At 38.5% G+C, this 72,089-nt stretch overlaps 1 non-coding gene across 1 annotated transcript; it reads left to right on the top strand.

The window, feature by feature from the left end:
- Positions 1 to 31,308: 31,308 nt before the first annotated feature.
- Positions 31,309 to 31,412, top strand: LOC148565511 (small nucleolar RNA R71). Its single transcript, XR_015885301.1, has one exon. It is a non-coding gene; the product is annotated as a small nucleolar RNA R71 (small nucleolar RNA).
- The last annotated feature ends 40,677 nt before the right edge of the window (positions 31,413 to 72,089 follow it).

The raw sequence follows: 72,089 nt of genomic DNA, 5'->3' as shown, positions 1-72,089 counted from the left end.
TGCATCAAAGCATCCTTCTTTGGACTGACAATGGAAAATATGAAATGATAAAGAAAGATGAAAGTCTTTATGTTGAGCAAATATATGTCAATTTTAAAGTGTATAATGTCAAACCGAAACCTCTTAATATCAACAAAATGCTTAATTATTACAACTGTGAAGGCTATTTTCTGACTTCAGAGGGCCTGAATGTGAAGCTTCGACATCCAAAAATCGATTACACTTTTACTTTAAAAAATTATTTAAGTAATTTTAATTCCACATCGTGTTCTTTTATTTCTAGTGATGATTCTTCTAATATAGTGGAGTCAAATATGGATTTAAATTCAGCAATTTTTAATTCAATTCCCAAAGTCAAACTTGGTAGTAATTTATGTTCTACGACATGTATTTCCATTCCTAGGTATAGTATTGTTGGCTAGTCTTGTGTCGATGTGTCCCAAGATCTTTGCTTTGTAACTCATTTGACTATCGATTTGACTGATGATTTTAATAAAGTTTGTTTTTCCTCACATAATTCAGTTGATCTTTCTTTCAATTGTATATATGATCTCAAACTTTTAGGTTTTAAAAAAATTTTAGTTAGTGATGATCATATTGAAAATGGATTTGAGTCCCAAGATCCACTCGAAGAAATTAATCTATGATTTAATGGTGATTTAAGACCTACTTACATTTGCAAAAATATTAATGAGGAATTTTGAACACGTTTGATCAGTCTTTTGACTGAGTAAAAAGATTATTTTTTACTTGGGATTATGATAAAATGCCTAATCTTGATCGATCTCTAGTCGAACATCGTTTATTGTTGAAGCCTTTTTCTCTACCAGTGAAACAGGCACCTCGATACTTTGCTCCTAAAATTAATTTCAAAATTAAAGAATAAATTGAACGATTAATTAAAGCTAAATTTATTTGAACAGCCCGATATGTGGATTGGGTATCGAATATTGTGCCTGTAATGAAAAAGAATAGAAAATTGAGTGTTTGCATTGATTTTCGAGATTTGAATAATGTTACTCCTAAGGATGAGTATTTCATGCATGTAGCAGACATGTTGATCGATTCGGCAGCTAGTAATGAAATCCTAAATTTCATGGATGGTTATTTTGGTTATAACCAAATTTTTATTGTTGAAGAAGATGTATCGAAAATAGCTTTTCAATATCCTGGTGCTTTAGATACCTATGAATGGGCTATGATGCCTTTTGTTTAAAGAATGTCAGAGCGACATATCAACGTGCCATGAATACTATTTTAATTCCATGAATATATTAGGAAATTTATGGAGTCGATAATGTGATGGTGAAGTCGAGTTTGATTGATCAAAGTCTTGATTATCTAAGTCAAGCTTTTAAGACAATGCATCGAAAAGGTTTAAAGATTAATCCTTTAAAATGCGCATTTGGAGTCTTTGTAGAAAACATCTTAGGATTTTGGTTCAAAGGAAAGGAATTCCTATTGATCAAAATAAAACTAAAGGAATTCTCAAATTGCCACCTCCGACGTCGAAGAAAAAAGTTCAATCTTTCTTAGGAAAAGTCAATTTCTTACGACGATTTATTTCGAATTTGTCTTGTCGAACTCAAATTTTCTCTTTTTTAGTCAAACTTAAAGATGAGTTACAATATGTATGGATGAAGGAACATCAAGTAGCATTCGATTCCATCAAGGAATATTTGTCCAAGGCACCAATAACGGCTACAGTTCATCCTTTGGAACCTTTAAAATTGTGTGTTGCAGCTTGGAATGACATTATTGGGTGTATGTTGGCGCAAGACGATGAAGAGGGACAAGAGAGAGCTATTTATTACCTAAGTAGGGTGTTGTCTGATATCGAGACAAGATATTCTCCTATCGAAAAATTGTGCCTTTCCTTTATTATGCTTGTACAAAGTTAAAATGTTATATGATTGCAAAAACTATTAAGGTGATTGCACAAACTGATCTCGTGAAATATATGTTATCTTACCCAATATTACGAAGTCAATTAAGTAAATAGATGCTTGCTTTGACTGAGTTTAATTTGTGTAACACCCTACCACAGAGAGTCTTATGCTATAGTCATAAGACTGAGGTAGTGAGGTATTACGACCTTTAAAAATAAAATCATATATGTATATAATATAGGTGAAATACTTATATATTCGAGGAGCCTTGAAAGAAAGCTTAAATAATAAGTCGCAAAAATAAAAGCGCATCGCTCACGTGAACGTAAACCAAGTAAAATAGGAAAGGATAATACATAAGTATAAAGAGTAGAATGTCAATAGTTACAAAATACCAAATCTCTGACTCAACTTGCGAAGCTAAGGCTGGCCGAAGTATAAATACATAGATATACATACCCCAAAATAGATATAAAAACAACCTGTTTCTCCACATCGACCTCTAAGAGGAATAAAATAAAGGTATACATACAGAGGAGAATCTACTACAGAATATAAAGCATAACCCTAAAATATAAAGTCCCAAATATAACACTTCGCTTGCAGACAGAACTTCAGACGCTTACCAAGGTGTCTCTCGACCTGTATCTGAAACAATAACATATATATGGTATGAGAACCGGAGGTTCTCAGCATGGTAACGGTGCCCACATAAATAAGATATAAGGTCCCGGGAATGCCAGAGGCAATCCTAGAACTCCGACACTCAAATTATAAAACTTAAAGACTTAAGACGGAAACCATAAACAAGGATAGATATCTAAGGTCCCCAAGGTTCTAAGCCAATCCTAACTTAATCCCTCAATTTACAATCCACTTGCTATCTCATAAAACCCTAACTCTACAACTCACTTTCTACCTCTTCCAACCCTCCAAAATTCACCAGTGCACAAACAAACAATACAAGCAATGGCAAACACAATTAGAGTACAAGTAATGCAAGTATAACAATTAGGCATACTAATTCACATACGCAGTCCCAATTAATGCACAAACAAGCAAATCAAACATATGCACATGATGCATGTCTGTCCTACGACTGATAAGTCTCATCTATCGGTTATAAAGCCAAACTCGACATGTCCGGTAGCTAACCCTGGACAAAACACCAAACACGGAGCAAGTAGGACAACACCGCAACCCTTGCATCTTACCCGCATACCCGGAGCAAGGAACAACCTCACCACTGCCTCTTACCCAGGCGGTGTTACAGTTCTCAACCCAGAGCAAACAGCGACAGAACATAGCCCTTGCATCTTACCTGAAGCCTTGAACTTTCCCAGAGCAAGTGGATAACACCACTGTATCTTACCTGGTTTACTGACTCTTACCCGGAGCAAGTGGATAACACCACTGCATCTTACCTAGAGTCACATATATTTCAAACATAATCATTCATCATCCTCTCAATTAGACTCCTTCATTATCATCTCATAATATCACCCTAATTCTCATCATATCTTATTCATTACTTCCGTCACCTCATCAAATTAGGTATCCCCCTTCTTCAACTCCTCTGATGCTCATTTCTATCTTCTTCCACTCGCTAACACTTACTTCGTGACTCAAAACCTTACTAATAAATTTTAATAAGAGTTTTCAGAGGTTTGCAAAATCAAAGGATTCCTCAATAGTTCAAAAATAGTTAATTTTCATCAAAACAATAGTTTCGGAGGTTTACAGGCTTGCCGGGAAGGTCAAACAGTGAAAAACAGAGTTTGGTTCAAAACAAGGGAGTTTGTGTACGCATACATATATGTTCGTACGCACGCTTGCAAACTTCTCAGTGTGTGCGTACGCACACATCCTCGTGCATACGCACGCAGATCAAATCGGACCATGCCACATACGCAACTATGCGCCGTGTACGCGGGAGTGCTGGACAGAGGGCAACACCCGCGTTGCTTGCATTCGTTGCATACGCATACAAGCCAGTTTCCAAAAAAAATGTTAAGTTTGCAGAAAATATATTTTTGCACCTAACTTCCGACGTTCATAACTTCCTCTATAAAATTTAGATTTTCACAAATTTTATACCGTTTTAAAGCTTTTGAAATTATCTTTAATTTGAAATAGGTTTCATTTAAATTCAAAATCCAAGGCTTTAGTTATGGATCGCCAAAGTTCATTAAAAATCAAGTTTTCATAAAAGTGCCAAACCTCAAAGCTTTTAAAACTTTCCATTCCAAAGCTTCCAAACTCTTACCAAAACCACATCAATTCTCCACCATACACATGTTCACTTTCATATCATACCTACTCTACCAATTCAATCAATTCAACATATGATCCATCCATTTTTCTAATTAATTCTACCTCAATTCTCAACCAACCTTCAACAATTCATCATTATAACTACACTCTCACCACAACACACATCAGCAATATATATTCATCATAATACATTATTATCATCAAACACCAACACAATCATCATTCAACATAATCATAATTCATCAAACATGTCACACATTCCCATCAACCTCATTACTCAACACAATCACCCTCCATAATTCATCAAACATTTCAACAATTCACATTCATAATCAAACTCATCAGTCATCAATCTTTTTATTAGGATTACTAACTTTTTAACATACATGCATGCTTCAACCTATCTTATGGTCACCTAGCCTATGTTTTCACAAGACACTACATATTATTTACGAGAAACCGAAACCAACCTTGGCTGATTCCTTCCTAAGCTCAAAACCACCACAATTCAAGCTTCAAAGAATCTAATCCACACCCAATGATTCTAGCCACCAAAGATCCAACAATTAAGCTCCCAACATCATCAATGTACTCCAAATCAACAATATTCAATCTAATCCCACAACATATCACTAAAATCAACACTCAAGCTTACTAATTCACTAATCAACATAAGGTTTAAGGTTCTAACCTTCACCCACTGATTCTTGAGCAATACCCACAAGGAATTAAGGCTAGTGAATCCCTAAAATATTATAATCATTAAGGAATTGAGTTCCTTAAACCCTAAACCCAAATTTATCATACCAGCAGAAATGGAGCTAGGAAAATGCAAGTTACTTATAGTTTTATTTAGATAGAATTAAAGAGCTTGACGATCCCGATGCGTGGCCACAAACGGCACGCAATTCCGATCACCGGAGCAAAAGTTATCCCTCTTTGAAGGTTGAATTTTTCATGAAACCCTCTTCCCCTTTCCTCTTGTGCTAAACCAGCGTGGGTGCTTGAAATGGTGAGAAAGGTGGCTGTGTTCTTTATTTAAGTGGGAATTGAGTTGGGCCTTGGGCCCAATACGGGCCCGGTTCAGCTTGGGCCAAATTCTTTAAAATTAGTGTCAAAATTCGTATTTTAATTTTTTCTACCTCATTAAACTATAAAATTCTATTTTCCAATTTTTTTAATTAATTATTAATGTATTGGCTAATTACTTATTAATTTTGCAGGTTTACAATTTGTAGTATGTCCCAGCCAAGGTAGTAAAAGGACAGGTCATTGCAGATTTTTTGGTTGATCGACCGAATAATCTTAATGCCAGGGGGAAAATATTGTCGCACGATGTCAAACTTTGGAAGTTATATTTTAATGGGTCAAAACATAAAGATGGTGCTGGTATTGGTATTTTGATTATATCTCCGAAAGGGGTTCCATTGAAATTTTTGTTTGAGTTAAAATATCTATATTTGAATAATATAACCGAATATAAGGCTTTGATGTTAGGGATAGAAATATTAATCAGTAAGGGGGCAGTAGATGTCCAAATCTAAGGAGATTCTCAATTAGTTTTAAAGCAGTTGTTGAAGGAATTTAAATGTACAAATAAAAGACTACAAAAGTATTTGTCAATAGCATGGGAGCTATTAGGTTCATTTCAAAAAATATCATTAGTCCATATTCCATTAGTTCGAAATGAGGTGGCTAATGAGTTAGGTCAAGTTGCTTCGAAATATAAGGTTTTTCCTAAAACTTTAGAAAAGTTGGCAAAGGTTCAACAGATCCTTGTGCCCATTGAAAAAAAGAGAAATTTTGGCAATTGATGAATGAGATGATATTGATTGGAGAAAACTAATTATTGAGTATTTAAAGGATCTCAATGTTCAGGTCAATCAAAAATTGGATTAAGTGCAATAAATTTTGTGGTAATAGGTGATGAGTTGTACAAAAAAGGTGTTGAAGGAAGTCTTATGAGATGTTTGAGCAAACCTGAACAAGTAATTGCTCTTGGTGAAGTTCATGAAGGTATTTATGGTGCCCATCAAGGAGGAGAAAGAATGAAATAGGTGCTTCGATGTGATTGAGTGTTTTGGCCGAGGATGATTAAGGATTGTATAGAGTATAGAAAAGCGTGTCAAGAATATCCGAAACATGGTATAATACAACAAATACCTGCTTCTGAATTACATTTGATTATAAAACCTTGGCCATTTAGAGGTTGGGCTTTGGATTTCATTAGAATGATTCATCCTCCATCATAAAAAAATCATAAGTTCATTTTGGTAGCGATTGATTATTTTACAAAATGGTTAAAGCTGTTCCTTTGATAGACGTTAGTCAAAATAAAATCATTGACTTCATCGAGGAACATATAATTCATCATTTTAAAATTCCTAAAACTTTGAGTACTGATCAAGGTACAATGTTTACTGGTCAACATATTAAGAATTTTGTAGCATCAAGAAATATAACTATGGTGACATCGACCCGTATTATTCGCCGACAAACAGCTAAATTGAGACTGCGAATAAAATTTTATTTAATTTAATTACGAAGTAGATTAGTCAGAAACCTCATACTTGGCATGAGACGTTAAGCCAAGTTTTATGGGCTTATCGAAATTCACTAAGTGATTCGACAAATACATCTCCTTATAAATTGGTTTATGGCCATGATGCGATGCTACCAATTGAAGATTATTGGAATCCAATATTTAATGAATTAAATGATTTAGATAGTGAGCATGTTTTGGCACTCAACAATCTTATTCGTCAAAAAGAGAGTATAGCTCATATTTATAATCGATAAGTGAAAGGAAAAATGTTTTTTATTTGGTGAGTTAGTTTTAAAGGCTATTTTACCATTAGATAAGAAATCGAGAGTTTATGGAAAATGGTTACCTAATTGGGAGGGACCTTTTCAAGTGATCAGTCTATATTTGGGGAATGCCTATAAAATTAAACATATTGATACTAGTATCGAGGTCAAATCGATTAATGGAAAGTATTTGAAATGATATCGATACTTAGATAACAGTACTTGACATCAAAGGTAAAGTAATAAAACTAAAGTTCCAAAGTTATAAGAAGTGAGTAAAAGGAAACACAAAAGAACTTGGCATCCCAAGCCTTCAAAGATAAGGTTTTAATAACTCTTCCAAGTCAAATTGAAGACGCACTCTTTCTTCGTCATGGGAATTGTAGACTTGATCTCTTCATGCTCTTCAAGATGTATCTTCTTATACTTTCTTCTGATGTTGGCTCCAATGTTTTCCATCTCACATAGCTCTCGAAATAGGTCTTTCTTCATCTTTTTAGCCTTTAAGTAAGGGCTTTCTAGTAAAGCTTCTTCCTCATGATTTTTAGCAAGCACTCTTTCAAGTTCCTTGGTTTGCGTGTACGCAAACCCCACACTGTTCGTACAGTAGCAGTACCATCAAGTGCACTAGGTCATCCAAGTAATACCTGAGCGAGTCAGGGTCGATCCCACGAGGATTGTGGCTTGAACAAGCAATGGTTGTCTTCCAGGTCTTAGTCAGGCGGAATCAGAGAGTTTATGTAAACCTTGAATGATCATATATCATAAATGTTCGGATGTTAAGTGGAAATAAGGATAGGAATAGAGTTGAGAGTCGGAGTTTCTTTGTCTTTCTGAATGAACTCTGGTATTACTATCTTCCTTGCTTGTGAATGATCTTCTTCTATGGCAGGCTGTAAGTGATCAAAGCCATTGTCTGTGGTCATTGATCTCCTCTGCTACAAGTCAAATGCCATTTCCCGTGGTCATTCAATCTACCAGAGGGTGAAGCTCTAGCAAGTCATTCTCTTGGCGATCCTACTCAAAAGGCCACAGACAAGGTCGAATCTTTTGGATCGGAGAACGCTGCTTCTTTGGATTCTAGCCTATACCACGGAGACCCTAATCTCCCCAAAAATTGGCTAAACTGGTGTCTCGAGAAGTCCCCAACGAAGTCGTGGATTAACCGCCTGAGAGATGTATAATCATAGCTGTTAGCTCGTGCTTTCCTTCCAAGTATTCACACGAACCCAAGTAGACGCGGGTGTTTGTTAGGCATGTTCATCTTAATGTGATGAACAGAGCTAATTGGTTAGATCATCTTATTCACCACAATGAAGATCAGATTATACATCCTAGAGATAGATCAGACACAGATCAAAGAAGAAACAGAAATACTTTTATTAATTCATAGGACTCAGCAGGGCTCCTCCCCTCAACCTAGGAGGTTTAGAAACTCATACTGAATTAAAATACAAAGTAAACATGTATGATGACTGAAAGTGTCTCCAAAAACCCCAAATTACATAAGTAAAATCCCTTAAATACTAAACAAATGACTAGTAAGGGTAAACAGTCTATTTAATGCTAAAATCCACTTATGGGGCCCCCTTTGTGAGTGTTTGGGCTGAGCTTTGATGAGATCCACGTGCTTAGGCTTCCTTGGGCGTTGAACTCCAGTCCTAGCACCTTTTTGGGCATTGGACTCCAGCTTGGAATCCCTTTCTGGCGTTGGACGCCAGAACTGGTCAAATGGCTGGCGTTGAACGCCAGTTTTGGGCTTCTAATCCGAAGCAAAGTATAGACTATTATATATTACTGGAAAGCTCTGAAAGTCAGCTTCCCGTAGCTATTGAAAATGCTCCATTTGATCTTTTGTAGCTCCCGAAAACGTGCAGGTAGGTCAGATTTGGACAGCATTTGTAGTGCTTTCTCTGCCTCTAAATCAGACTTCTACTCCAGCTCCTCAATTTTAGCCAGAAAATACCTGAAATTGTACAAAAACACAAAAAATCATAGTAGAATCCAAAAATGTGAATTTAACACTAAAACCTATAAAAACTTAATAAAAACTAAACAGAAACTACTAAAACTATATGAAAATGATGCCAAAAAGCGTATAAAATATTCGCTCATCACAACACCAAACTTAAACCGTTGGTTGTCCCCAAGCAACTAAAAACATAGTAGGATAAAAAGAAAATTAAGATAAATATAAATTTCTAAGTTTCAAATGAAGCTTAGTTAAAATCAGATGAGCGGAACTTAGTAGCTTTTTGCTTTTGAATAGTTTTGGCATCTCACTATCCATTGAAACTCAGAGATGTTGGCATCTGATAAATCCTAATTTTGTGGTTTATCTTGTGCTTAACTTAGGAGATTTTATCCTCTTTTCTCATATTTATTCAATGAAATAGCATGGTTTTGTAATTCTCCCTTAAATTGTGCTTAAGTGTAAAAACATGCTTTTTAGGCCCTTAAATTGGTGATTTTAATTCACTTTAATTCTATTCAATGCCTTGATGTGTTTGTTGAGTGATTTCAGGTTCATAAGGCAAGTATTGGATGGAAAAAGTGAAGAGAAAGGCATGCAAAGTGAAGAATTCATGAAGAAATGAGCTTTTGGAGAATTGAGGGTCACGCGCACGCGTTATGCACGCGTACGCATGCGTTGAAGATTTGCAAGCCACACGCACACGTCACCCATGCATACGCGTGAGTAGGAGTTTTGGCCAGCGACACACACGTGTCACCCACACGTACGCGTGACGCTCGGCACTTGACTCACTTAAAGTGAAATCGCTGGGGGCGATTTCTGAGCTTCCCAGGCCCAAATCCAACTCTTTTCTGACGGTACTTCATGTAGAATTCAAGCTTGAGCAAGGGGGAGCAATTGGTTGTAGCTTAGCATCATGTAGTTTAGTTTCTAGAGAGAGAAGCTCCCTCTTCTCTCTAGAATTAGGGTTCTTAGGATATTTGCATCTTAGATCTATAATTTAATTCTTGTTCTCATCTTGTTTCCTTTATAATTTCTTGTTTCTACATCTCAACTCTCTTAGTTTGTAGTGTTAATTTCCCTTTGATGTCACTTTTATGTTTGTGAATGCTCTTGTTGAATTTGGATTTGGATTTCCTTTAATGCAATTGATGTTTCTTTTATGATCTTATGGTTAATTGTTCTGTTTATTGGTGATTCATTGCTTTTGTTAATTATAGCTTTTGTTAATTCTTGCATTTTGTGATGTTTACTTTTATTGCACTCTAGGTGTTTGATGAAATATTTTCTCTAGTTTTTGAGTAGTTCCCTTTACTCTTGGCCTAGGCTAAGGGGATTAGTGACCTTGAGTCATTGGGTCTCATTGAATTGGTGATTTGAGAAATCTTAGTGGTCAATTTGATAACCATTCACTCTAGCCTACTACTAAGTTAATTAGTAGCTAGGTTAGGACTTTTGGATTGATGTTGATCAAGCCATTTGACGTACTTCAAGCCTAGGAGTAGATATTACGTACTTAAGGCTTTTGGAAGTAGACTTAATGAGCTTGGTTCTTCATAATTGTCAATATATGGTTTATAGGCAAGGATGATGATCCCAATTACCTATGTCTAGCCAAGAGTTCTTTTCCTTCTTTTATTAATTCTTATTATTTACTTTCTTGCTATTTACTTTTCTTGACAATTACTAAATCGAACCCCATTGCGTCTTCATAGTCAATAATTGAGCACTTCATTGCAATTCCTTGTGAGACGACCCGATGTTTAAATACTTCGGTTAATTTTCATTGGGGTTTGTACTTGTGACAACCAAATTTTTGATTGGGAGGATTGTTTGTTGGTGTAGAACTATACTTGCAACGAGAATTAATTTTGAGAAATTCTATACCATCAAATTTCTTCTTTATCAAAATGGCGCCGTTGCCAGGGAATTGCAATGGTGCTATGTTATTGGCTATTGTATATATTGTGAATATGTTTGCCCTTTTAATTCTTTGTTAGTTGTTGCGAGTTGTAGGACTTTGTTTTCTTTATTTCTTGTTAGCTTTTGTTTTTTTTTTTATTTTCTCTTTCACCATGAATTCTCACCCCTTTGGCTATGAGTTTGGTTCAAACTATATTGTAGGAGATGGAATTTACAATGATAACATGCATCAAGGATTTGGAGATCAAAGGTGGGCGGAGCCCCAAGCTTATGAACAACCTTCTTGGCAACAACCTCCTTCCGAATCAAGTTTGACAAGAGTGCTTGGGGATATGACTACTCTCCCCACGAAGATGTGCAAGGACCAAAAGGCATTTTATTCCATCCAAGCCGTTCAAGCGTCACCCCAACATGACTACTCTCCGGATTCTTATGGGTATAATCCTAATCCTAATGCATACCAATCTAATGTATGTAATGACCCTTATTGTGATTGTCAACCACAACCACCACATGCATATGACCCCTTCCCTCCATATAGTCCTCAACAACCATACTCAGAAGCCGCTTACCACCAAACACCCCCATATGACCCCAACCCATATCCACCATACCAACCACCTTGTGAACCATATGAACTATATGAAGAACAACCCCAATTCAACCCCCAATACCCTCAAGAACCACCACCTCCATGTTATTACCAAGATGAGCCACCTCCAATGTACGAGAACTCTCAACCACAAGATGAATCACCTCCCATATATGAAAAATTCATGGATCAATTTGCTAAAATTACTGCTACCTTGGAATCATGGGACTCATGCAACAAGCAAAGCATCTCCACGGATGAATGTGAGAAATCAACCGATGAAAGGAGCATGAAGGAGATTTTAGAATCTCAACATGAGGACAAGGAGATGGGATATGTCTTGCAACAAGTGGAGAGTGAAGAGATTATTAATGAAGAAGAAGTGGTTGAAGACCTAGGTGAAATTGAACAAGAGGTGGATTTCAAGTTGGATGACACTTCCACACCAAGTAATGTGGTTGATGATTTTGTGGAACTTGTTAAACCTTCTTCCATTGAGCTTGAAAGCAATGTTAAGGAGGGTGTGTAACCTCCTAAGCATATAGTGAATGATGAAGAATGGAAAGAAGGTGAGCAAGCATAAATCTTCCTCTTGAAGATGATCCCATACCAACACATGATTCTTTGGTACTTGAGGAATCTTCTCCTCTTGAAATTGAGGTTGATGTTGAGATAAGTTCCACATTACCTTCAAGTTATGATATGAAAAATGGAGAGAAGTTAGAAGAGGTTGGTGAGGAAGTAATTGAATATGAAGAGCCTTGTCAAGAGGTGAACATTGAAGAAGCTTGCCAAGAGGTGAGGATATTCAAGGAATAGCACAAGGAAATGGAACTTACAAGACCATTGGAGACGTCCCTTCCTAAGTCATCATCCAACATAACATTCAAATGGGTAAAATCCTTATCTCTAATCTTTACTTTCCCACTTGAGTATGGTTTGATTGAGACAGATGGACAATGACGTGTGGGCAGAAGTCAGCTAATTAAGAAATCAATATAGAGAATGCGTTGAGAGTACAGTCCTTAACCAGCTAAGATCTGCCTTGTCAATTTAGAAAAGTTGTCACGAAATTTAGAAATAAAAATACTGGGAGCATGAGTCCCAGGTCGTCTCCCAATGAGTTGCAGGAAAGGATGCTAACTTATTAATCAGGAATTTTCAAGAGAGTTTGAGTTTGGATAATGAGAAATTAAATAATTATAAATTAAAGCAATAAAACTAAGAATGATTATTAATATTCTAATAAAAAGCCTTGACTGGGGGAATGATTAATTGAAAGCTCTATCCTTGTTGGGATCTCTTAAGTGTAGTATCAATAAGGTTGTTGTTTTCACTTAGTTAACCCTTACTAAATAAAGGAAAGTCAAGTGATTAAGCTAATCCTTATTTGCAAATCCTAGTCCTCTCCCTTGGGAAGGTCTAGCGTTAGCAAATACAGAACTAGCCAACAACTTACAGTTTAATCAACACTTAAGCCTTCCAACTCAAGTGTCTCATTTTAATCAATCCCCATGTCAAGCATGGAATCTACTCCATTGACATGAATATAATACTCAGAAAAATATAAAAAGACATAGTAAATTAATTAAAATAAAATAGAGACTGAAAATTAATTAAAAGTAAAAGTAATCCTCTTTATTAACAATCCATGAAAATAATCCAATTAAAACTCTAAATAAAGTAAATAAGGATATGAAAGAATAAGGGACACGGTAAACAAACTAGAATAATATCTTCAACGGAGGTGATGACTCTTCAATATCCAAAAGCAAAAGTAATAACTAGGAATGTAAAGAGAAACTAGAGGAGGAGTAATTCTCTCTCTAGATTCAGATCTAAAACAAAAAGTAATCCTAATATGAATGAATGTGTATCTCCGTCTATGTGTGTGTGTTGATTCTCTGCATGTTCCCTGGCCTTATTCTGTGTTTCTGGGCCAAAAACTGGGTTAAAAAGCGGCCCGAAATCATCCCCAGCGTTTTCTGTTAATTCTGCAGATCGGCAGGTCACGCGTACGTATCGTCTACGCATTCGCGTCATTTAGCGATTTTTCTTGTCACGCGTACGCGTCGTCCACGCGTTCACGTCATTCGTGCAGACTCCAATCCACGCGTACACGTCAGACACGCGTTCGCGTTGCTGCGATTTTCTCCATTCCGCGCACTCGTGTGAGCCATGCGTGCGCGTCAGTGTTCGCTGGTCATCTCCTTAGTCTCTTGTGTTTCTTCCATTTTCGCAAGCTTCCTCTCCATTCTCTAAGCCATTCCTGCCATATGAAGCCTGAAATACTTAACACACGGATCACGGCATCGAATGGTATAAAGGAGAATTAAAATATACTAATTAAAGATCTTTAGGATGCAAGTTTTCAATCATAAAACAATATTAGGAAGGGGTTATAAAATCATGCAATTAGTATGAATAAGTGGGTGAAGACTTGATGAAACCATTCAATTAAATACAAGATAAACCATAAAATAGTGTTTATCAACCTCCCCACACTTAAACATTAGCATGTCCTCATGCTTATCTTAAGGAGATAAAATAGATGAGTAGGGAAAAAGTAAGACTCATGCAATGTAATGCAACCTATGTATATGAATGCAACTATATGATTCTGTCTACTTGGTTAAAATAAATAAGTTCTTCAAGACAAAAATAACTCAAACTTCACTAATTCAAACTATACAGTAAAGACAAGTAAACTTGTAAGAAGACAGCTCATGAAAGCAGGGAATATAGAATTAAGCATTGACCCCTCACTGGTGGTATATATGTACTCTAGTCTCTTTAGTGTATAGGGTAATCACTTTACTCTTCTCTAATCATGCTTTCTAAACCTTGTTCTTCACCTAACCAATCAACAAATATTTAATGTGCCAATGCAAACATCATGAGGTCTTTTCAAGGTTGTAATGGGGCCAAGGTAAAGGTGAGGGTATATATATGGCTAAGTGAGCTATAAATTGAATTCTTGATTAACCTAAGCTCTTACCTATATACACATTGTATATACTTTAAGTTTATGCCTAGCTACCCAAAATTCTCACTTTTGCATTACATACTCATGCATCAACTTTTCTTTTAATTTTTATCACATATGTATTGATCTTTTCATTAACTTAACTTAGCATTGGGGTAATTTTGTCCCCTTATTTAATTACTTAATTACTTGAGTATTTTTTTAGCATAAAAATAAACATAACATTATCAATGCACATGGATTTTCAATTTTTCTAGTTTTACATGAGTAGGTACCCAAATTCCCATTGTTTTATCATGACACATTCCCTTATTAACCCATGTTCCCACAATCTTCCCATACTAAATTGACACACAATTTCTATCTTAAGCTAACCAAAGATTCAATTGGGATATTTAATTGTTTTCTCGCTTAAGGCTAGTAATGTGGTAAAATATAGAACAAATGGGATTTAAAAGGCTCAAAGTGGCTAACAAAGGTAAATGGAAGGGTAGGCTATTTTGGGATAAGTGAGCTAAAACAATTAATGGCCTCAATCATACGCATGCATATAACACATTAAACATTGGACATCTAGGATGGAACAAAATAAAGATTACAATCATAGAGAAGTAAACACACAAGAATAAAATATTATGGTTAAATAATGTAACCATGTAATTAGGCTCAAATCTCACAGGTTGTGTATTCTTAGCTTTTTAAACTATGTTCCAAATACAACTTTTAACAATTTTAACACAAAAATTTTGATTTAAATTAGTAAAATTTTTTCAAAAATAGGGTCTTAAAAAGAAACTTATTATTTTCTAACCAAATAGAACATGCATGCAATTAGTTATTACTATGCTATCTATCCTATTCTAATAAAATAAATAAATATCCTATTTTATTGGTGTTTAAGGAAGAAAAATTACTTCCGGAAGTCAGGTACTGACCGACCTCCCCACACTTAAAGCTTTGCACCGTCCGCGGTGCCATCAGTCAGGAACAGAGGGGGGCTGGTAGCAGCATCTCCACCATCGGGACCGTCATGGCTCCCTGTGCTAGTAAATGAAGTGGAGTCTGGGGTGTCTGGGTCTTCTTTAGGTGGGTAGTTACCAACAAGTAGCTCCTTGAGGTATGTAAATCTGCGCTTGTTACGGCGCTCTCTTTGCTTTCTTTTCTGGTCAAGCCGGTTTAGCCTCTCAAGTATCTGATGGAGCAGTTGGTTTATTAAAGGTGCTTGTGATGTGGAAGAAGAAGGGATATCTTCTGCTGGTTTTGTGCTTTGGTTGATAGTGGCTGCTGGAGGTCTGATATACTTCCCGTTAGGGACGTATTGATCATCTCGTGGAATCATGGTCTTGGTGTCCCCAGCTCTGTAGGAGACTCCGGCTGCTGAGACTAGATCTGAAACCAAGGCGGGAAAAGGTAAGTTGCCTGCAATTTGTACGTGTCCCATAGCATGCCGAATGTGTCTTGGTAAATTGAGGTGCTAGTCTGTAAGGATACACCAGAGTAGAACAGCCATGTCTGCAGTGAAGGAGGACTCATGAGTGCTCGAAAAGACGTAATGGGACATGATCTTTGCCCATACTCGAGCCTCCAAGGTGAGTACTGAAGCCAATATGCCCTTAGGTCGGGACCAATGGTATCCGTAGATCCATATGCTGCCAGGTTGTGCGATAACTCTTAGAACGGCATCTCAGTCAAATTAGTATGTCTGGCGCTTGAGTGAGGCTTCTTAGAATGCGTCCAATCCTTTTGGAGCAGGGAGAAGATTTAAAGCTCTCTGAATGGCCTCTTCTATTATGGGAACTTGCTTTTGACGGACATAGACAGATTGTAGGGTTGGCATGTGAATATTGGAGTAGAATTCAACTACCCATGAAAGGTTAACCTACCGTGGCTGTCTCTGTAGGAATCCCCATTGTCTTCGCTCAATGCGGGGCTCAACAAATTCAGCAATGTTGGTCGGGAGGATAAGAAGGTACTCATTGTTATAATTCCTTTCAACCATGATGGGGAACATCTGCTCACAGTAGCGGTTAGTGAACCGCGTAGTGTCCTTTGCTGCGAAGGCTTTCTCTTTTTCATGGACCTTGATGATCCTCTTGATTCGTTTTTTTGAGGGCTTTACCGCTGTTGAAGATGGATCTGTCATTAGTGCCCTTTTTGTTCCTTTCCTTGCTGGTGGTTTGGGAGTAGCTTTTTCTTTACCCTTTTTGGTGGCCATCCTGAAAGTGAAAAGATAAATACTTTTAAAATTTCAGGGGTTAGAGCAAGGAAGAGGACAGGATGCGTGATAATCAATGCACGATAAAGAAGGATGTCGTTAACACATGGTCATGACTACATATGAAAAGTTCATCACTGGAAATATAGCAAGTGCAGGTGATGACAATTAAATGCAAGATGTTTATCGGCATGCTGGCAAAGGCATGAGTAGTATAGATCAAGCATTAAATTTTCAAGTTAGATTACCAACTCTTTCAAACTAACAACCTGTTTATGTTGACAATTATATTTAATCAATAAAATATAAAAGGAGTTTTGTGAAAAACAAGCATTAGAGTAGTAGTAACATAAAAATAATGCACCATGCCATACGGGCTTTTTCACAAACACATAGCATGCATGGTAAATATGTTATGGAAAATATTAAATTGAACATGCAAGCAACCCTTTTAGAAGTAATATTTAATTGTCAAACAATTCCGCAATATATTCACAAGCAAAAATATAGAAGAAAACAATCACCCAAATAAATTTCTAACACCAATTAAAGGAATAAAAAGAAAAGAGAAGAAAGAAAAGGAAAATATAGATAATGAAAGTGAAAAGAAAAAGAAAACATAAATAAAATAAATAAAAATAATAAAGGAAAAGTAAAAAGTAAAGAGAGAAAGAAAAGAACCTTGATAATGGATGTGAAAAATAAGGAAGGGGAAAGTAAAAAGTGAGAAAGAATAAAGAAGGAAGAAGAAAGAAGAAAGAAATAAGAAGGAAAAGAAAAAGATTTAGATTTCGAAAAGAAAAGATTTGATATTTGGCGTGTATCTGGATAAGCTGGGCGCCGCTTGTGACGCGGACGCGTGGGTCACGCGATCGCGTGGTGCGTGATAAGTTCAGGTGACGCGGACGCGTGGGTCACACGATCGCGTGGCCTGATTTGTGCTATTGGCGCGAGTGCAGCCTCGCGTATGCACAACTTTCTGTTTTATATGCATTTTGCCAAAAATTTGGGTGACGCGTTCACGTGGGTGATGCGATCGCGTGAATGGCTATATTTTGAAAAACGACGCGGATGCATGCGGCACGCGTTCGCGTGATAGGGCTGTTGCTTCTAGCACCATTCAAGCCCAACTCCATCATAACTCTCTGCCATACACCTCTTTACGTCGATTTTGCAGGGCCACGTGTTCGCGTGGGTGACGCAGTCGCGTGGGAGGCTCTTTTTCAGAATGACGCAGTCGCGTGGGTGACGCGGTCGCGTGGACATGTTTGTGCCTAAGGCATGCCTCTAGCCACGCTCTCGCGTGACTCTCTGCTTCCTTTCTTCTCGTATCCAAGGCACATATGACGCGGACGCGTCAGCGACGCTTGCACGTCGCGTTCCTCTCTTTTTTCTTTATATATAATATATATATATATATATATATATATATGCAAAATGCAAATGCAAATGCAGGTTATATGCAGCTATATCCAGAGATTATGAGAAGAGTCATCATCATAAATAAAAATAGAATAAAGTAAAATAAAACTAAGACTGAAACGGAACGATCATACCATGGTGGGTTGTCTCCCACCTTGCACCTTGCTTTTACGTCCTTAAGTTGGACGTTCTTTAGGCTCATTCTACTTCTGTTGGTGGGTCTTCCAAGAGGAAAACCTCTAGTTCTTTGTGATCCTTAATCTTTTCTCCATGGTAAAGCTTTAGGCGATGTCCATTGACCTTTAGGAATTTGGAGCTAGAAGGATGATGCAGGTGAAAAACTCCATATGGCTCTGCCTTTTCTACTCTGTAGGGACTTTCCCATCTTGATCTCAGTTTACCTGGCATAAGTCTCAGCCTGGAGTTATATAGAAGAACTAACTCTCCTGGTCTGAATTCTCTCCTTTTTATGTGCTTGTCATGGACAGCCTTCATCTTCTCCTTGTAACGCCTGGAGTTGTCATATGCTTCTAGGCGAAGGTTCTCCAATTCTGCTAGTTGTAGCTTCCTTCCAACACCAGTTTCTTCAAAATTCATGTTGCACTCCCTTACAGCCCAGAAAGCCTTGTGTTCCACCTCTACTGGAAGGTGGCAAGCCTTTCCGTATACCAAGCGAAAGGGGCTTATCCTAATGGGTGTCTTGTACGCTGTTCTATATGCCCAGAGTGCATCTTGTAGCCTGGCACTCCAGTCTTTCCTATGAGGTTTTACTATCTTCTCCAGAATGCGTTTAATCTCCCTGTTAGACACTTCTGCTTGTCCATTGGTTTGGGGATGATAAGCTGTTGCTACTTTATGAACAATCCCATGCTTTTTCAGTAATACTGTCAGTCTCCTGTTACAAAAGTGAGTGCCTTGATCACTCACGATTGCTCGTGGTGACCCAAAGCGACAAATAATATGGTTTCTAACATAGGAAACAACAGTGTTAGCATCATCAGTACGAGTAGGAATTGCTTCCACCCATTTAGAAACGTAATCTACAGCAAATAATATATAAAGGTAACCGTTAGAGTTTGGAAAGGGTCCCATGAAGTCAATGCCCCAAACATAAAAAATTTCACAGAAAAACATAATCTGTTGAGGCATCTCATCCCACTTGGATATATTACCAAACCTTTGGCATGGGGAACAAGATTTACAAAATTCAGCAGCATCTTTAAAAAGAGTAGGCCACCAGAATCCACAGTCTAAGATTTTTCTAGCTGTTCTTTGAGGGCCAAAATGTCCTCCACTCTTAGAGGAGTGGCAGGCCTCTAAAATGGACTGGAATTCTGATTGTGGTACACATCTTCTAATTACCTGGTCAGCACCACACCTCCACAAATATGGATCATCCCATATAAAATATTTAGACTCGCTTTTTAGCTTGTCCCTTTGATGCTTAGTAAAATTGGGAGGAAAAGTATGGCTAACTAGATAATTAGCTACAGGTGCATACCAAGGAACTACTTTAGATACTGCTTGCAAACTATCAAATGGGAAAGTATCGTTGATAGGGGTGGAGTCATGCTTAATGTGCTCAAGGTGACTCAAGTGGTCTGCCACTAAATTCGGGTTACCACTCCTATCCTTAATTTCTAAATCAAATTCTTGTAGCAGTAGTATCCAATGTATTAGCCTTGGTTTGGACTCTTTTTTAGCTTATAAATATTTTAGAGCTGCATGGTCTGAGTATACTACTACCTTAGTACCAAGTAAATAGGCTCGGAATTTATCCAGAGCAAAAACAATAGCAAGAAGCTCTTTTTCAGTAGTAGTGTAATTAGACTAAGCAGCGTCTAAAGTCTTAGACGCATAAGCAATTACAAAAGGGTCTTTACCTTCGCGCTGAGTCAGCGCCACTCCTACTGCATGGTTGGAGGCATTACACATAATTTCAAATGGCTGGCTCCAGTTTGGTCCTCTCACAATTGGAGCTTGGGTCAGGGCAATTTTCAGCTTATCAAACACTTTCATGAAATCTTCACTGAATTTGAACTCAATATCTTTCTGCAGCAATCTGGATAAAGGCAACGCTACCTTACTAAAGTCCTTAATGAATCTCCGGTAAAAACCTGCGTGGCCAAGGAACGAACGGACTTCCCTCACAGAGGAGGGGTAAGGTAAACTAGAAATGACATCTACCTTTGCTGGATCTACAAAAATACCAGTATTAGACACAACATGTCTCAATACAATTCCTTATTTTACCATAAAATGACATTTTTCAAAATTCAATACAAGGTTTGTATTAACACACCTGTCTAATACTCTAGACAAACTATCCAAGCAAAGGGTAAATGAATCACCATATACGCTAAAATCATCCATAAAAACTTCCATACAGTTCTCTATAAGATCTGAAAAGATGCTCATCATGCATCTTTGGAAAGTAGCCGGTGCATTACATAAGCCAAAAGGCATCCTTTTATAAGCATACGTTCCAAAGGGACAAGTAAAAGTAGTCTTCTCTTGATCTTCAGGAGCTATATGAATTTGAAAGTACCCTGTATAACCATCTAAAAAGTAATAATGGGATTTACCTGACAGGCGATCAAGCATCTGATCAATGAATGGAAAGGGGTAATGATCCTTGCGAGTGGCTTGGTTGAGATGCCTATAGTCAATGTAAACTCTCCATGAATTCTGAACTCTAGTTGTCAGGAGTTCTCCATGCTCATTCTTTACTGTTGTGACTCCAGACTTCTTGGGCACCACTTATACTGAACTGACCCATTAACTGTCTGAGATGGGATAAATAATATCTGCTTCAAGTAGCCTGGTCACTTCTTTCTTGACAACTTCTAAGATGGTTGGATTCAATCTTCTTTGAGGCTGACGGACAGGCTTTGCTTCCTCTTCTAAGAATATTCTGTGTTCACGTACTTGAGGGCTGATGCCTACTAGATCCGCCAAGCTCCATCCAATTGCTTTCTTATGTTTTCTCAACACACTGAGCAGTTGCTCTTCTTGTTGAGAAGTGAGTTTCCTTGCAATGATAACTGGGAACTTCTGATTATCCTTATGGTAAGCATACTTGAGGTGTGGAGGAAGGGGATTTAATTCCAATTTCTGCTCATGGCTAGGCTCTGGATCATTCGGGGCTAGTGATAGTGGCAAAGTGTCCGCATTATGTTCAGAGGGTGTCCCCACACTTGGACCTTTCTCCATGTTCTTCTCTTCTATTTCTTCTTGGTGAACTTCAGCTACAGTTTCATCAATGATGTCGCACTGGAAGATAGAATGATCTTCCGGATGGTGCTTCATAGCTTCATTTAAACTGAAACTCACTACTTTGTCATCTATCTCAAAGGAGTAAGTTCCTGAGAATGCATCCAGCTTGAACTTTGAAGTCTTTAGGAATGGTCTTCCAAGCCGGATTGATGATGGCCTTCCTGAGTCATTAGGGGGCATTTCCAGGATATAGAAGTCAATAGGAAATGTGAGCCCCTTAATGCTCACCAATACATCTTCAGCAATTCCAACTACTGTAATAAAGCTCTTATCTGCTCACACAAAACGAGCTGCCGACCTTTTTAAGGGAGGGAGCCTCAAAGTATCATATATAGACAATGGCATTATACTAACACACGCTCCTAAGTCACACATGCAGTTAGAAAATATTACACCTCCAATGGTGCAGTTAACCATGCATGGACCTGGATCACTACATTTTTCAGGTATACCTCCCATTAAAGCAGATATAGAATTACCTAAAGGAATAGTTTCTAACCCATTAATTTTATCTTTATGAATGCACAAATCCTTTAGAAACTTTGCGTATTTAGGTACCTACTGAATGACATCAAAAAGGGGAACAGTTTCCTCAACCTTTTTGAATATTTCTACCATTTTGGGATCAAGTTCCATCTACTTTCTGGATTTCTTTGCAAGTTGTGGAAATGGGATAGGAATGGCGTCTTGTACAGCTTCAGCTTCCTTTGGTTCTCCGTTCCTTGGTTGAACTGCTTCTTCTTCAATTATGTCTTGTACGTCCTCTTCCTCTTCAGCATCTTCCATTTCAGTTGGGGCGTGTACTATTGGGCTTGGCTCCTCTTCAGTGTCTTGCTTCTTCTTCTTCTATCACATCCTTAGCTGGGGCGTGTACTATTGGGCTTGGCTCCTCCTGATTCCTCTCTGGAAGTGTGGTTTTGGACCTCAAAGTGATGGCATTGATGCCACCTTTGGGATTAGGTAGGGGTTGAGAAGGAATTTCACTAGAGCTTAAAGGTTGGTTAGTGGAATTAGGTAATAAATCTATCCTGGAGGTGAGAGCTTGTAAAATGGCATTCAGACCATTTAAAGTAGAGTTTAGCTGTGTCTGCATGTCTTGTTGTCCTTGTGCAAGAGAACGAAGCATCTCGTCATTTGATGAGGAATTTGGATAGGTGATCTGAGGAACTTGTTGTTGGTTATGCTGGGATCCTTGAGATTGTCTTAGGTGAGGTGCTCTGTAAGGCTGGTTCTGATTCTGCTATCTGTTGTTGTTATTCCACCTCTGGTTTCCATTGTTATCTCTACCTCCTCTGTTATAGTTGTCCCTCCAGCCATAGTTAGAATTATCTGATGCACAGAAAACTTGTCTCTCAACAAATCTCCCTTCGGCAAGTGTACCGAATTTGTCGTCAAGTAAAAACTCACAATAGAGTGAGGTCGAATCCCACAGGGATTGATTGATCAAGCAACTTTAATTAGAAGAATGTTCTAGTTGAGCGAATCCAGAATTTGGGTTGAGAGTTGCAGAAAATAAAATGGCTGGAATGTAAATAACAGAAAAGTAAACTCTAGAATTAAAGGACTGGAAGTAAATGACTGAAAATAAATTACAGAATTGTAAATGGGAATGGGGGATTTGCTCATAAAAGTAAATGGCAGAAATTAAAGAGAATGGGTAAGATCAGAGATGAGGAGTTCATTGGGCTTAGGAGATGTTGCAATTCTCCGGATCAAGTTCATTTTCATCTCTTCCTCAATTAATGCACTCATTGATCTCCTTGGCAATCTTAATTGATTGAATTACAATTTCTTGCAATTCAATCTCTCAAGTCTTGATCAATAGCCAATTCCTTGGTCAATTGCTCATGAGAAGAGATGAAGTATGGTCACTGATTATACCACATGCATTTCCCAAATCAAGTATTGAGAGGGTTATAGTCACATACCCATCCAAACCCAATTTGGTCCAACATGAGAAAGCATTTCTAGCTTGATCTCTTCATTCCTCTTTCAAGGTTCAAAAGAGATCCAAGTTTGAATAGCTTCTTTTCCAAGATAACTACTCAATGGGATGAAGATCGAAAGCTTTCAAGTAAAATCAAGAGAAAAGATAGAAGAAGAATAATGAAAATTAGTATTGATCCATCAAATTACAACAGAGCTCCCTAACCCAATGAAAGGGGTTTAGTTATTCATAGCTCTTGAAAATAAAAACAAAGATGGAGAATACATCATAAGACTAGAAAATGCAGAGAAGGTAAAATACAGAGAGTAGTTCTCTTTTTTCCAGCCTCCAGAACTCCTTTAACAATTCAAAGCTACTCCTATATATACTACTCTTCTCAGCTTCTAGTTTGCTCTTCAAGTCTTGGGCCTTTGGATCTTGAGTTTGAAGCAGTTCTTTTCTTCATTTGGGCTTGGCTTTACTTGCAGAGAGAAAGTGCTAAGTGGGCAGAGACTTTAGCTCACGGCGTTAGGGGTGTTAACATTTAGTGAAAGTATAAGTTCGAGAACGTTAGTGACACTTAACATTTTCACTAACGTTCCAATGTACCCCTTTGCCTCACGTTAGAGCCCACGTTAACTAGGTTAACGTGGCTTCTAACGTGGCCTTGCCAACCTTCGAGAACGTTAGTGACACTCAACATTGTCACTAACGTTCCAGTGTGCCCCTTTTTGCTTCACGTTAGAGTCCACGTTAACTAGGTTAACGTGGCTTCTAACGTGGCCTTGCCAACCTTCGAGAACGTTAGTGACACTCAACATTGTCACTAACGTTCCAATGTGCCCCTAGATCTCACGTTAGAGTCCACGTTAACAAGGTTAACGTGGCTTCTAACGTGGCCATTCTTAGCCATCCCAACGTTAGTGACAATGTTGAGTGTCACTAACGTTGGCTCATCATTCGTTCCTCATCGTTAGCTTCCACATTAACTAAGTTAGCGTGGAAGTTAACGTTGCTCCTTGAGGGGTTGTGTGGTTGCTTCCAACGTTAGTGACAATGTTGAGTGTCACTAACGTTGTCGACAACTCTCACTTCTTACGTTATCTCCCACGTTAACCAGGTTAACGTGGTGTGCTGCATCCTTAGGCCAACGTTAGTGACAATGTTGAATGTCACTAACGTTGGCTTCTCTTCCCCCTTTAACGTTAGAGGCCACGTTAACTAGGTTAACGTGGGCTCTAACGTGGCCACTCATGAATGTTTGCCAACGATAGTGACAATGTTAAGTGTCACTAACGTTGGCTCAACTTCCCTTCTCCACGTTAGAGTGCACGTTAACTTAGTTAACGTGACTCTTAACGTGGGCAATGATGGCTTTGAGAGTGTTATTAGCAATCACTTTTCTCATTAACCTTGCAAGTTACCTCCCTTTCCTTGCTTCCTTTGGTCCTGAAATCAAGCAACAGAGTTCATCAAAGTTCTAGTCCAAGTCATGGGTAATGCAGCATACAATTTGTCACCAAATTCATGCAAAATCCTCATGAAATAATGTAAAATGCACAATGTATGCTTGAATCAAGGTGTAGGTAAATATCTACCCAAAACTAGCTTATTTCCTAAAGAAATGCATGAAACTACCCTAAAAACAGTAAAGAAAAGGTCAGTGAAACTGGCCAAGATGCCCTGGCATCACAACACCAAACTTAAAGCTTGCTTGTCCCTAAGCAAGTACTGGAACAAGAGAATGATGAATGGAATATCCAGAGGAATGAGTCATTCTTGTGGAAGTCATGTTACTGATTTTATGGTGGTTTCATACATAGCAACTTAGGTTCATTCCATTACTGGCTTTCAGACTTTCATCATGTCCCTAAACACTTACTTTGTTTATATCCCATGAGACTTTTATTCATTGATCCTTCCATTGTTATTTCAATGGTTATTTGTGTTATTTAGGCTAAGTGCTCTGTAAGGGGGCAACTCTTTAAGATAAGTTTTCAGCCAACACTCCCGAACCAGTTGGTTCAAGGTGCTAGGTGTTGAAGCACCCCTAAGGACTTACTCCCTCAAGTCTCTCCCCCAAACATACACACCACAGGCATATAGTTTATTTATTTTCTTTTCTTGAGACCTTGGTGTCCGGCACCTCTTTGGGTTACTAAATGCTCTGTAGTGAGGGTTACTCTTGATAGTGGATTTTCAGCTGATAATCCCGGGTTAGTTAACCCAAGTTTCCAAGTGATAAAGCACCCCTGAGAGCTTATTCATCCAAGTAGATCCCTCACACAGGAGCACCACAGACACTTGTCTCAGGGTCCAAACCATTGGTGCCTAGCCTTATTACTTACTCTTTTTCTTTTGTTTTTCACTTCCATTGTTCTTTCCCTTTTCTCTTATTAGGATCTTGTTATTAACTTAGTCTCATGGGTATATCCAAAGTCAAGTATTCAGGATAGATAGTTGTCCTCCTAGCCTTGTGGTTGAACCAACTTAGCTAACTTATGACTACCCCAAAGATTCATGAATGCACTTCCATATTATGAACTCTACTCTGGTCTTTTTTACAAAAAACATAAACATTCTCTTCTTCATTTGATTAAAAATGGACAAGCTTACAAGTAAATAAGGAGGATGCAGTGACATAAAGACTAGCATACATAGACCTATTCAGAACTTAAAAGACAGAATTTAAAAAGGGTTCAACTACGAGTAACTACAGATCAAAAGTGCATTCGGACTTCCATCTTTCAACAATTCTGAGTACAATGGAATTAAGTAACAATACAACCTTTGGGTGATGATTTCTGGTTGCCCTCTCTCTTTGTCATCATCCTAGTTTTTTGCTGCCTAGCTTCTTTGGGTGGAGGTGCACCATTTCCTCATAAGGTTCCTGCAAGGTTACTGGAAGTTGCTTGTTCCCAAAGCACTTGAGACATAGTTAGCTTGCATGTATGCTGGTGCTTTTTGAACTCAATTTGGTGTGTGAACACCAAACTTAGTTCCTTGCCCAGCTCAAACATTGCACATATGTAGAGAACCCCATATCTTGTTGTCAACAAAGCAATGATAACCTATAGTCTAACTACATCTAAGTGGTTTCTCTTGATTGGATGGAGCTAGCAATGTTCTTCTGGAGTGGAGTGTAATTCTAACCAATGTCCTTTGGTGGAACACCAAACTTAGAATTACACCATCACTCTTGGATTGTTCTGGTGTGGAACACCAAACTTAGCTCCTTACAATACAGGGGAAATGACTTGTGATTTTTTTTTTTTGAAATAAAGATGAAAGTGAAACTACCTGAGGTTGGGTTGCCTCCCAACAGAGCACTCTTTTATCGTCGCTAGCTCGACGAGTCCTTAATTACTTGAGATGGTACTTCACTCTCGGGTTTTCCCCCATGTTGCCCAGATAATGCTTGAGTCTTTGTCCATTCACTGTAAAAGTCCTCTCTAAACCTTCATCCGTGATTTCGATGTGGCCATATGGTGATACTTTTGTAACCATGAAAGGTCCGGACCACCTTGACTTGAGTTTTCCTGGGAATAGCCTTAATTTAGAATTGTAAAGGAATACTCGCTGCCCCTTTTCGAAACTCTTGGGCGCAAGATGCATGTCATGTTTTCTCTTTGCCTTTTCTTTGTACATCTTAGTGTTTTCATAGGCTTGTGACCTGAATTCCTCCATCTCTTGCATCTGCAAGATCCTTTTTGCACCAGCAGCAATGCTGTCAAAATTTAGTATCTTGATAGCCCAGAGAGCTTTGTGTTCCAGCTCCAGTGGTAAATGACAAGCCTTCCCATAGACCAGTTGATATGGAGACATTCCAAGTGGAGTTTTGAATGTTGTTCTGTATGCCCAAAGAGCATCATCCAGCTTCTTCGACCAATCCTTTCTAGATGCACCCAGTCTTTTCCAGGATCCTCTTCAGCTCTCTGTTGGATATCTCAGTTTGCCCACTCGTTTGAGGGTGGTAAGGTGTGGCTACTTTGTGTTTTACCCCATATCGTAGGAGGAGAGCTTCTAGTGATTTGTTACAAAAGTGGCTCCCTCCATCACTGATGAAGGCTCTTGGGACTCCAAACCGGCTAAAGATATTCTTCCTGAGGAAGTTCATGACTACCTTGTTATCATTAGTTGGGGTTGCAATAGCCTCTACCCACTTGGAAACATAATCCACTGCTACCAGGATGTACTTGTTTGCATATGAGGTTGGGAATGGTCCCATAAAATCTATTCCCCACACATCAAACAGTTCCAGTTCCAAGATGAAATTTTGTGGCATGGCGTTTCTTTTGGGCAGGTTTCCATATCTTTGGCATTCATTACATCTTTTTACTAGTTCTTTGGCATCCTTGAAAAGGGTGGGCCAAAAGAATCCGCTTTGTAACACTTTTGCTGCAGTTTTGTCCCCTCCAAAGTGCCCGCCATAACATGAACCGTGGCAATTCCACAGGACTTCTCTTCCTTCTTCTTCCGAAACACATCTTCTAAGAATTCCATCTGAACATTTCTTGAAGAGATATGGCTCATCCCAGACAAAATATTTTGCATCATTCATGAGTTTCCTTTTTTGATGTTTATTGATCCCTGGGGGTAATGCCCCAGTTGCTTTGAAATTTGCAATATCTGCAAACCATGGTGCTTTTTGAACTATCATCAACTGCTCATCGGGGAAGAGTTCGTTCACATTTGTATCATTTCCTCCACCTTGATCATGAGGGATTCTGGATAGGTGATCTGCCACCTTGTTCTCCACTCCTTTTTTGTCTATGATTTCAATATCAAATTCCTGCAACAGTAAGATCCACCTTATTAGTCTTGGCTTTGATTCTTTCTTGGCAAACAAATATTTAAGTGCTGTGTAATCTATAAAGATAATCACTTTAGCACCAATGAGGTATGATCTAAATTTGTCAAATGCAAAAACTATTGCTAGCAACTCCTTTTCAGTTGTGGTATAATTTCTTTGAGTTTCATTAAGGACTTTGCTAGCATAGTATATCACACGAACTAAGTTATCTTTCCTTTGTCCTAACACTGCCCCAACTGCAAAATCAGATGCATCACACATCAATTCAAATGGTAAGTTCCAATCAGGTGGGGAGATGATAGGAGCAGAGGATAACCTCATTTTCAAATGTGCAAATGCTAGCATGCATGTTTCATCAAAGATAAATGGTGTATCAGATACAAGGAGATTGCTTAAGGGCTTGGCTATCTTTGAAAAATCTTTAATGAACCTTCTGTAAAAACCAGCATGCCCTAAAAAACTCCTAATTGCCTTGACATCACTGGGTGGGGGTAGTTTTTCAATAAGTTCTACTTTAGCTCTATCAACCTCAATGCCTTGGTGAGAGACCTTGTGACCAAGGACTATTCCTCCCGTCACCATGAAGTGGCATTTTTCCCAGTTCAAGACCAAATTGGTCTCTTGGCATCTTTTCAATACCAAGGCGAGGTGATGTAGGCAACTAGGAAAGGAATCTCCGAATACCGAGAAGTCATCCATAAAAACTTCAATGAATTTTTCTATCATATCTGAAAAGATAGAAAGCATGCAGCATTGGAAAGTTGCAGGAGCATTACATAACCCAAATGGCATTCGCCTATAAGCAAACACTCCATACAGACAAGTAAATGAGGTTTTCTCTTGGTCTCTCGGATCAACCACTATTTGGTTATATCCTGAATAACCGTCGAGAAAACAATAATATGCGTGCCCTGCAAGTCTTTCCAACATCTGATCCATGAATGGAAGGGGAAAATGGTCCCTTCGTGTAGCCTCATTGAGTTTTCTGTAGTCTATGCACATCCGCCATCCTGTGACAGTCCTTGTAGGTATGAGCTCGTTCTTCTCATTGGTAACCACAGTGGTTCCTCCCTTCTTGGGCACAACATGTATGGGGCTAACCCAAGGGCTGTCCGAAATTGGGTATATGACCCCTCCTTGCCAAAGCTTCATAACCTCTTTCTGTACCACTTCCTTCATGATTGGGTTCAGCCTTCTTTGGGATTGAATGGATGGCTTGGCATCATCTTCCAACAGTATTTTATGTATGCATATGGCTGAACTGATTCCCTTCAAGTCAGCAAGGGTCCATCCAATGGCATCCATATGCTCCCGCAGCACCTTGAGTAGCTCGTCCTCTTGATCTTGACTGAGGGATGAATTTATGATTACTGGGTAGTTTTCATTTTCTCCTAGATATGCATATTTGAGAGTGGGTGGCAGTGCTTTGAGTTCAAATTTGGGTGCTTCTGACATTTGGTTCCCTTCTTTTGGTGCATTTGGTATATGTATTTCTGCTGTGGTCACCTCTTCACTTGATTCAGATTCTTCCTCCACCAATCTCTCGTCCTCTTCAGGTTCTTCTTCTTCAAAATTCTCCTGCACTTCATCCTCAAGTGCATCTAACCTCATGCATTCTCCCAATTGTTCTGGTGGGTAACTCATGGCCTTGAACACATTGAATGTCATCTTTTCATTGTGTAATCTCAGTGTGAGGTCACCCTTCTGAACATCAATGACAACTCCTGCAGTGGCCAAGAATGGCCTTCCCAAGATGATGGAGGTCTTGGCGTCCTCCTGCATGTCCAACACCACAAAATCTGCTGGAAACATGAAATCTCCCACTTTTACTAGCAAATCTTCTACTATCCCGTGAGGGAATTTGAACAATCGGTCTGCCAGTTGTAGGGCTATTTTTGTTGGTTTAGCCTCCTCAATTTTCATCTTTCTCATCATAGCTACTGACATCAAATTGATGCTGGCCCCTAAGTCACAAAGAGTCTTCTCTACTCTGATTTCTCCTATAATACATGGGATCTGAAAACTCCTAGGATCCTTCAGTTTCTGAGGTAGTTTATGTTGAATGATAGCACTGCATTCTTCAGTTAGTATCACAGTCTCATTGTTCTTCCAGCTTCTCTTCTTAGTCATTAGCTCCTTCAAAAACTTGGCATAGAGTGGCATTTGTTCTATGGCTTCAGCAAAGGGTATGTTGATTTGTAGCTTCTTGAAGATTTCCAAAAATCTCAAGAACTGGTTGTCATCTTCCCTTTTCTTCAATAGCTGGGGATATGGAGCTCTTGAGATGTTCAGTTGTGGTATCCCTTTTTCTTTCTGCAGACTTGGCGTGGGAGGTTGAACTCCATCTTGCTCTTCTCCCTTTTCATTTGAGCCTTCTTCTTGTGGTTTTTGGGGACGTTCCTTCAGTTCCTTCCCACTCCTAAGTGTGATAGCTTGACACTCCTCCCTTTTGCTTGAATGGGCATCATAGCAAAAGTTGTGGTTAGGAAGCTGCTTAAACAGATAGCTGATTTGTGTCTCCAGTTTCTTGATGGTAGCATTTTGATTCTGCATGTTTGACTGCACTTCCTCTCTGAATGCTTTACTATTTCGAATGTCTTTGCATACTCCTTCAATTAAGGTTTCGATCTTAGAGAGCTTGTCATCAATTGATGGGTGATTCGGAGCAGATGTGCTGTTTTGGTTTTGATAGGCGTGTGGAGAAGTGTTGTTGTTGGAGTTGTAACGTCTCTGGTCTTGATTTTGATCTTGTTCACTTCCCCACCCAAAGTTTGGGTGATTTCTCCATCCAGGGTTGTAGGTCTTGGAGTATGGATCATAGTTTTTCCTTGGTGAATTCCCAATGTAGTTGGCTTGCTCCTAACTCCCCTCTGCTTCTTCATTCACTCCTTCTTGGGTTGTTGATGAAGTGGAGATTGCTGCTACTTGGTTCATCTCCATCTTCTTGGTGAGGTCAGCCAGCTGCTGGGTAATGAGCTTGTTTTGGGCCAACAGAGCATCTACATTGTTTAGCTCCATTACTCCTCTTGTGTTCCCTCTTTCGGAAGCATAGAAGTAGTCGTTCTCTGCTACTGTTTCAATAACATCTATGGCTTCCTCAATAGTCTTCTTCTTGTTCAAAGATCCTCTGGATGAATGGTCTATGGCCTTCTTTGACTCATAAGAGAGTCCTTCATAGAAAATGTGCAGCTGCACCCATTCGTTGAACATGTCAGGTGGACACCTCCTTGTTAAGTCTTTGAACCTCTCCCATGCTTCATATAGAGTCTCACCATCTTGTTGCCTGAAAGTTTGGACCTCAGTTCTCAGCCTATTGATTCGTTGAGGAGCGTAAAATCTTGCTAAGAATTTGTTCACAACGTCTTCCCAAGTTGTCAAGCTTTCCCTTGGAAAAGATTCCAGCCACTTGGCTGCTTTGTCCCTAAGTGAGAATGGAAATAGGAGCAGTCTATAGGCGTTAGGGTGAACACCATTAGACTTCACTGTGTCACATATTCTTAGGAAGGTGGTTAAATGTTGATTGGGGTCTTCTTGAACACCTCCTCCAAACGAACAGTTGTTCTGAACAAGGGTGATGAGTTGTGGTTTAAGTTCAAAGTTGTTGGCATGGATTGTTGGCTTTTGGATGCTACTTCCACAATTGCCTGGGTTTGGATTGATGTAAGAGCCCAAAACTCTTCTATCCTCCCCAGCATGATTTGCTCTACCTCCTCCCCCATGGTTGTGATCTTCTTCTTCATGATGATTTTCCATGTTGTCTTCCATGTTTGTTTCAAAGAATTCCTCTTCTTCCTCAGCACCAACCACTTTCTTTCCTCTTGCCTCCCTCCTTAATCTAAGGAAGGTCCTCTCAGGTTCAGAATCGAAGGAAGTTGAAGCCCCGCTTCTTCTCCCTGTCATACAACCATCAAGTGCAAGCAAGAAAAGATAGGTGCAGAAAGTATTTATGTCAAAATTACTGTTAGTTGTGGGTGATGCAATATATCAAACAGTTAGTGGGTTAGCAAACAGAATTGAAAATAACAAAGAAAAAACAAAAGAGTAGAGGGGGAAGGGAAGAAGTTTAACTAAAACAAAAAGTAAATCACTCAAACAGAAAATGAAATTCACAAAATAAAAATGCTCAATCTAGTGATCTTCCAATTTAATCATTGTTGATGCACAATCAATCCCCGGCAACGGCGCCATAAACTTGATGCACGGAAAACTTGTCTCTCAACAAATCTCCCTTCGGTAAGTGTACCAAATTTGTCGTCAAGTAAAAACTCACAATAGAGTGAGGTCGAATCCCACAGGGATTGATTGATCAAGCAACTTTAATTAGAAGAATGTTCTAGTTGAGCGAATCCAGAATTTGGGTTGAGAGTTGCAGAAAATAAAATGGCGGGAATGTAAATAACAGAAAAGTAAATGCTAGAATTAAAGGACTGGAAGTAAATGACTGAAAATAAATTGCAGAATTGTAAATGGGAATGGGGGATTTGCTCATAAAAGTAAATGGCAGAAATTAAAGAGAATGGGTAAGATCAGAGATGGGGAGTTCATTGGGCTTAGGAGATGTTGCAATTCTCCGGATCAAGTTCATTTTCATCTCTTCCTCAATTAATGCACTCATTGATCTCCTTGGCAATCTTAATTGATTGAATTACAATTTCTTACAATTCAATCTCTCAAGTCTTGATCAATAGCCAATTCCTTGGTCAATTACTCATGAGAAGAGATGAAGTATGGTCACTGATTATACCACATGCATTTCCCAAATCAAGTATTGAGAGGGTTATAGTCACATACCCATCCAAACCCAATTTGGTCCAACATGAGAAAGCATTTCTAGCTTGATCTCTTCATTCCTCTTTCAAGGTTCAAAAGAGATCCAAGTTTGAATAGCTTCTTTTCCAAGATAACTACTCAATGGGATGAAGATCGAAAGCTTTCAAGTAAAATCAAGAGAAAAGATAGAAGAAGAATAATGAAAATTAGTATTGATCCATCAAATTACAACAGAGCTCCCTAACCCAATGAAAGGGGTTTAGTTGTTCATAGCTCTTGAAAATGAAAACAAAGATGGAGAATACATCATAAAACTAGAAAATGCAGAGAAAGTAAAATAAAGAGAGTAGTTCTCTTTTTTCCAGCCTCCAGAACTCCTTTAACAATTCAAAGCTACTCCTATATATACTACTCTTCTCAGCTTCTAGTTTGCTCTTCAAGTCTTGGGCCTTTGGATGTTGAGTTTGAAGCATTTCTTTTCTTCATTTGGGCTTGGCTTTACTTGTAGAGAGAAAGTGCTAAGTGGGCAGAGACTTTAGCTCAGGGCGTTAGGGGTGTTAACATTTAGCTCAGGAATGCTGCCATTTGGTTCTAGCCTCTACCACGAAGGTTCTAATCTCATGGACTCGGTCCGTGGATTAGAGACCCAAGAGATTATACTTCGGCTGTCGTCCAATAACTACGTTGAACATCATGTAGACTGTAACGACCCAATTTTCAATATGTTTAGATCATACCGAAAACTGAGCGCTGCCAATTTGTCTTCCTAATTATTATCTATTATTTATCATATGAGCCTGATTCGTTGCAAAAAGCGTAGTTAATTTGCGAGGTGTATTTTTTTTTGAAAACGTTTGGATTAATAGACAGAATCATTTATAATCAATTCACAAATAATAACAGATAAAATAGTTATAAACAACCACACATAAATACATCACAAGTAGTTGACAACATTCGGTGATTCAGCCTTTATTAGAATATAGATTGTTAGTTAGAACACCCCTAGATATAGTTAAATAATAACTATATACATATATATACATATATACATACAACATCCTAGGCCCTGACCTGTTCAAGAAGTCCCTAAGCTGGCGCCCACGCTAGCCTAGACTCTATACTCACCTAGTCCCTCTAAACTACTAAAGCGAGGGAAAGTACGTTCTAGGTCTTCAAAACTCAAGTCAGGTGGATCGTCATCAAATGGTGGAAGGTCGTCTACTAATCCTCTGCACGATCATATGTCATCTAAGAGCGTCTCTCAAGTACTTCATCGAGTGGCCACATAACAACAACATCGTACAGAGGACTTAGGTTAAAGTTTGTAGATAAGAAGGGTGCAGATGTTGGCTGGTCTCACAGTATATACATATAAACAGAAACGGAGTTCACTCTAGACTCAGCAGACTACCTAGAGCAGAATCCTTTTTGCGAGCGGTCGTTAGTGAACTATAGAAAGGTACTCATGCTTCCATCTGAAGGGGGAAGGGAGAGAGAAGGGGTAAGAACTGGGGAGTTCTTAGTAAGGTCGGGGTTATTAGTTAAGTTCATTAATTTGGGGTTGATTAGCAGACAAATAACATAATATAACGAAGTAGTAAATAGAAAATAAAGATAGAAAGAGAAAATAGAGACAATAGAAAGCAGAACACAAACAAAAGAATACAAGAAAATAAAACACAGAAATAGCATGCAAGCAGACAAACATAAAGAAATAGACCACACTCAGAAAGGAATGCAACAGAGAATGATGTGCAGGCAAGAATGATGCATGTCTAGCCCTAGTGCAGGTAATGAGCTCATCTGTCGGTTACTAACCCGCTCCCGACGTTATCCAACAACCTCTGTCTGGATAAGGCTTTCCTATTGGCTATACCCCTGTGTACAGGAAATAACCCCTCTGCCACCACAGGGTCCACTGCACGTAGGAAATAACACATCTGCCACTGCAGGGATGTATGCCGACACACCTTCTGTATACAAGAAATAACCCCTCTGCCACTACAGAAATGGAACAGGTGGTCACGGTACTTCTGTAGTAGGAAATAACACCTCTGCCTTACAGAAATAAAATATGGATCTGTACCGCAGGAAAGCGTTCTCAGTGGTCGCACCACTATCTATCTGACTGCCTTCACGCAGTAGATCATCATACAAGTATATCCGGCGTTGCCTTAGCGCAATAAATGAATAAACACATCTCTTGGGCCTACAGAAATAGTACTCCCGTAAGTGAACTTCGGCTTACAGGGATAGTCTAAACACAACACAACAACTTTCTGTAGGTGAACTTCGGCCTACAGAAATAACACCTCTGTAAGTGAACTTCGGCTTACAGAAATAGTGCCCCTGTAAGTGAACTTCGGCTTACAGGAATAATATAAACACAACAGAACAACTTTCTGTAGGTGAACTTCGGCCTACAGAAATGGCACCTCTGTAAGTGAACTTTGGCTTATAGAAATAGCGGCCCTGTAAGTGAACTTTGGCTTACAGGTATCACAACTCTCTGTAGGTGAACTTCGGCCTACAGGAGCAACACCCTGAGATACACAATTGATATTCACTGCAGGTGAACTTCGGCCTACAGGAATAACAACTCATTGTAGGTGAACTTGGGCCTACAGGACCTCTAGGGCCAATGGAAAAGTAGCTGATGAACATCCAACAGAACATCATGCTACAAGGCTTAACTTTTTATTCTTATACTCTTCTCTTTATATCTCTTTACTCTGTTCTGGTTTCTCTTTTCTCTGTATCTCTTTACTCTGTTATAATTACTTTGTTATCTGTGTCCCTTTCCTCTTCTCTGATTACTCTTTTCATCTGTATCTATATTATTCTTTTTCTCTTTATCTCTTTACTTTACTCTGGTTACTCTGTTTTCTGTGTTTCTCTACTCTGCTCTGATTTCTCTGTTTAAAGTATGTATTTAAAGCTTATGTAAATTTCGGTATGAATAGTTAACCTGTCCCAAGTATAGGTTCATTAAGTCTATATTGAAACAGTTTAACTTTTCATATAATACCTAACCCTAGTCGCAACACAACTACTAACTATGTTGCCCTAGTTCGTTCACTAATCTCTGTCTATTTTTCTGTCATTAAAACTTTACAGACTTTTCTTTGGTTTTTATCTTTTCTTTAACTTTTTATCTTTCCTTTATCTTTGCCTCACTAATATGTTCTTACCACTCCCTAAGTGTTTTATGAAGGTAATTTTGAGATTCTGCGCTTAAAGTTGTCTTTCTAAAGCTTTTACAGAAAACTGCCTTTTCTGCATTATTTTATTTTTTTATTAAAATATTATTTTTAATTAAATATTATTATTTAATATTTTTTTATTTTTTTATTATTTTATCATTAAATTTTTGAAAATTAACTTACTTTTACTTTTAACCTTTAAAATTCACTTTTTACCACCCGTAACTTTTAATATTTCTACTTTTACCACCCTAACTTTCAGAAATTACAAAATAACCCCTCAAACACCAAAATAATTACTTCCCTGCCCTTTCTAAGATCTAAAAGGTGTTCTTCAATGTTCTTCACCACACTCAAAGTGTTCTTCGTGTTCTTCATAAATTTTTCAGATTCTTTCTCTGTTTTTACCCGTTTTTTAGTCTTTTCAGCAACCGATTTTTACTATAATTCATAATAAATTAGCAGCCACTAAAACCCCATCTTTTCTACATGATTTTAACACAAATTGAACCTCAATTTAAGCTTAGGGTTTCGATTTTTCAGCTGCCCAAGAACATGAACTTTAAAGCTTGAATTTCATCAAATTTCATCAAAATTTCACCAAATTTTCACCAAGAATCAATCATATATGCAACCAATTTTTAGCACAGCCAATTTATACAACATTCACACAACTCAAACACAAATAATCAAGATTAATTTCGTGACACCCTACCTGGTTTTGTTGCTCCTAATTCAGTTAGACTTTTAGGTGGTCCTTTAGCACTTTTTCCTCCTAAATCACATCAAGAACAACTTTAAATCCAAAAACTCTCAACTGACCAAATCTCACTCAGTATGTTAGGAAGAGATATCTCACCTTAGACTTGCTAGAAATTCACGTTTCTTGGCCCTCAAGTCAAGTTAAGCATGATTCCTAAGGAAGAACATCAAAAAAACACATGTTTTGCATGGTTTTCCTTGAAAACCGAATTGAAATGGGAAAGGAACAGCCATCTCACCTTATTTCCATCCTTGATAAGTTACATGGTTATGTAGAGGAAGAAGAGAGGATCATTTTGGTGAAATCGGAGTTTTGATTTGAGTTTTGGTTCAGAAGAAATCAAGCTTTGAATATTAAGTGTTCATGAAGTTTTCTCTCTTTTCTCTCTTGTTATTTTCGGCCAAAATGTTAAAATGAGACAGCCTTGGAGTTCTTGGGGGTGTAAGGTGAGTTGTGATTGGTTGGCTTGGAGGTGGATTAAAATAATATTAAAATATCTCTGGTGTACAACTACTAAAACTAGGTGTATCAGAACACTCGTAAAAATATCTCTAAAAATTATTTTCTGAGCTACTAGCATAAATGAAACTAGTAACATATTTATTATGAGAATAGTACATGCATAATGAGGCCTTAGCATTGCTAAATTCATCAGAGAGTGCTGGTGCTAAGCTGCACCAGTAAACCGTAAACCCGGTTAAACTGATTTTCTGTTTTTAACTAAAACAGACCAGGTAACCTTATAAAATCATTCAAGCATTTTCTAATACTAATATAATGATAATATTATACTATTATCTCTCTCCTCTCATGAATCGAGTCCGATTCGTCAAACAGAGACTATTTACGAAAATCAGAATCAAAACTGCCAACCGATACGGTTCAAAAACTAGGTTCTTCATGACCGCATTATCGAGCTTGCCTTGGAAAAGGTTCTAACTTAAGGATGACATAATGATAATGAGGATTGAGATGCTTGATGATATAACAGAGGTGTTCCCTTTACTGATCTTCCGGAGAAATCCGTACTTTCAGAAAAAATCTCATGTACTCGAAAATCAGGGTTGTTACATAGACCGCTTGTGGTTGTCAGGCATGCGGATCTTGGCTAAGCGAGTAACGAAGATAGTGGGTGATTGTCACGGGTCACTCCTTCATTCTAACTTAACTGAATTAAGTACGAGAGTATATCTTGGAGAAGAAGTAAGCATGAATTGAAAGAGAAACAATAGTACTTGCATTAATTCATGAAGAACAGCAGAGCTTTGCACCTTAATCTATGAGGTGTAGAAACTCTACCGTAGAAAATACATAAGAGAAAAAGGTCTAGGCATGGCCGAATGGCCAGCCTCCCAAATTGATCCAAAGATAGATATGAATACAATAGTAAAACGTGCTATTTATACTAAACTAGTTACTAAGGATTACAGAAAATAAGTAACTAAGTGCAGATAGTGCAGAAATCCACTTCCGGGGCCCACCTGGTGTGTGCTTGGGTTGAGCATTGAGCTTTACACGTGCATAGGCCTTTTCTAGAGTTAAACGCTATGTTGGATGCCAGTTTGGGCATTTAACTCCAGTTCTGGTGCTAGTTCCGGTGTTTTACACCAGAAAAGGGTCTCTGGCTAGCGTTTAACACCAGTTTGGGCCATCAAATCTCGGACAAAGTATGGACTATTATCCATTTCTGGAAAGCCCAAGATGTCTACTTTCCATCGCAATTGAGAGGGCACCAATTGGGCTTCTGTAGCTCCAGAAAATCTAACTCGAGTGCAGGAGGGTCAGAATTCAACAACATCTGCAGTCCTTTCTAAGCCTCTGAATCAGACTTTTGCTCAGGTCCCTCATTTTCAGCCAGAAAATACCTGAAATTACAGAAAAACACACAAACTCATAGTAAAGTCTAGAAATGTGATTTTTGCATAAAAAATAATAAAAATATAATAAAAAGTAACTAAAACATACTAAAAACTATGTAAAAACAATGCCGAAAAGCGTATAAATTATCCGCTCATCACTGCCAAAATTTTCCACACAATTTTTGTTGTTGGATGATGTGTGGAAAACGATCCAACACAAAACTCACCGGCAAGTGTACCGGGTCGCATCAAGTAATAATAACTCACGTGAGTGAGGTCGATCCCACAGGGATTGAAGGATTGAGCAATTTTAGTTTAGTGGTTGATTTAGTCAAGAGAACAAGAGTTAAGTTGAGTGATTTGTATCCAACAGAAGCTAAATTGCATGAAATTTAAAGGGAGAGGGATAATTGACAAGAATTTAAAATGAAGAGAAATTTAAGAGGCTGAATCTTAAAGTGCAAGAAATATAAATTGCAGAAACTTAAATTGCAAGAAATGTAAATGACTGAATCTTAAAGTGCAAGAAATGTAAATAGCTTGAATTATAAAAGGAATTGGGAATTGGATTTGCAGAAATTAAACAAGGAAAAGTGAATTGCAACAAGCAGGGAAGTAAAAGATGAATTTAATTGTAGTAGATCTCAAACAGAAAATGTAAATTGGCTTGAAGAAGCGTTCAATAGAAGAATTAAAAGGAAATTTCAGATCTCAGGGGTCAAGAGACTAGAAAACCAAGTCTAGATCTCACTACCTTCCTTGATCCAATTCAGAAATCAATTGCAACAAATTAAAGATCAAAACAGTAAGAAAACTTGAATTCAAATCTCAATTCTCCAATGGTGCAGTGAAAGAAACAAAAAGAGATCTCAAGGTGAGATTAAGACAGAATTTCCTCAATTCTCAACACCCAAGACTCAGTAAAACTTTGCAGAAAAGAAAACAAGAAATTGAAGAGGAAGAGAATTCAATTCTCCTCCCAGATCCAAGTTACAGTAAGTAAAATCCTCCAAGAGGTGTAAATTCAAAAGTAAAAGTTGACTTTTTTCCTAAATCAAACTAACTTCTATTTATACACTTTCTTCTAATGGTCTTAGAGCCTTGAGTTTGGGCCTTGGCCTTGATGGAATTGGATTGAAGATAGCCTTTGTTGATTGCTCTTGGTGTTGGGAAGAAACCCACTTGTGAACCGGGCCATGAACCATTCACGTTTGAGTCAGCGTTTGAGGCAAACGTTGACTCAAACGTCTTCGTGTGTGACATTATGCAGCTCGGCCAAGTTGCTATCATCCACGTTTGAGCCAGCGTTTAAGGTCAAACGTGAGCTCAAACGCGGCCCTTCCCAAGCAGCTCTTCTAGCCAACGTTTGGCCTAACGTTTGAGGCAAACATTTGCGCAAACGTGGCCCAATTAAACCATCAAACAGGGGTGCTCTTCCATGCTAAAAGGTGGCCAACATTTGACCTCACGTTTGAGGCAAACGTTGGCGCAAACGTTGCCATGCTTCAGGGTGATCTTTCTTGCTCTTATGGTGCCAATGTTTGACCTCACGTTTGAGGCAAATGTTGGCGCAAACATTGCCAAGTTCCAGGGGTGCTTTTGCTTGTTCTTGTGGCGCCAACGTTTGACCTCAAGTTTGAGGCAAACGTTGGCGCAAACGTTGCTTCTTATGGGTGAAGAATCTTCAAGCCAATGTTTGACCTCAAGTTTGAGGCAAACGTTGGCGCAAACTTGGTGTGCCTCCAGGGTGAAAATGAAATCTTCCTCACGTTTGAGTTCAAGTTTGAGGCAAACTTTAGCTCAAACGTGAGTCCTTTTTCCTTGCCCCTTGCTGTCCCCTTTTCTTCAACCTTCTTTCAAGCCTCTTTCCACCTATCATCAATCAACAATTGCATCAAAGCTATGCTATAATCATGAGAGTTCTTCTTCTTCTTGAAATTTAAGTGATTATGGTACAAAAACTCATGAAAATGCATCAATTTATCCATGGTTGATTGAATCTAAAGAAACATGAAATTCCACCCAAATGGCTTACTTATGGCTCAAGAAAGTGCATAAAACTTATTGAAAACAAAAGAAAAAGGCTAGTGAAACTAGGCTAAGATGACCTGTCATCACAACACCAAACTTAAAGCTTGCTTGTCCCCAAGCAAGAAAAGAATTATGCTCAAAGGTTCTTTCAATTAGAATGGATTTGAAGAATTACATGTACTATCCTGTGAGTGAAGTGATTAAGTGACAGTGGGGTAATTTCTAAATTATATGCTCATGCAAGGGCTTCAGTGCTTACTAGTCCCTACATCTTAGGAGTCTTAGGTCTTAGAACTTTCATCCAAATAATATCATGGAAATCTCTCTATAGGTAATCACCTTGAAGCAGCTTATAGTTTCTGTGCTTTGGCCTTGACTCTAAGTGTCATGTCTCAAAGCGGCTCTTTAGATAAGCTTTCAATCAATACTCCTAAACCAGTTGGTTTTAAGGTATTAGGTGTTGAAGCACCCCTTAGGATTTACTTGCTCAAGCCTCTCTCTTTGACACAGTTCGACCACAAGCATTTACTAGGATAATAACTCTTTGAGTTCTTGTTTCTTTCTTCTTTTCTGCCTAGTAATTGATGCTCAGAGCCTTGGGCCATGTTCTCTTTGTTTTTATATCTTCTTTATTTTCTTTTGTTTGCTGCTTCTTGGATCAATAAATGTTCGAAAATCTCGATAATACTTCTTTGAACTCTATGTTCTGCTTATGAGCTCCCATGCAAGTTTTTATAAGCATGCAACCTCAATGCATAATCACACAACCAGAACCACCACTTCTCCTAATCGTTTGCTTACCTCAAAATTGTTTAATTTCTCAATCTTTCTTTTCAAAGAACTATCATGTGGTGCCCCTTTTTTTTGAAATATTGAGTGCACGCAAGTTTGAAAAGTGTGGTGTTGTGAATAATCAAGCATCTTAATTATTGAATTATAGAAAAACTATACTATGCAGACAGGCAGGGGTATTATATCACTTTCAATCATAGCAGTATCTGATATAAAATAATCACTGAACAATACAACCTTTTGGAATTTACTTGCTGTCCTCTTCCTCCTCATCATCATTGCTGGTCTTCACATTCCTCTTTCATCTCTTCGATTGATAATGCTTAATCTTTCCAAAAGTTTGCATGGTGCTCTGTAGTGATATTGAAAGTTGCTTGTTCCCCAAGCACTTAAAAAAAATGGTTAGCATGCATGATTTATTTGTGGGCCTTTGAACTTACTTTGGTGTGGGAACACCAAACTTAGTACCTTGCCAATGGTTCTCATGCATCAGATTAACCATGTGTGAAACTCTTTTTTTCTTTTTCAAAAGCAATAAAACTGAAAACTTAGAAAACAGCAGAATAGTTAACTAGTTTATCTAAATGCTTGAAGCTAGCATTATGCAGAAGGTGAGAATACGTTTTATGATGGGATTTTGGTGGAACACCAAACTTAGAATCCTTCATTCTCCCTTATATTGTTTTGGTGTGCAACACCAAACTTAGCTTCTTGCAATATAGATAAAGCTAATTAACCTTTTTATTAAAATATCTATGAAAAGAAAACTACCTTAGGTTGGGTTGCCTCCCAACAAAGCGCTTCTTTATTGTCACTAGCTTGACATCTTTCATCCTCTGATCATGGAAGCTGAGGCTTCTGTTGCCTTTGGTTTCCTCCTCTTACTGTGGGCTTTTTCTTGATGATTGCTTCTTTTCCCGTAGCCCTCTTCTCACTTGCCTCTATGATCGCTTTCCATTTCTCACACCTGGCAACTTTCTCATTGTCTTTCAGGTTGTCTTCAGTGGCTCTAGGGGATGTAATTGCCTTCTCCTTAGCCATTTCTGCAAGGTGCTTAGCCAGTTGTGCCATTTGCCTTTCAAGTCCTCTGATTAAGGCTTCTTGCTCTTTACTCACTTCCTCTTGGTGTTTCATCATTCTCTCTATTAAGAACTCTAAGTTGGTGATCCTCTGAGAGTCTTGTGAGATTGGGTGGTCGTGGGGTGTCTGAGGTTGAAAGGGTGAGTGTTGTGGTGGTGATGTGTAGTGGTTAATATTGGTATGGTGGTGTCTTTGCTGGTTTGGGAAATTGGGGTTGTTGTGGTTGAAATCCCTTGGTCCTTGATTTTGGTGCTCACTCCTCCTCCAGTTGTAATGAGTTTTCCAGGGTGGGTTGTACACCTCACCTTGAGACTTGTGTTGGAACATACTTGCGGTATTGTTTGGATAGTGTAATCGCTCATAACTTTGTTGCTCATGGTCAATTGTTCCAAAACCTTTTTCAGGTTGATTCCAACCATGTGAGTTTTGAGTTAGGTTGTATGCATTTACTACAGCAGTTCGCAGCTCATTGATTTTTCTGACCATTATCTCTAGTTGTTGCAGAGTCTGCTGATGCATTTGCTTGTTTTGGTTCATGACTGCACGGACACTTTCAATTTCCTTCTCTTGTGTGAATGGTTGTACTTCTGCCTTTGGTTTAACAATTCCCTGAGGTGGTTTTAACTTGACTAGGAGTTCACTCATTAGTTCTTCCCATTCGATGATACTTTCTTGTGGGAAAGCTTCAAACCATTGAGCAACATCGTTCATGGTGATGAGTGGGTGCTCCAAATTATGGGTTGCATTATCATCTAAGGTGGGGATATTACTCCCCTGCTTACTGGAATTCGTTGAGTTCCCCTCCATGATCTGCACAATCACAAACTGTCCAAATGAAGATTGAATATATTCATGCCCAAGATGTGATTAGAAAATTAGCTGACACAATGTATCAAACAGTTGATAGGCTTGAAAGATTAATAAAAGAAAATTGCTTCTCTCGCATATTCAACAAGCAAAAGCATAAGAATCACATAAAGCCAGAGAAACCAGGAAAACTTCAATCTATTGCTAGAATGAAGTTTTAGTTAGCTTAAGCAAAAATTCAAACAGTTAGCATGTTAGTCAAAAATTAAAGAAACAGAAAAGAAAAAGTGCTTGATCTAGATCTCCACTTCACTTAATCATTGTCAATCTATTTCAATCCCCGGCAACGGCGCCAAAAACTTGATGTGTGGAAAATAATCCAACACAAAACTCACCGGCAAGTGTACTGGGTCGCATCAAGTAATAATAACTCACGTGAGTGAGGTCGATCCCACAGGGATTGAAGGATTGAGCAATTTTAGTTTAGTGGTTGATTTAGTCAAGCAAACAAGAGTTGAGTTGAGTGATTTGTATCCAACAGAAGCTAAATTGCATGAAATTTAAAGGGAGAGGGATAATTGACAAGAATTTAAAATGCAGAGAAATTTAAGAGGCTGAATCTTAAAGTGCAAGAAATATAAATTACAGAAACTTAAATTGCAAGAAATGTAAATGACTGAATCTTAAAGTGCAAGAAATGTAAATTGCTTGAATTATAAAAGGAATTGGGAATTGGATTTGCAGAAATTAAACAAGGAAAAGTGAATTGCAACAAGCAGGGAAGTAAAAGATGAATTTAATTGCAGTAGATCTCAAACAGAAAATGTAGATTGGCTTGAAGAAGCGTTCAACAGAAGAATTAAAAGGAAATTTCAGATCTCAGGGGTCAAGAGACTAGAAAACCAAGTTTAGATCTCACTACCTTCCTTGATTTAATACAAAAATCAATTGAAACAAATTAAAGATCAAAACAGTAAGAAAACTTGAATTCAAATCTCAATTCTCCAATGGTGCAGTGGAAGAAACAAAAAGAGATCTCAAGGTGAGATTGAGACAGAATTTCCTCAATTCTCAACACCCAAGACTCAGTAAAACTTTGTAGAAAAGAAAACAAGAAACTGAAGAGGAAGAGAATTCAATTCTCCTCCCACACCCAAGTTACAGTAAGTAAAATCCTCCAAGAGGTGTAAATTCAAAAGTAAAAGTTGACTTTTTTCCTAAATCAAACTAACTTCTATTTATACACTTTCTTCTAATGGTCTTAGAGCCTTGAGTTTGGGCCTTGGCCTTGATGGAATTAGATTGAAGATAGCCTCTGTTGATTGCTCTTGGTGTTGGGAAGAAACCCACTTGTGACCAGGCCATGAACCATTCACGTTTGAGTCAACGTTTGAGGCAAACGTTGACTCAAACGTCTTCATGTGTCACATTATGCAGCTCGGCCAAGTTGCTGTCATCCACGTTTGAGCCAGCGTTTGAGGTCAAACGTGAGCTCAAACGTGGCCCTTCCCAAGCAGCTCTTCTAGCCAACGTTTGGCCTAACATTTGAGGCAAACGTTGGCGCAAACGTGGCTCAATTAAACCATCAAACAGGGGTGCTCTTCCATGCTAAAAGGTGGCCAACGTTTGATCTCACGTTTGAGACAAACGTTGGCGCAAACGTTGCCATGCTTCAGGGTGATCTTTCTTGCTCTTATGGCGCCAACGTTTGACCTCACGTTTGAGGTAAACTTTGGCGCAAACGTTGCCAAGTTCCAGGGGTGCTTTTGCTTGTTCTTGTGGCGCCAACGTTTGTCCTCAAGTTTGAGGCAAACGTTGGCGCAAACGTTGCTTCTTATGGGTGAAGAATCTTCAAGCCAACGTTTGACCTCAAGTTTGAGGCAAACGTTGGCGCAAACTTGGTGTGCCTCCAGGGTGAAAATGCAATCTTCCTCACGTTTGAGTTCAAGTTTGAGGCAAACTTTAGCTCAAACGTGAGTCCTTTTTCCTTGCCCCTTGCTGTCCCCTTTTCTTCAACCTTCTTTCAAGCCTCTTTCCACCTATCATCAAACAACAATTGCATCAAAGCTATGCTATAATCATGAGAGTTCTTCTTCTTCTTGAAATTTAAGTGATTATGGTACAAAAACTCATGAAAATGTATCAATTTATCTATGGTTGATTGAATCTAAAGAAACATGAAATTCCACCCAAATGGCTTACTTATGGCTCAAGAAAGTGCATAAAACTTATTGAAAACAAAGGAAAAAGGCTAGTGAAACTAGACTAAGATGACTTGTCATCATTGGGCTTTTCAGTTGAACATTGTGGATTGACTTTGGCACTATTTTTACCTTGGTAAACTTTCTTCTAACCGAACTCAATCCACAATTCATTCGGTAAGCACCTCCGACTTTATTTTGGTTTCCTCCCATATGCATTTTTCATTGCCAATATCAAAGACCTAATCATGTTGACCAAGGAATTCAGAACCTCTTCTTTGTTTAATTGTTCAAGTTAGGTTACAAATTTTCCCTCTTCATGGTCTTATTTCAATTCTACCTTTTCCTTGACCATTGAAGTGTTTCATAAATTTTCTAATCGGCCTAATCTTGTTCCTTTATAATAAGGGTCTTTGACATTGCCATTGATGGTAACTTATGCTTGATTGATTATGGAATACAAGCCCATTGCTGTTGGATCCTATGCTTAATTCGTCTGCATTTACATATGTTTTTGGTGTTTTTCCTCATTACTGAATTCCTAGGAAATCCAAACTGTTTGCTGGACTTTGGGAAATAGCCAGCTGCTTTATTTTGCTTTATGATTACTTGCTGGTTTTGCACAACTTGTGCTGAGATTCATATAAGCTACTAATTTTGTTTGAAATTGCTACTGCTTGCATTGTTGATTCTGCTATTTGATTTTCCGGGAACGTTCTTTTTACTGTTGGAATGCTGCCCAATTTTTCTGAAAACTGTTTTACTTAACTTCCACTCATGAATTGACTTTAGTGCTTTTGAAATTGCGATTTACTTGGTTTACACCAAAGCCATTCATGAGATGCTGGGCTTGCATTTCCATTCCAATTGGTTTCCTTCTTAATTAAATTGCATTGTTGTTGATTTTATTTCTCTTTGTGCCTTCTTCCCTTACATGTTCTATCATCAATGATTTGCATTGTCTGCTTGAATGTGAGTTACTTGTTCTTCAATCTTGTGAACTTCTGTTAGCTAGGAACTACAGTACCATGCCACTAATTTTAACTTACCTTTCTAACTCTTGACTTCATTGACTTCCTAACTTTTCTCTTCATTTTACACTAACTCTTTTCAACCTCTTTCAAGGCATGTTTATTGTTGTTTCTTGACATACAAGCTTTCTGAATTTCATTTAATAGATTCTTGGATTGTGATTTTTGATTGGTTTCTTTGAATCCTACCTTGCATCCAGTCCAATATTCTATATCTTTATGACTCACTTCTTGCTTTAGCTTTCATTCCCCTTTAGCCTATCCACTGCTTGTCATGCTTGCCCATTGATTGTCTATTTGTTTTCCCATTTTATTTGTTAATCTATATCCTGGAATTTCTGTTTTTCGGGATGTCTGATCCAAAAGGAAAGGGTAAGGCTAAATCCAGTACGAGTAAGAGAAAAAGAGGACAGTCATCTGTCGCTCTGTCAGATATTCTAGGAGATGATTCCTAGCGTGAGAAGAACTTCACTCCACAGGAAAAAGAAGATCAACTAGTGCCTGCAAATGACCTAATCAAGTTTGCAAATCGCTACTGTGAACTGAAATTTCAGGTCTTTGCGGAAAAGAAGCACCTCTATCTGGAAAAGACTCTTAGAATACCAACTGAATTACAGCAGTACACTGTAGAACAAATCAAACAGAGAGGTTGGTTCTTTCTAGAGAGGAATTTGATAGAGGTTAATGCATCATGGGTCCGGGAATTCCACTGCAACTATTACAAGACGACCCTGGATGCAGTACAGCTAAGAGGAAAACAGATCTTGGTTACTGAGGAGGCCATAGAAGATATCCTCCATTTCCAGCCAAAATTAGCCGAAGCATATGGTTATCAGAAGGCTGAGGAGTTCATTAGGCTTATGAGCTTTGATTTGGATACTGTGAGGCGCACCATAGCCATTGATCCTATTGTTCGTTGGACGGTAACTCCAAAGGGCATCAAGATTATCTATCTTAATGATGAGGCTCGAATATGGCAACAAATACTGAGCAACTATGTTATGCCGAGCACTCACGAGTCAGAGGTGCTGGCTGCTATGATTGTTCTCATCTGGTGCGTTATGAAAGGCAAGGAACTATACCTTCCATGGTTCATCAGGAAATACATGGCTAGAGTCCATGTCAGAGGCACCCTACCTTTCCCCTATCTGATTACCCCGATGGCCCGCTGAGCTAAGGTGCCTTGGGAACTTGAGGATGAGAAGCCACCGGTTACAGAATGCAAAAAGATCATTCCACATGGCAAGAGGTTCAAAGCTTTAGGCCACAGACCACCTTCTTTTACTGCCTCTACTGACGCAGCCACATCCTCCGCAGCACCCTCAGCGCCTGCTGCACCTCCTACATCTACAGCACCATCTTCCGCTTCCCAGCCCATCTACCATCTAGTGCACTGCCTCTTTGAGTGCATCGATCAGATGGAGCGCCACAACAAGCGACGCTATGAGCATCTGAAGCTGATGTTGAGGACTGGGTATACTGATATCCCCTTCGAACCCAACACACCTTCGGAGCACTCTTAGGCGGAGGAGGAGAATGAGCAGGAAGAGGAGGCACAGGTGGATGACCAGCAGCATGCACAGCAGGCGGAGCCTCAGCTTGTGCAGCCGGCAGAGCCTCAGGCCCTTACACAGCCAGAGCCCACAAAGCGAGCAGCAGCACACCCTTAAGGAGGCGATGACCCTTCACACTGAGCTTGCCTGAGCATCGAGGATGATGCTATGATATAAGTGTGGGGAGGTCGCCATCTTCGGCGGATTCTATTTTTGGTGAACTATTTTAGACCTTTTATCCTATTTTTGCTTTATTTTGTTTTTTTGCTTTATTTTATTTTATTTTATCTTATTTTCCTTTCAGTACTTGTACATTTTCTTTTACTGTACTTCTGTTTATATTTACTTTGTTACATTTTGCACTTTGGGCTGTATATATCTTAGATATTTAGCTTGAATTGCACTTTTAGTTTAGTAGTTGTGATGTGAAAAACCATGGATTATTAAGTTTAGTTTACCCCTTTAGCATATGAGAATTTGGTTTGATTGAAAATAGGGAGTCAACTAGATTTTTTTTTTAGTTTTTCATAATCACAATAATCCATTTAGTATATATATAGTAATAAATGTTGGTCAATTGATGATATTTTCAAGGAATATATTTATTTTTAGGAAAGGCATTTAAGATTTACATTGAATTTGAGTACAAACCCTTTCAATAACTTGCATGATATATATAATTGGATATATGGTTTTTGAGCCAAAGAACACACAACTCGTGAGTTTTGGAGCTTAATTGCATGGTTACATTATTTAACCATAATATTTTATTCTTGTGTGTTTCTTCACTATGATTGCAGACTTTACTTTGTTCCATTCTATATGTCCACTGTTTAGTGTATTTACATGCTTGCATATGATTGAGGCCATTATTTGTCATTAGTCCACTTATCCCAAATAGCCTACCCTTTCAATAAACCTTGTTTGCCACCTTGAGCCTTTTAATCCCCATTTATTCTGTATTTTACCATATCACTAGCCTTAAGCGAAAAAATAATTAATTATCCTAATTGAATCTTTGGTTAGCTAAAGTTAGAGATTATGTATTAATTAAGTGTGGGGAATCGTGGGAACTTGGGTTGATAAGAAAGTGTTGAATTGACAAGATATTGGGAATTTGGGTGCATACTCATGTAGACTAAAACAATTAAAATACCATGTGCATTGATATGTTATGTTTGCTTTTATATTTTTAATAAAAAATTCCTATAATTAAATGAATAAATAAGGGGACTGATGAGAGGACTTTTGACAGTTTAGAATTCACAATAATGAAGTCTCGTTGCAAGTATAGTTTCTAAACCAATCAATAATCCTTTCATACAAAAGATTGTTTGTCACTACAACAAACCCCTAAATTTATAAATTGAAGTATTAAACCTCGGGTCGTTCTCCCTAGGAATTACAATAAAGTGTCTTGTTATTGGTCATGGGTTGTATTTTGGGATTTTTGGGATAAGAGACATGAAATGTAAATGGCAATGAAAATAAACTAACAACTAAAAAGGTCTTGGCAAGGTTTGGTGGTCAAGGATCTCTATCCTAATCACTAACCACAACATGAGAATTGGCAAGGATCAATCCCACTAAGTCAACCCCTAACTAATAGTGGAGGAAAGTCAAGTGAGCTATATTAATCCAAGTCCATAAGTCCTAGTTCTCCACCAAATCAATCAGTGAGATCTAGAGTTAATGGCTCCCAATCGTCAATCACTTGGACATTAGTAACTCAAGAGTTCCTAAGTTACCTTCCCAAGCCAAGAGCACTAAAATCTACTCTAAAATCCAACCAAGCATTTCATCAAACACTTGGAAGGCACAAAAGAAAAGCATAGTAAATTGTAAGAATTAAAGGAATCTACAACTCAAAAGTAAGAGATTAACAATAGAAAGGCAAAACAATAGAAAAGTAAACTCATAACTAAAAGAAGCATTTTAACAAACACATAGAAGGCAATAAAAGTAAACAATATGAATTGCAAGAATTAAAGGGAGATCTAACTAGAATATCAAGGGATCAACAATAGAAAAGGAAAACAATCATGAAACAACAAAGAACTTACCAATTGCATTGAAGAAGAAATGTAGATCTACAAAAGAAAGTTCATAAACTACAACTAACAATACAAAGGAATTACAAGAGAAGAAGAATTCTACAACTACAAGAGAACAATTAAGGAAAGAAAAGGAAAATTAGAAGAGAGAAGAAGAACTAGATCTAGATCTAAAACCTAATCCTAATTCTAGAGAGAAGTGAGAGCTTCTCTCTCTAGAAACTAACTCTAACTATTCCTAAAGCTTAAACTATGACTAATGATTAAAAGTATGTAAAAGTCTCCCAATTTCCCTTCAATTCTTGGCTTAAATAGCATCAGAAATGAGTTGGATTGGGCCCACAAGGCTTTAGAATTTGCTGGCCACGAATTTGCATTGAATGAATCACATGCAAATCAGCACGTATGTGTACTGTGCGCATGCGCGCCCCTATCCGCAATGCAGCTATGGAAAATCTTATATCATTTCGAAGCTCCGGGTGTTAGCTTTCCAACGTAACTAGAACCACATCATTTGAACCTCTGTAGCTCAAGTTATGGTCAATTAAGTGCGAAGAGGTCGGCTTGACAGCTTTTGCGATTCCTTCATTTCTTCATGAGTTCTCCATTTTTTTTCATGCTTTTCCTTCATTCCCTTGATCCAATCTTTGCCTCCTAAACCTGAAATCACTTAACAAACATATCAAGGCATCTAATGGAATCAAGGTGAATTAAGATTAAACAATTAAGGGCCTAAAAAGTATGTTTTCACTCTTAAGCACAATTAAAGGAGAATTTACAAAACCATGCTATTTCATTGAATAAATGTGGGAAAAGATGATAAAACCCTCTAAATTCAACACAAGATAAACCCTACAAATGGGGTTTATCAACCTCCCCACACTTAAACCAAGCATGTCCTCATGCTTAAACCAAGAGAGAAACAAGGGGTATCAACATTTATTCAATGAAGTCTAACTAAATGCAGTCTACCTATATGCAACTATCTATATGAATGCAATTGCTTGGTCAAAATAAATCAAATCCCAAGAAGCATATATGCACAAGGGCTAAGGACTAGCAAGTCTAATCCACAATTGAATTGAGTTATTAAATATTTTTACAAACTTGCAAGAAAAATGATGATTATAGGTGAAAACATGTAATTAAGCATCAAACCCTCACCGGATGTGTTTGCACTCTATTCGTTCAAGTGTTTAGGGTTGATTCTCTCAATTCTCCTCTATTTCATGCTTTCTAAGATTTGTTTTTCTTCTAACAATCAACATTTATTCAACGCATGCATACAAGTATCATGAGGTCTTTTCATAGGTTGTAATGGGGCTAGGGTCAAGGTAAGGATGCATATTTGGTCAAGTGAGCTTAGAATTTGAATCTTTGATAAGCTTAAACTTTCCACCTAACCTATGACATCGTATACAATTTCAAAGCTAACCTAACTACCCATTTTTCTCATTTTTTCACATACTCATGCATTTCCTTTTCATTTCACAACACTTATCCATTGACCCTTATTGAGCTTTGCTTTGAGGCATTTTGTCCCCTTTTTATATCTTTCTTTTTATTTGTTTCTTTCTTTTTCTATTTTTTTCTTTTCTTTTTCATGCTCTTCTTTTTGTTTCTTTTTCTTTTTCTTTTGTTTTTCTCATTTTTTTTCAAACTATATACAAGAACATCAATTCATAAGGTCTATACATTTTATCAATACATGAGCATGTACCCAATTCCCAATAATTTCAATAAAAATACAAAACTACCCTTTTATTCCCCCAATGTCCCAAGGTTCCCACACTTGAATGATACTCACACACACTAGCCTAAGCTAATCAAAGATCCAAATAGAGGACATTTATTATTTTTCGCTTCAAGACTTGTAATGTGCTAAATTAAGAACAAGTGGGTTAATCGTAAGCTCAAATTGGCTAACAATGAAAGATGAAAGCTAAGGCTATTTGGGTAAGTGAGCTAAATGAAATGATGGCCTCAATCATATAAAAGCATGAATACACAAAATAATGGACATAAAAAATCAAACAAATCAAAGATTACAATCATAGAAAGAGAATAATGCACACAAGAAGGAAAAATAAGTGGTTATAAGATGTGACCACACCATTAGGCTCAAATCTCCCTTGCTTGTATTCTTAGCTCAAAACATGTTCCACAATATATGTAATTCAAGCAAGTTTCAATGAAAAGTTTTCACTCAAATCAATTGGTGCCCTATAGATAGAAATCTTGAAGAACCTCATTATTTTGACTAAGCTTATTATGTATATATGCAAAATTAAGAAAATGCAACAAAAGTCCTAAAAACCTAAAATGAAATGCAAAAGTGTTGGAATTAGAAATTTGTCACCCAAAATTGCCGATCGGTCGGACGACCTCCCCACACTTGAAAGTTTCACCGTCCTCGGCGCACTCAAAGATGAGCAAGGTGGTATGGCGACTTTCCGGATTGCTACCTTCAGCTGATAGGTCAACCGGTTGCTGCGTGTTCTTTCTTCCGCTTCCATTTTTGCTTGCAGTGCATCATTCATGAAAAACAAAAATATAACACCATTAGATGAGAAAACAAAAGCAAAGAAGCATACATTGTTGGAATGAGGTACCAATCACTAGAATTGAGTGAGTGAATTAGTGTGACATTAATGACAAATAAGTGTGTGAATTCTAAATTGCGCGGTTTAGAACACACACTAGCATAAAAAGCGATGTCACAAAAGAAGCATTAAAGAAGCATGAGAGCATTCAAGCGAAAAGCATATGGATGAATATGATCAAGAAATACAATGCATTAAGGTGAATGCACACCATCCAATGTCAAGAGATTGCCTAATCAAAGAATAGGGTTCAAATCACATGGTGGCCAAATCATGCAATTCAAGAAGAGTTACAAGCTTGAGGGCAATTCTCATCACTTGGTATTCTTAAAAGGTAGGCTTGAAAAAAAACTCAAAACCAAGTAGCAAAATATAACCTCAACAATAGAATCCAACAAAGTTTATAAACATAATGATGTTAAGATCTGATGCCAGGGCATTTCGGCCAGTTTTACTAACCTTTTCTTTACTGTTTTAGGGTAGTTTCATGCATTTTCTTAGGAAATAAGCATGTTTTGGGTAGAATTTCACTTACATCTTGATTCAAGCAAACATTGTGAATTTTATATGATTTCATGAGAATTATGCAGGAATTTAATGACAAATTGGATGATGCATGACTCATAACTTGGATTAGAGCTTTGATGCACTTTATTTGCTTGATTTCAGGGCAAAGGAAGCAAGGAAAAGCCACGTTAGTAGCCATGTTAGTAGCCACGTTAGTCTAACTAACGTGACTACTAACGTGGAATGGGAGCTAGCTTGCAACGTTAATGAGAAAAGTGATCGCCAATAACGTCTTCGAAGCCATCATAGCCCACGTTAATTACCACGTTAACTACATTAACGTGGTAGTTAACGTGGAAGAAAAGGAAGCTCCAAGCGTTAGTGGTAAAAGTGAGTGCCACAGACGCTCCAAAAGGGCAATTGGCCACGTTAAGAATCACGTTAACTCAGTTAATGTGAACTCTAACGTGGAAGAGGAAGATAATGCCAACGTTAGTGACACTCACCTTTGTCACTAACGTTGGACTAAGCCCATATTGGCTACGTTAAGAGTCACGTTAACTTAGTTAACGTGAACTCTAACGTAAGGAGAAAGGGGTACTCTCAACGTTATTGGGAAAGGTAAACCCCAGTAACGTTTGCGAAGGGCCAAGAGGCAACGTTAGTGGTCACGTTAGTGCCACTAACGTTGAAGTTAACGTGGACCATTTTAGGTTAGGAACGTTAGTGAAAAAGGTGATTGTCACTAACGTTCTCGACCCCGCATTTTCACTTAACGTTAACACCACTAACGCCCTAAGCTAAAGTCCATGCCTACTGCACACTTTCTCTGCAAGTGAAGCTGAGCCCACTAAAGATGATAACTGCTTCAACTCAAGATCCAAAGGCCCATATCCAAGACTTGAAGAGCTAACTAGAAGATCAGAAGAGTAGTATAAATAGGAGTAGTTTTGAACTAGAGAGAAGCTTTTGGATTGAGAGGACTACTCTCTGTATAATTTTACTTTCTCTACAACATCTAGTTTTACTTTCAGAATGCATTCTCCATCTTTGTTTTCCATTCCCAGAGCCATGAACAACTAAACCCCTTTCATTGGGTTAGGGAGCTCTGTTGTAATTTGATAGATCAATAATAGTTTTCATTATTCTTCTTCTTTCTTTTCTCTTGATTTTACTAGAAAGCTTTCAATCTTCATCCAATTGGGTAGTTGTCTTGGAAAAGAAGCTATTCATACTTAGATCTCTTCGGAACCTTGGAAGAGGAATGAAGGGATCATGCTAGAAATGCTTTCTCATGTTGGACCAAATTGGAGGTTGGGCGGATATAGTGACATATAATTCTCCCAATACTTTGATTTGGAAATACATGTGGTACAATCAGTGACCATACTTCATCTCTTCTCATGAGCAATTAGACCAAAGAATTGGCTATTGATCAAGATTTGAGAGATTGAATTACCAAGGAATTGGAATTCAATCACTTAAGATTGCCAAGGAGATCAATGAATGCATTGATTGAGGAAGAGATGAAAATGAACTTGATCCGGAGAATGCAACATCTCCTGAGCCCAATGAATTCCCCATTTTTGATCTTACCCATTCTCTTTACTTTCTGCCATTTACTTTAATGCTAAATTCCCCATTCCCCATTTAAGATTCTGCAATTTACTTTTCGTCATTTATATTCAGCTCTTTATTTCCAGCATTTAAATTTTCTGCCATTTACTTTCCCACATTTTAATTTCCGGCAATTCTCAAATCAAATTCTGCTTAGCTCAACTAGAACATTCCTTCAATTAAAGTTGCTTGACCAATCAATATTTGACCTCACTCTATTGTGAGTTTTTACTTGACAACAATTCGATATACTTGCCGAGGGAAATCTGTTGAGAGACAAGTTTCCGTGCATCAAGTTTATGGCGCCGTTGCCGGGGATTGATTTTGTATCAACAATGATTAAATTGGTGGATAACTAGATTGAGCATTTTTTTCTTCTTTTTTTTTATTTAATTTCATTTGAGTAATTTACTTTCAGTCTTAGTTATTTCCTTCCCTTTACCCCTTACCCGTTTGTGGTGTTATCTGCATTTTTTTTACTATTTAGTTCACTGACCCACTAACTGTTTGATATATTGCATCACTCACAGTAACAGCATTTCTGCAGAGAATACTGTCTGCATCTATCTTTCTTGCTTGTGACTTGTGGGTTGTATGACAGGTAGAAGAAGCAGGGCTTTAACTTCCTTTGATTCTGAACCTGAGAGGACCTTCCTTAGATTGATGAGGGAAGCAAGAGGAAAGAGAGTCGTTAGTGCTGAGGAAGAGGAGGAGTATTTTGAACCAGACATGGATAAGAATATGGAAAACCATCATGAAGAAGAGGCTCACAACCATGGCAGAGAAGGCCCAGTGCATCATGTTGGGCAAGAGAGAAGAGTTCTGGGATCTTACATCAATCCAAACCCAGGAAACTGTGGAAGTAGTATCCAAAAGCCAACCATACATGCCAACAACTTTGAACTAAAGCCACAGCTCATCACCCTTGTTCAGAACAACTGTTCATTCGGAGGAAGTGTTCAAGAAGATCCCAATCAACATCTAACCACCTTCCTGAGGATATGTGATACTGTGAAGTCTAATGGTGTTCATCCTGACACCTACAGACTGCTTCTATTCCCCTTCTCACTCAAGGACAAGGCATCTAAATGGCTGGAATCCTTCCCGAAGGAGAGCTTAACAACCTGGGCAGATGTGGTGAACAAGTTTTTGGCGAGATTCTATCCTCCTCAAAGAATCAACAGGTTGAGAGCTGAAGTTCAAACTTTCAGGCAACAGGATGGTAAGACTCTCTACGAAGCATGGGAGAGATTTAAAGACTTGACAAGAAGGTGCCCGCCAGATATGTTCAATGAATGGGTGGAGTTACACATTTTCTATGAAGGTCTTTCTTATGAATCAAAGAAGGTAGTAGACCACTCATCCGAGGGATCTCTGAACAAGAAGAAGACCATTGAAGAAGCCATAGATGTCATTGAGACTGTAGCTGAGAATGACTACTTCTATGCTTCTGAAAGAGGCAACACTAGAGGAGTGATGGAGCTGAACAACGTGGATGCACTGCTAGCTCAAAACAAGATTATCACCAAGCAGCTGGCTGACCTTACCAAGAAGATGGTGAGGAATCAAGTAGCAGTAATCACCACCTTAACAGCAGCTCAAGAAGGAGTGAATGAAGAAGCAGAGGGTGATCAGGAACAAGCCAACTACATTGGAAATCCACCTAGGTAGAACCATGACCCATACTCCAAAACCTATAATCCTGGTTGGAGAAACCACCTAAACTTTGGGTGGGGAAATCAGCAAGATCAAAGCCAAGATCAGAGACGTCACAACCCCAGCAACAATGCGACTCACCAACATTCCACACAGAGATCATATCAGCACCCACCTAACAACACACCTCAACACTCGTATCAAAACCAAAATGGTTATTCTTATCCATCCAACCCCAACCCACCATCGTCCGAAGACAGATTCTCAAGGATTGAGACTCTACTTGAAGTCATATGTAAGAAAGTCCAGGACAGTAAAGTATTCTGAGAGGAAGTACGGTCCAATATGCAGAATCAAGATGCTGCCATCAAGAAACTTGAGACACAAATTGGCTACCTATTCAAGCAAATTCCCAGTCATAACCTGTGCAGCAACACTAATCCAAACCCAAGAGAGGAATGTCAGGCTATCACCCTCAGAAGTGGGAAGGAATTGAAGGAAATTCCCAAGAATTCATAAGAGAAGAACTCAAATGAAAAGGAAAAGGAGCGAGATAAAGTCCAAAGGTAGGAGATTTCATCTTCCCAGCAGACTTTGTAGTGCTGGACATGCAGGAGGAAGCCAAAGCCTCCATCATCCTGGGTAGACCGTTCTTGGCCACTGCTGGAGCTGTCATTGACGTTCAAAAAGGTGAACTCACCCTGAGATTACACAATGAAAAGATGACATTCAATGTGTTCAAGGCCATGAGTTACCTACCAGAACCATTAGGAGAATGTATGAAGTTGGATTCACGGGAAGATGCAGTACATGAGATTTTTGAAGAAGAAGAACTTGAAGGGTTAACAGAGGAGGAATCAACATCTAGCGAAGAGGCTGCAACAGTAGAAATTCATATACAGGGTGCACCAAAGGAAGAGAATGAAAAGATAGAAGCACCCAAACTTGAACTCAAAGCTCTGCCACCCACTCTCAAATATGCATACTTAGGAGATAGTGAAAGTTACCTAGTGATCATAAACTCATCCCTCAGCCGAGATCAAGAGGATGAATTACTCCAAGTATTACGAAAGCATAAGGATGCCATTGGATGGACCCTCGCTGACCTGAAAGGAATCAGTTCGGCCATATGCATGCATAAGATACTGTTGGAAGATGATACCAAACCATCCATTCAACCCTAAAGGAGGCTGAATCCAATCATGAAGGAAGTGGTACAGAAAGAAGTTATGAAGTTATGGCAGGGAGGGGTAATCTACCCGATCTCCGACAGCCCATGGGTCAGCCCCGTGCAAGTTGTCCCAAAAAAGGGAGGAATCACTGTAGTCCTCAATGAGAAAACAAACTAATCCCTACAAGGACCGTCACAGGATGGCGGATGTGCATAGATTACAGAAAACTCAATGAAGGTACAAGAAAAGATCATTTCCCCCTTCCTTTCATGGATCAGATGCTGGAAAGAGTTGCAGGACACGCATATTACTGTTTTCTCGATGGTTATTCAGGATATAACCAAATATTGGTTGATCCGAGAGACCAAGAGAAAACCTCATTCACTTGCCCATATGGAGTGTTTGCCTACAGGTGCATGCCATTTGGGCTATGTAATGCACCTGCAACATTCTAACGCTGCATGCTCTCCATTTTCTCAGATATGATAGAAAAATTCATTGAAGTCTTTATGGATGACTTTTTGGTATTCGGAGATTCCTTCACTAATTGCCTAAATCACTTGGCCCTGGTATTAAAAAGATGTCAAGAGACCAACTTGGTGTTGAACTGGGAGAAATATCACTTTATGGTGACAGGGGAAATAGTTCTTGGCCATAAGGTTTCTAACCAAGGCATTGAGGTAGATAGAGCTAAGGTAGAACTCATTGAAAAATTACCCCCACCAAGTGATGTCAAGGCAATTAGGAGCTTTTTAGGGCATGCCGGCTTTTACAGAAGGTTTATTAAAGATTTTTCAAAGATAGCCAAGCCCTTAAGCAATCTCCTTGTATCTGATGCACCATTTGTCTATGATGAAAAATGCATGCTAGCATTTGAAAACTTGAAAAAGAGGCTGTCCTCTGCCCCTATCATTTCCCCACCTGATTGGAACTTACCATTTGAATTGATGTGTGATGCATCTGATTTTGCAGTAGGGGCAGTGTTAGGGCAGAGAAAAGATAACTTAGTCCATGTGATATACTATGCCAGCAAAGTCCTCAATGACACTCAAAGAAATCACACCACCACTGTAAAGGAGTTGCTGGCAATAGTTTTTACATTTGACAAGTTTAGATCATACCTCATTGGTGCCAAAGTGATTGTTTTCACAGACCACACAGCACTTAAATACTTGTTTGCCAAGCAGGAGTCAAAACCAAGACTGATAAGGTGGATCTTATTGTTGTAGGAATTCAATATTGAGATTAGAGACAAGAAAAGAGTGGAGAACAAGATAGCCGATCACCTATCTAGGATTCCTCATGACAAAGGTGGAACATATGATACAAGTGTAAAAGAATGTTTCCCAGATGAGCAGTTAATGATGGTTCACAAAGCACCCTGGTTTGCAAACATTGCCAATTTCAAGGCAACTGGGGCTTTACCTCCAGAGATCAACAAACATCAAAAGAGAAAGCTCATCAATGACGCAAAGTATTTTGTTTGGGATGAACCATATCTCTTCAAGAAGTGTTCAGATGGAATCCTGAGAAGATGTGTTTCGGAAGAAGAGGGACGAGAAGTCTTGTGGAACTGCCATGGCTCGTGCTACGGAGGCCATTTTGGAGGGGATAGAACTGCAGCCAAGGTGTTATAAAGCGGATTCTTTTGGCCCACCCTTTTCAAGGATGCCAAAGAACTAGTAAAGAACTGCAATGAATGTCAAAGAGCTGGAAACTTACCCAAAAGAAATGAGATGCCACAGAATTTCATCTTAGAACTGGAACTGTTTGATGTGTGGGGAATCGATTTCATGGGACCATTCCCAACCTCATATGCAAACAAGTACATCTTGGTAGCAATAGATTACGTTTCCAAGTGGGTAGAGGCTATTGCAACCCCAACGAATGACAACAAGGTAGTCATGAACTTCCTCAGAAAGAACATCTTTAGCCGGTTCGGAGTCCCCCAAGCACTCATCAGTGATGGAGGGAGCCATTTTTGTAACAGACCACTAGAAGCACTCCTCCTACGATACGGGGTAAAACACAAGATTGTCACGCCTTACCACCCCCAAACAAGTGGGCAAACTGAGATATCTAACAGAGAGCTAAAAAGGATTCTGGAAAAGACTGTAAGAGCATCAAGAAAGGATTGGTCGAAGAAGCTGGATGATGCTCTTTGAGCATACAGAACGGCATTCAAAACACCAATCGGGATGTCCCCATATCAACTGGTGTATGGAAAAGCTTGTCATTTACCATTGGAGCCGGAACATAAAGCCCTCTGGGCTCTCAAGCTACTAAATTTTGATAGCGTTGTTGCTGGTGAAAATAGGGTCTTGCAGCTGCAGAAAATGGAGGAGTTCATATCTCAAGCCTATGAAAATGCCAAGATTTATAAAGAAAAGGCAAAGAGAAGGCACGACCTCCATCTGGCACCCAGGAGCTTCGAAAAAGGACAGCAAGTGCTCCTCTACAATTCCAAATTAAGACTTTTCCCTGGGAGACTCAAATCAAGGTGGTCAGGACCCTTTCTTGTCACAAAGGTCTCACCGTATGGACAAATAGAAATCATGGAGGAAAGTTCAAAGAAGACGTTCACTGTGAATGGACAAAGGCTCAAGCACTACATGGGCAACATGGGGGAAAGCCCCAAAATGAAATTTCATCTCAACTGATGGAGAAATCGTCGAGCTAGTGACGCTAAAAGAGCACTTCGTTGGGAGGCAACCCAACCTAAGGTAGTTTCCTTTTCATGATCATCTCAATAAAGGATATAAGCAGTTTCCCTCGTATTGTGAGGAGCCAAGTTTGGTGTTGCACACCAAACCAATCCAAGAGTGAATGTGTAATTCTAAGTTTGGTGTTCCACCAAAGATTTCAGTTAGAATCACATTACACCTCTTCAATGGCAAGTTGCTAGCCCCAACCAATCAGGGAAACCACTTAACAATAGTTTAGTTTCTATTTCATAGTTGTTTTATCAATAAAAGCACATGAGGTTCTGCATTAGGCAATGAACTAAGTTTGGTGTTCACACACCAAATTAAGTCCAGAAATTTACAAGCATACATGCAAGCTAACTATTCCTCAAGTGCTTGGGGGACAAGCAACTTCCAATAACTTTGCAGGAATTCAATCAACCTTCTAGAAAAACAGTGTACCACCATCCAAGGAGGTGAAGAAGGACGCAGAAGCTATGGATGATGACAACAAAGAGATAACCAGAAGGCACCACCAAAAGGTTGTATTGCTACTTGATCCCATATGCTTGGAGATGTTAAAAAAAATTGGAAGTCTGAATGTGCCCCTGATTAATAGTTACTCTTTAGCTTAAATCACTAGAATTTAATATTTGCTTTCATTGCCTTTGTCATATGTGTGCTGGTCCAAGTAACCTGTCTTCATTTTCACCTTGCTCACTTGTATGCTTATCCCTTAAGTCAAATAAAAAAGAGATGTTATGAAAGACCAGAGTGATGATCAATTGTGGAGTAGGTTCTTAAGCTTGTGGTGTAGTAATCACTTAGCTAAGTTGGTTCACCAACAAGGTAGGAAGGCAATTATCTGTCCTGAAGTCATATGCTTGAAACACACCCCATGAGACTAGCTAAATAACAAGATCCTAATAAGAAAAAGGAAAAGAACAATAAGAGTTAAAAAAGAAATAAAAGTAATAAGAAATAAGGCTAGGCACCAAGGGCTTAAATCTTGAGGGATGTGTCTGTGGTGCTCTTGTACCAAGGATCTGCTTGGATGAATAAGTTCTTAGGAGTGCTTCATCACTTGGTAACTTGGGTTAACTAACCCGGGATTATCAACTGAAAATCCACTATTAAGAGCAACCTTGCTACAGAACATTTAGTAACCCAAAGAGGTGCTGGACACCAAGGCCTCAAGGAAAGAAAATAACAAACCATGTGCCTGTGGTGTGCATGTATGGGGAGAGAGACTTGAGGGAGTAAGTTCTTAGGGGTGTTTCAACACCTAGCACCTTGAACCAACTGGTTCGGGAGTGTTGGCTGAAAGCTTATTTTAAAGAGTCGCCCCCTCACAGAGCACTTAGCCTAAGGATGCAATAAACCTTGAAAAGACAAAGGGATCAATAAATAAAAGTCTCAAAGGGTGCAATCAAGTGAGTATTCCAAGGCATAATAAAGGTCTGAAAGCCAGTAAAGGAATGAACCTAAGTTGCTATGCATGAAACCCCATAAAACCAAGGACATGACTTCCACAATAATGATTCATTCCTCTTGTCATTTCATTCATCATTCTCATGTTTCAGTACTTGCTTAGGGACAAGCAAGCTTTAAGTTTGGTGTTGTGATGCCAAGGCATTTCGGCTAGTTTCATTGACCTTTTCTTTACTGTTTTATGGTAGTTTCATGCATTTTCTTAGGAAATAAGCAAGTTTTGGGTAGAATTTCACTTACATCTTGATTCAAGCAAACATTGTGAATTTTATATAATTTCATGAGAATTATGCATGAATTTAATGACAAATTGGATGATGCATGACTCATAACTTGGATTAGAGCTTTGATGCACTTTATTTGCTTGATTTCAGGACAAAGGAAGCAAGGAAAAGCCACGTTAGTCTAACTAATGTGACCACTAACGTGGAATGGGAGCTAGCTTGCAACATTAATGAGAAAAGTGATCGCCAATAACGTCTTCGAAGCCATTAGAGCCTACGTTAATTACCACGTTAACTACATTAACGTGGTAGTTAATGTGTAGGAAAAGGAAGCTCCAAGCGTTAGTGGTAAAAGTGAGTGCCACTAACGCTCCAAAAGGGCAATTGGCCACGTTAAGAGTCACGTTAACTCAGTTAACGTGAACTCTAATGTGGAAGAGGAAGATAATGCCAACGTTAGCGACACTCACCTTTGTTACTAACGTTGGACTAAGCCCATATTGGCTACGTTAAGAGCCACGTTAACTTAGTTAACGTGAACTCTAATGTAAGGAGAAAGGGGTACTCTCAACGTTATTGGAAAAGGTAAACCCCAGTAACGTTTGCGAAGGGCCAAGAGGCAATGTTAGTGGTCACGTTAGTGCCACTAACGTTGAAGTTAACGTGGACCATTTTAGGTTAGGAACGTTAGTAAAAAAGGTGATTGTCACTAACGTTCTCGACCCCACATTTTCACTTAACGTTAACACCACTAACGCCCTAAGCTAAAGTCCATGCCTACTGCACACTTTCTCTGCAAGTGAAGCTGAGCCCACTAAAGATGATAACTGCTTCAACTCAAAATCCAAAGGCCGATGTCCAAGACTTGAAGAGCCAACTAGAAGATCAAAAGAGTAGTATAAATAGGAGTAGTTTTGAACTAGAGAGAAGCTTTTGGATTGAGAGGACTACTCTCCGTATAATTTTACTTTCTCTGCAACTTCTAGTTTTACTTTCAGAATGTATTCTCCATCTTTGTTTTCCATTCCCAGAGCCATGAACAACTAAACCCCTTTCATTGGGTTAGGGAGCTCTGTTGTAATTTGATGGATCAATAATAGTTTTCAATATTTTTCTTCTTTCTTTTCTCTTGATTTTACTAGAAAGCTTTCAATCTTCATCCAATTGGGTAGTTGTCTTGGAAAAGAAGCTATTCATACTTGGATCTCTTTGGAACCTTGGAAGAGGAATGAAGGGATCATGCTAGAAATGCTTTCTCATGTTGGACCAAATTGGGGGTTAGGCAGATATAGTGACATATAATTCTCCCAATACTTTGATTTGAAAATACATGTGGTACAATCAGTGACCATACTTCATCTCTTCTCATGAGCAATTAGACCAAGAAATTGGCTATTGATCAAGATTTGAGAGATTGAATTACCAAGGAATTGGAATTCAATCACTTAAGATTGCCAAGGAGATCAATGAATGCATTGATTGAGGAAGAGATGAAAATGAACTTGATCCGGAGAATGCAACATCTCCTAAGCCCAATGAATCCCCCGTTTCTGATCTTACCCATTCTCTTTACTTTCTGCCATTTACTTTCATGCTAAATTCCCCATTCCCCATTTAAGATTCTGCAATTTACTTTCCGTCATTTATATTCAGCTCTTTATTTCCAGCATTTACATTTTCTGCCATTTACTTTCCCGCCATTTAATTTCCTGCAATTCTGAAATCAAATTCTGCTTAGCTCAACTAGAACATTCCTCCAATTAAAGTTGCTTGACCAATCAATCCCTGTGGGATTTGACCTCACTCTATTGTGAGTTTTTACTTGACGACAATTCGGTATACTTGCCGAGGGAAATCTGTTGAGAGACAAGTTTCCGTGCATCAAGATAACATCCCTTTTTAATACTCAGCAGCAATTAATGGTAAACAAGAATAACAATCCAATACTTACAATGAAAAAGAGAAAATGAAATGAAAACTAACTAAAACTAACTAACTAACTAATTAGTTATCTAAGATAAATTGTCATCAATGGTGTTTGGGAGTGTTGGATGAGGGGTAGAAGAAGGGAAGAAGAAAAGAGAAGGAAAGAAATGCAAAGAGGAGAAGAAAAGAGATGTGTTGAAGGAAGGACATCCGCGCGTATGCGCGCATGGCGCGCGAGCGGATGGTGGTGCAATGGACGCGACGCGTACACGTCCATGGCGCGTCTGCATCGATGGCTTATTTCGAGAGTGGCGTGTACGCGTCATGTGCGCGTACGCACGAGTTGGTTTGTGCGAAAGGCACAATGCTAGCACAGCGTTCGCACAACTTTCGGGTTTTTGGCTTGGGGTGGAATTTCTCAATCCACGCATACACGTACATGGCGCGTGCGCGCGGATAGGAAAAAATGCTTGATGCACGCGTACGCGCGCAGTGCGCGTATTCGCGGATGGTGCTCTATTTTTTTTTCTATGTTTTTGCACCAATCTAAGCATTCCAAACCTCTAAACAGCTACCAAAACACCATAAAACCTTATTTAACATACTAAACTACCAATTATACTCAACAAATCCACCAAAAACATGAATTTAAACTAATTACCAATATATACAAAAAAAAAGAAAATAAAAAGAAGTTACCATGGTGGGGTGTCTCCCACCTAGCACTTTTATTTATTGTCCTTAAGTTGGACTTATGGGGAGCTCCTCATCAAGGTAGCTTGTGCTTAAATTCATCTTGGAACATCCACCAATGCTTGGTTCTCTATTGTTCCCCAAGATTTCTTATTTGTTGCACCAAGTGTTGATGGAGTTCTTCACAAGCTTGGGGCTCCCAAAGTTAATCCTCGTCTTGTGATCCGGGATCCCACACTTTATTTTCACACCCGTCTTGAAATTGATCATCATTATTAGTCCAATCGGGTGGTGAGTAAGGTGAATTCTCAATAAAGTGGCCGATAATCCTCTTAGACCCCTCTAGTTTAGCACTACTCCAACCTTTATATCTCATATTTGAAGCATCAACCATAATGAGCCTTGATTTGCAACGCCAACCACAAAACATTTTTCTTTTACGCTTCATCCCACAAAGCTCCCTAAGTTGGCCATCTGTTTCAAGCAAACCATATTCAAGTGGTATAATAAAGCTAATAGAAATAAATTTTACCCACTCAAATGAATGAGTAGATGGCAACCTAGGTAAAGAAGCGTCCAAGGGTCTTGACAAAGCGTATTCAATTTCCATCCTCCTTTTTCTAAGGATCTCCACCTCTTCACAAGTTTTCTCAAATGTAATCCTTTGTTCAACAATATTATCTAAGCCTTTTCCGATACTCAAGTCATAATTGGGAGGGTGAGAAAAATTTACCTCCACAACGCTTTCAAACCCAACGGGAGAAGGTTCTTCATGCTCAAAGGATTCTTCACCACTAAGACTTGATGCTTGATCTTCATCACCAAGGGGACTCAATTCTTGCTCTATCCCATCCAATTCTTCATAAGGGATATGCCTTGGAGGTTGTGCACATTCCTCCTTAGCATCAAATTCAATCATCTTGGAGGGGTTTTCTTCAATTCTAGACTCCCAAGGTGGTTCCGCATCTCCTAAGTCTTCAACCACTTCTTCTTTGTCTTCAACAATTATGGCTTCCTCTAATTGTTCCAATACAAAGCAACTTCCCTCATTCTCCACCAATCTCTCCTTCATGTTATGCTCTTCATTTGTTTTTCCACATGTAACCATGGGAGTTCCTTGAGTATTCAAGCATTGGGATGCTAACCAGTTTACCACCTCGTCCAAGGCGGCCGTGAATTGTTGTACATCCCTTTTCATCTCCTCTTGTCCTTGAACAAGAACATCAAAGATGTCATCCATTGGAGGTTGGGGTGGATGGAAGGGTTCATCACTTTGGGGGAAGGATTCATAGTAGGAAGGTGGTTCTTCTTGGTAGAGTTGTGGTGGTTCAATATTTTCCATTCTTTCCACTTGTTGCACAACATACTCCATGGTTGCTTGAAATTGATCCAATGCTTCCTTGAGACGATCCCTTGACTCTTGCTCCTCTTGGATATCGTGAGTAGGATCATATGGCTCTTGGATGGATGGACATGAGTAGTCTTCCATGGGAGGTTGTGTTGGAAAGTAGTATTCATCTTGTGGTTGAAAATTTTCATACATTGGAGGTGGTTAATCATGGTAGTAGTATAGAGGGGGTGGTTCTTGAAGGTATTGGTGTTACGATGGTGGTGGCTCTATGTGTGGTTCATATGACTCATATGGTTGTTGGTAGGATGGATATGGATTAGGGTCATATAAAGGTGGTTGGTAAGAAGGGGCTTGTGAGTATGGTTGGTGTTCATGTGGAGGATATGGCCCATAGGCATATGGTGGTGGTTCTTGAAAGTCACAAGGGAATTCACCATAGCCATTAGATTGATATGCATCATAGAATGGCTCTTGTTCATAGTGTGTTGGTGGAGGTTGTTGCCATGAAGATTGATCATATGCATATGGCTCCTCCCACCTTTGGTTATCCCATCCTTGATACACATCCTTATTGTAGCTCCCATTACCTACAACATAGTTAGAACCAAACTCATAGCCAAAGTGAGAATTCATAGGGAAAAGAGAAAATAAAATTCAAAAGCTAATAGAAAAATAATGAAACAAAGTCCTAAACTAGCAAAGACTAGCAAGCAATCCAAAAATCAAGCTATTCACAATATTCACATATATACAATAACCAATAACACAACACCATTGCAAGTCCCTGGCAACGGCTCTATTTTGATGAGAAGACTTTTGACGGTTTAGAATTCACAATAATGAAGTCTCGTTGCAAGTATAGTTTCTAAATCAATCAATAATCCTTTCATACAAAAGATTGTTTGTCACTACAACAAACCCCTAAATTTATAAACCGAAGTATTAAACCTCGGGTCGTTCTCCCTAGGAATTACAATAAAGTGTCTTGTTATTGGTTATGGGTTGTATTTTGGGGTTTTTTGGATAAGAGACATGAAATGTAAATGGCAATGAAAATAAACTAATAACTAAAAAGGTCTTGGCAACGTTTGGTGGTCAAGGATCTCTATCCTAATCACTAACCACAACATGAGCATTGGCAAGGATCAATCCCACTAAGTCAACCCCTAACTAATAGTGGAGGAAAGTCAAGTGAGCTATATCAATCCAAGTCCATAAGTCCTAGTTCTCTACCAAATCAATTAGTGAGATCTAGAGTTAATGGCTCCCAATCGTCAATCACTTGGACATTAGTAACTCAAGAGTTTCTAAGTTACCTTCCCAAGCCAAGAGCACTAAAATATAATCTAAAATTCAACCAAGCATTTCATCAAACACTTGGAAGGCACAAAAGAAAAGCATAGTAAATTGCAAGAATTAAAGAAATCAACAACTCAAAAGTAAGAGATTAACAATAGAAAGGCAAAACAATAGAAAAGTAAACTCATAACTAAAAGAAGCATTTTAACAAACACATAGAAGGCAATAAAAGTAAACAACATGAATTGCAAGAATTAAAGGGAGATCTAACTTGAATAGCAAGGGATCAACAATAGAAAAGGAAAACAATCATGAAACAACAAAGAACTTACCAATTGCATTGAAGAAGAAATGTAGATCTACAAAAGAAAGTTCATAAACTACAACTAACAATACAAAGGAAATACAAGAGAAGAAGAATTCTACAACTACAAGAGAACAATTAAGGAAAGAAAAGGAAAATTAGAAGAGAGAAGAAGAACTAGGTCTAGATCTAAAACCTAATCCTAATTCTAGCGAGAAGTGAGAACTTGTCTCTCTAGAAACTAACTCTAACTACTCCTAAAGCTTAAACTATGACTAATAATTAAAAGTATGTAAAATTCTCCCAATTCTCCTTCAATCCTTGGCTTAAATAGCATTAGAAATGAGTTGGATTAGGCCCACAAGGCTTTAGTATTTGCTGGCCACGAATTTGCATTTAATGAATCACATGCAAATCGGCACATATGCGTACCATGCGCATGCGCACCCCTATCCGCATTGCAACAATAGCAAATCATATATCATTTCGAATTGCTGGATGTTAGCTTTCCAACGCAACTAGAACCGCATCATTTGGAGCTCTGTAGCTCAAGTTATGGTCAATTAAGTACGAAGAGGTTGGCTTGATAGCTTTTGCGATTCCTTCATTTCTTCATGAGTTCTCCATTTTTTTCATGCTTTTCCTTCATTCCCTTGATCCAATCTTTGCCTTCTAAACCTAAAATAACTTAACAAATATATCAAGGCATCTAATGGAATCAAGGTGAATTAAGATTAAACAATTAAGGGCCTAAAAAGCATGTTTTCACTCTTAAGCACAATTAAAGAAGAATTTACAAAACCATGCTATTTCATTGAATAAATGTGGGAAAAGATGATAAAATCCTCTAAATTCAACATAAGATAAACCCTACAAATGGGGTGTATCAGGGACAAAATCACCCCAATGCTAAGTTTAATAATCAATGCGTATGTGATACAATTAAAGAAATATTTGGTACATGAGTATGTGATGCAAAAGTAGGAATTATGGGTAGCTAGGCATGATTTTAGAAGTACATAGAATATGTGTATGTTAGGTGAGAACTTAGGCTAGTCAAGGATTCAATTTATAGCTCACTTGGCCATACATATATCCTCACCCTGGCCTTAACCCCATTACAACCTTGAAAAGACCTCATGATGTTTGTATTTGTACATTAAATATTTGTTGATTGGTTAGATGAAGAACAAAGTTTTAGAAAACATGATTAGAGGAGATTTGAGTGGTTTAACCCTAGACACTGAGTGAATAGAGTGTATATACAATTTCAGTGAGGGTTCAATGGCTCATTTCCATATGTCCATATTTGATCATTACTTGTTTTGCAAGTTTGTGAACTCTTTTGGTTGACTCAACTCAATTGTGAATGTGTTGTGATCTAGTCCTTGGTTGTGCATATATGATTTCCTTGAAATCTGACTCAATTTGACCACATGTATGCTTATATATATATATATCGGTAGATAGTAATTAGCATAGCATGATGCATGTAGGTAGCTTGCATTTAGATAGATTGCATTGCATAAGTTCCACCATTCTGCCTTCACTCTTTTTCAGTTTCTCTTGAGTTGAGCATGAGGAGATGCTAATGTTTAAGTATGGGGAGATTGATAAACCACTATTTTATGTATTATCTTGTGCTAATTTGAGTGGTTTTTATCAATCCTTTGCTCACTTATTCATATAATTTTCATGATTTTACAATTCCTTTCTAATTCTGTGATATAATTGAAAACATATTTCCTAGGCCTTTAAACTGTTAATTTTAATTATCCTTTATTACCATTTAATGCCGTGATCTGTGTGTTGAGTGTTTTAAGGCTTTATAGGGCAGGAATGGCTTAGATGATGGAAAGAAAACATGCAAAAGTGGAAGGAACGTGAAAAATGAAGTTTTGAGAAGCTGGCAGCAACGCGCACGCATGGGTGACGCGTACGCGTGCCTAGCACAGAAGACGAGTGACGCGTACGCGTGACTGACGCGTACGCGTGACATGCGCCATGTGCAAAAAGTTGCAGAAAGCGTTGGGGGCGATTTCTGGGCCCCTTTTGGCCCAATTCCAAGCCCGAGAACACAGAATATAGGCTGCAGAATGGGAGAATCACGGAGGGAATCAATCATTCAATCATTCACACACAACATCAATTCAAAAAAAATTAGGTTTTAAATGTAGTTTCTATAGAGAGAGAGGCTCTCTCCTCTCTCTAGGTTTTAGGATTTTAGGATTAGCTTTTCTTAATTTTAGATTCTATTTTGCTTTAATTTAGTTTCTCTTCTACTTTTATTTGCCCCAGCATTCTAGTTTATTTATTTTTCTTGTTGATTCTCTTCTTTTCCAATTTGGTTTATGAACCTTCCAATGTTAGATTTGATTTTATATTTAACGCAATTTGAGGTATTTCAGATTTATGATTATTTTTATGCTATTGATGCTTTCAATTGGTTGTTTAGATTTTACATTCCCTATTACTTTTCTATGTTTTTATGTTATGCCTTCCAAGTGTTTGATAAAATGCTTGGGAGGTTTTTAAGTTAGAATTTTATATTCTTGGCTTTGGTTGAGTAATTGGAGACCCTTGAGTTATCAAACTCCTTTGTTGATTGATAATTGAAAGTTGCTAGTTGATTTGGATACCTCTAAAGCTAGTCTTTCCATAGGAGTTGACTAGGACTTGAGGAATCAAATTGATTAGTCCACTTGACTTTCCTTTATTTAGTAAGGGTTAACTAAGTGGGAGCAATGAACAATTCTCATCACAATTGATAAGGATAACTAGGATAGGACTTCTGATTTTCATACCTTGCCAAGAGTTTTGTTAATTATTAATTTACTTTCTTTCAATTTACATTTCTTGTTCTCTTATTTCAAAAACCCAAAAAGATACAATCTCTTAACCAATAATAAATACACCTCCGTGCAATTCTTTGAGAGACGACCCGAGGTTTAAATACTTTAGTTTATTATTTTTGTTGGGTTTGCTTTAGTGACAAACAAGTTTTTGTACAAAAGGATTCTTTGTTGGTTTAGAAACTATACTAGTAATGAGAACTTATTTGTGAAATTCTTTACTAGCAAAAATCCGTTCATCAAGCACCTCAGGGATTTTCAGACAGCCTGCTCAATTGCTAGGCGTCATGCTGCAGATGAGACTACTATTTTGCTATCTGCCTTCCCATTTTCTCTTCAGGCAAAGGCAAGGGAGTGGTTCTACACTCAACCTAAAGCAATCGTTACTAACTGGGATCTGCTAAGAAGGGAGTTCCTGGAAAAATACTTTCCAGCTGAAGTTACGGATAGACTGAGGAAGGAGATTTCCTACATTATCCAAGGCGAATCAGAAACCCTTTACGAATATTGGGAACGCTTTAAGAATCTCCTAGACTCGTGCCCCCACCACAAGATTGACCAGATGGTGTTGATCAGCTACTTTACACAAGGCTTGAAGCCTCAGGATAAGACTACATTAGATGCTGCAAGTAATGGCTCTATGAAGAAGTACAAGACGGCAACAGAGGTGTGGCAACTGATCACTGATCTAGCGGAATCTACTCAGAATGTCAGGCACAGGAACAACCATCCCAAGGCTGTTGCGGAGGTTTCCTCTAGCAGTGAGACTGCTGCTCTCACCCAGACTCTGGGAGAAATGATCAACTTACTGAAGCAGCTACAGTTGAATCAACAACAACCTCAGCCTCCCCCATCACAACACAGTCAACAGTATGTGGAATATGTGCTGATTGTACTCATTACACTGATGAGTATCTGCAACTCCTACAAGAAGACAACACCTTGGCAGTTACTCATAACTTCTATGATCGCCAGAATCAAGGATACTATCAACAAGGTGGTAATTATAACCAAGGTGGGAACCATAACCAAGGTTGGAAAGACAACTCCAACCAGGGGTGGAGGGATAACTCCGACCAAGGATGGAGGGACAACTATAACAGAGGAGGTAGAGACAACCACGAAAGTCAGAGGTGGAATAATAATAACAATCAACAAAACCGGTATTAGTAGAATCCTCCCTATCAACAGCAGAACCAGAACCAGCCTTACAGAGCACCTCTCCAAAGGCAGTCCCAAGTGCCTCAGAACAACCAACAACAGGTCTCTCAAATCACTTACCCCCTTTCTTCTTCTAATGATGATATGCTTCGCACTATGACGCAAGGACACCAAGACATTCAAAATACACTTACCTCTACCATGAACGGTCTGAATGCTACTTTACAAGCTCTCATCTCCCGGATGGATTCATTAATTGCCTCTAATAATCAAACTTCAAGCTCCGGTGGAATTCCTTCTCA

Source organism: Arachis ipaensis, chromosome B5 (genome assembly GCF_059453495.1).
Source record: "Arachis ipaensis isolate K30076 ecotype BB chromosome B5, ASM5945349v1, whole genome shotgun sequence".
In the NCBI taxonomy this organism is placed as follows: Eukaryota; Viridiplantae; Streptophyta; class Magnoliopsida; order Fabales; family Fabaceae; genus Arachis; species Arachis ipaensis.
Note: the sequence above shows the minus strand (reverse complement) of the source record. Positions and strands in the feature narration are given on the sequence as shown.